Here is a 53567-nt window from a genome sequence, read left to right as displayed (position 1 = left end):
AACAATTTTATAGTTCAGCTGTACAGATGTAAAACTTGCCGCCCACAAAAATAAAATGGAACAAATGTTAACTAAGATTTATCTTGTTATGGGAGTATGTTTTTTACCCGTATTAGATGAAAATAAGACAAGTTTCCCCGGATTGCATACAGAGATTCTGAGGACATGACATCATCAAATCGCTCATTTGAATAATCTTAAGGACTGGTCAGGAACTGTCTTTCGAAAAAGGAGGTGAAATTTCAAAATATCTTATCTTCCTTTTTTTTCTACCCGATTTTCGTCACCTTTGGAACGTTCTTAGGATTTTTTTTTTCTTGTAGAGTTCATCTAGTTTTATGGTGGATTTCCTTTTTAAGAAGGTCAGTCTTTTAGGGTTGGAATAGAGTTCTATGCGAGGCAAGGGGACTACATAACAGGACCATTTAAATCGTCTTTTGTTTTGGATACATGTTTTATGTTACTTTCACTGTTTACTTAGGTAACCCTTCGAGGTTGTGCTTTAGGTTTTTATTTTGTATTACTTTGGCAAGAAGTTACCGCATATTTAGAGCGCTTTATATAAAAGTAAAATTTTACCCTTTAAGAGTTGAAATAACTTTTACAATGGCATGATAAAACAGGGTAGAATTAAAAAAAAACACAAAAGGAGAATTTTCATGGCAGTCAGACGTAGATTAAGAAAGTTAAATGGGCTTTTAATGTTCTACTTGCTTTGTCCCAAAATTATGTTTGCTTTTGAAAGCTACAATTACATGAAGATTATCCGATTAGTGTTCTCTTTGCATTCTTTCTGTCTGTTTAACTACACATCCTTACATTTCAGATTTGTTTATTGCCTGAGGCAAAATACAGAAATTCGTCTTCTAGTGCCAAAAAAAAAAAAATGTAATCGCATTTTGTCAAATCATTTAATAAAATAAGATAGATGATTCCGGTCACACATACACAAATTGGTAATACATGGTTATAATTATCTCTCTATGTATAAAAAGTTTGTACAGAATGATACTAAGTAGAATGAATAGTACACTTGAATCTATTAGGCCCTGGTCACGAGTAATCAAAGACCGTCGCCGACCATTTTTTTTTCGCCTCTGAAATAACTAGTCGGCTGTCGCAGGTTGTAAAAAGTCTATTTTTGTTTATTAAAGTCTCCAAACGGTTGTTAAAGATAGGCAACTACTAGGTTGTTTTCAATGCTGCTTCGCTGCTTCGAAAACCTTTGTCCGAGCAAGCTAGTTGGCAAAGACCAAAGAATGTTGTGCCACGAATATCATCTTTGAAAAAAAAAGCTCTTAAAATATCTATGTAAATGATCAATGACTATGGCAAGATGAAAGAAGTCTGTTGAGAATGAGTGCGTATGCATGTTTGTGTGTGCCTTTGTCTATAGTCAGTTTTTATTCTTGTGCGCTTTACCCTCTATGAACTGTAGTGTTATAGACTTCTTTTTTTATCATCCAAGACTTGCCAAAATCCTTGTTTCATTTCTCTCTGGCTCGCACCCGGTAATACTTGAAAGGCACGTCGCATGATATTAGCTACATATTTTAAATACATTTACCATACTGCTTAAAGGAAAAAGAAACCCGAGGCATTCTCTGCTTCAACTACTCTATTAACCTACGTGTTTCGTATTATCGTTTGGGAATAGTAGTATTAAAGAGAGTATACACAAACTGGAATACAAATTTAAATACATTCGGTAGCGATTCATAATTCTTCAATTTGTGGTTGATTACACGATATCGTCCTATTCGAGAAGCACCTAAGGTTTCCGAAAGCAAGGTTTACACACACGTTGCCTTCCCAGTGTATTCTGAATTGATATGAAGAAAGAAGACAGATATAAAAGTTGAATTATATATCAGTGATAAATGTGGAAGAAAATCAAATGAAAGTTACTGGCAAGAAAACAAGAAGGACGAAAAAAGGTGCTTATTGCCTTTTCATGGGTTAATTTTAAGATGACAAACAGACTTTGATATAAATAAAAGCAGGAAAATATTGAAAAAAAAGCAGGAGAATATTATTTATTATTGAATTATGTACTGAAAGATTTTTATCACATGTCTCTCTCTGTGCAAACGGATATTTGTAAGATCCCAACTGCTGATCTTTAATTTTACAAACATGTCGGAAAAATGCAGTTATATGTGACTCTGCACCTCAAAACAAACAAAAAGTCGCCAGACACGAATTTTCAGTTAAGACCATATTCTGAAAGAGCAGACTTTAAGCTTTAAAATGATGTATAACTCAATTCAAATGGACTCTCCTAACCTATCTAAATATTGGAAAGAAAGCACAAACTCAGGAAAAGTGTGAACTGAGAAAAGAGGCTCTGAAGTACAGTGTCTATTCAAGCGCTTAATCTTTACCAAACCGTGCTGGCTGTGCGATGAATGGGACAAAAAACAGGAAGTAAACCACCAGCGTAGCAACAATGAAGAGATTATCAGATTAAAGTGTAATTAGGCATGTCTCATTAACACATTCTGTACATAATTAATGTCAACTTTCAAAGCAGTAGCACTATCCTTTCAAAAGTTATTAGAGTTGAAAGTGAAGAGTGTGGACAAGATTTTTCAGAAATGAAAAAAGGATTGTAAAGACACACATAATCACACTATTCTACCAAAAATGTTCGAGATAAACTGCTAAAAAAACACACTTTCCTGCCCGTTTTATGATACCAAATTTTAGCACAATGTAAATGAAGACCCGTTCTTTCAGAAAATATGAAAAAGTCAAGTTCGGCTAGGTTGACCCATTTCACTTATTTTCAGTCCCCACGCAAAATCAGTGTGTGCGACTTTATGTTCGTTTTGAGGTGCACGGTCACATATATCGAATCCCGCAGCTGGTTCCTTTTTTTTAGCGACATGTCAGTTAAAATTAATTACAAATCAATTACGATCCTACAAATACGTATGAACAGAGAAACTTCGCTATATATCTTAAAATTTAATAATTGCATGGACAAAGCTCACGTGAGCCAAGGTTGGCACACATATGTGTCGAAGGCTTCATTGAATAATGGTGAAAAAACAGATGACATGTACCAATATTCGAAAGTACATGTGGATGTTAACTGGCATTTTACGTATTGCAAGCACCTACAGATAATGGAGGTTAGAGGTAATCTACGCAAAAAAAAAAGAAAAAAAGATGATCATTAACAAAAATGCATGGTCCGTTCCAGCCCCTAAAGGTAAGCTTCTAGTTGGCCCGAAATATATCAAATATAATTTTTTTTTTTTTTTTGGTTAAATATTAATAGGCTCTTTAAAGATTTGTATCACGGCATCCCGACTTCCCAATATTGGGCGGGTCTAGGCAATTGGACCACCATAAGGCTGCTTGTGTGTTGTTGGTGGGGTATCTTCTTTTCTAAGTAAAATAAATGATTATGGCTCATAACTTGCTTAAAGACTCTTAGATTCAATTCCCAAGACCCATTGTTCTTGCCAAGACGTCTTTGCACGTTATACTTGACTGCAATTTAATGCGTTTGTGCAATCAATCTTAAAGGGGATGGCTAGTAATTACTGATCAGTGGGAATCAGTGGGAATGCTGGGGGATGATTGTTCCAATTCTTGTGGGATTCATTTAAGAGTACATTATATAATCTATTGTTGTGTGAAAAATTTGCTTCAGAACGGTCTCATATTTAAGTAATGTGCAGTTTAATGCCCCGTCACTATACAGGCATGCTAGCCTGGAAACATTAAACTGCACATTACTTGAATATGAGACCATTCTGAAGCAAATAATTTCCACGTAATAGATGCTTTACGATGTGAATGTTCTAGGACTGAATAATACGCTCAATGGTTAGGTTGACTTCATAGGTGCAGTAAAATCAAGCAGACAAGGTACCTCTTAGCTGTAGCGCCACCATCGAGGCAGCACGATCATATAGATTGCTCTTAAGTTTTCGTCTCTTTTTTAGACTTTTCGTGAGTTCATGTCGGTAGCAGTGCTTTAAATAGTAGGCGATGTTCTCTAGTACAGTTCTGCAATATGTTGGACTGTTGAATTGACTTCTTGGTCACTGATTTTCGAGCCATGAAGACCCGCTGTGTGTTTCCATATTGGGAGAAACAACTATCAGAACAGCTGCACGAGACACCGGGTGACTACCCCGTGCGGTTCAAGCCTAGCTTACTCCCCTGTCTGACTCTTGTCAACTTGAACTCATGATGCATACGGTCTTCGTACTCTGGACTTTTATTGTCCAATGCCCTTTCAAACGCGAAGCAGTAACTACAGCTCTTTGTGAAGAATTGAATGGAACGAGTATGTCTAATCCTTGCGACGTTCATTCAGCTGTGTCGACCCCGAGTGGACGATCTTGTCTTACTTTATACTACACAAAAAGACAGCTCTTTGACATTAAAGGACAAGTCCACCTTCATATACAGTGCGTATCAAAAAAAAGGTAATCCAACTTTGGAGGGCAACTATTTTATAATTATCAGCTATTGAGAGCACACTGTTAGTTGTGAGGAAAGGGGAACTCTTCCTCTTTCCATTGATACCTATTTATGTTGATAAATGTCATGCATGACTGAGCACATGAACTTTAAAGACAACAATGACAAATTGCACTTTTTCCAAGTTTACGTGTTATTGTGAAGGAACAATGCATGTCTCACTGCATGGATGAGATCTGTCAATGAAAGTGGCCAAAGAGGCCAGCCTGTATGAATGCAGATTTGTGTTTAGGGTTTTTTTCCTAACCTTTTATTGCTCATAACCTTTAAGATGGCCACCTGTTGGTATAACTAAAGTCACTCCCACAGAGGTCAACCCACACAATCCATTTCTCTGTTCATATTCAACACATAGCTCGCAGCGACAAACCATGTCTTAAATGTGAAGAGAAAAAAATGGATAATGGTTTAGCATTTATTGGAAGGACCAAGTTTACAACAACGTGGCCATGTTGAAGGCTATGAACCATAAATGGTTAGAAGAAACCCTTAACACGAACCTGCAGTCATGCAGGCTGGCCTGATGATTCGACCACCTCCATTGACAGATCTCTTCCATGCCGTGAGATATGCATTGTTCCTTCACAGTAACATGCAAACTTGGAAAACGTGCAATTTGTCATTGTTGTCTTTAAAGTTCATGTGCTCAGTCATGCATGACATTTGTCAACATAAGTAGGTATCAATGGAAAGAGGAAGACTTCCCCTTTCCTCTCAACCAACATTGCACTCTCCATAGCTGATAATTATAAGATGGTAGCCCTCCAAAGTGGATTACCTTTTTTTTATACGCACTGTGGATTAAGTGAAGGCAACAATATTAGAAGAACACATTCAGTGAAAGTTTGGGAAAAATCGAACAATCCGTTAAAACGTTATGAATTTTTAAAGTATCTGTGCAGTCCCTGCTTGATGAGAAGACTACTACAGTGTGTGATGTCACATGCGTACAACAACATAAGGAAAATAAAAAGATAATTTCACAAAACTTTACTTTTTGAATAAAGTGCACATTTCTTCGACTTGTTACTGATGTATGTAATATTATTCCCCCTGCCTTCTGAAAGAGAGAAGTCGAGTGTTCTTTTGTTATGCGACAAAAATGGAAATATGTTGAATTTTCTTTATTCTTTCTTTATATCGTTGTACTCATGCGACATCACAATCTATAGTAGTCTTCTCATCCAGCTGTGACTGAGCAGAAACTTCAAAATTTCATAACTTTTGAACGGATTGTCCGATTTTCCTCAAACTCTCACTGATGTGTTCTACTAATATTGCTGCATTCACTCAACCCACATGTCTATGAAGGTGAGCTTGTCCTTAAGCGCTCCATCAGAAATACAAGACTGAATCGCATAGACGATAGTCTTTGGCGAGACTTACTGGACATCAACATCGCTAAATGCCGCACCACTAGAGCAGGTACAAAGCGATCAAATAAGGTACAGACTGCTAAAGTCTACAATGTTCGTCCCCATTTATCAGCAAATATACGAGAACCGAACATCAGCGAGAGGACCAGAAGTGATAGCAACCTCTTAAGAGTGGATACCTCTGGAAATGAGCAGAATGCAGTCCATTGCACTTGTCTTCCTTTATGGAACGCAAGATCGTTGAAAGCCAGAGGAAGAGGCACATCTATACGCGACTTTGTGGTAAATAACGACATATGCATGGCATCCTGGCTCTCACTGAGACTTGGCTTACCAACACAAGTCGAGATCATCACGTGTTAGCTACAATAAGAAAGACACTTCCTAATTATGACTTCCATCAGGTTCCCCGTACATCAGGTAAAGGCGGTGGCGTTGGTGTATTGCTCCACAAGGGTTTTCCGTCGTGGCCAATGATCAACGGAACTTTTCATCTTTTAAGTACAGTGGCTTGCTGATCACATCGCCTACTGGCGGCATCCGTCTAGTCACTTTGCATAGACCACCTACTAGCAAGAAGAACAAGTCTACCATAAGTGATTTCTGTGAGGAGTTCTCTTCTCTCCTTGAAGTCCTTGAAACTTCAAACTATCCACTGCTCGTTTTAGGAGACTTCAACATCCACGTTGACAACTCAGCTGGTCATGGCTCGATGACATTTCTGCGCCTCTTGGACACTATGGGTTTCTGCAATCATGTCTTCTTTCCAACACACGCAAACAACCATACCCTTGATCTCATAATCACCAGGGCAGATTATTCCATTCTGACTGATGTGCTGTCTGACCAATCGCTGCCTTCTGATCACTTCGCAGTTACCTGCAATCTACATCTCTCTAGACCGCCTCACATTCAACGGAAGTTCAAGTCTGGGTCGTTGAATAACGTGAATGTTGTGGAACTTCGGACTGATATACGGTCCTCCACAGTCGTCAACGATCCCTCAGAAGATCCGGAAGTTTTAGCTGATCAATATAACAAGGACCTCCGCTCCATTCTTGATAAGCATGCGCCGGAAGTTCAGAGAACTATTACACTTCGTCCGCACGCACCCTGGTACAATGAACACCTTCGGAAAGCCAAGCAAGAACGCAGAAGATTCGAACGACGAATCCTGAAGCCAAACTCACTACAGATCGATAGAGAGATGTACGCAAAGCAGTGCAAGGCGTACAATACTCTGCTGTATGAGACCAAGCAACTATATTTTCGAGACAAGATAAAAAAAACTCAGATGAGAAGCAACTTTTACTTTTTCGACTGATTAACATCACCGGAAGCAGCGTTACGCATAGCTGAGCATCATTGTCCTGAGAAACTGGCACGAGATTTCAGCGATTTCTTCACAGCGAAGATCCACCGTCTTCATAACAGCATCGGTCATGAGATGTATGATGACCTCTCAACATCTCCACTGCTAACGCAACACCGGTTATCCAGTTTTGAGATGGTTTCAGAAGCTCAAGTCTTGTTGATGGTAAAGTCATCATCATCAGCGTCATGCGAACTTGACTGCGGTCATCACCAAGTTCCATCATCTGCAGCCTGCAGACCGGTACAGTTTCGTCCGCTTTGAAGAGGTCTATAGTCACCCCATGGCTGAAAAAAACCTGAACTGTCTGTAAAAAATCTTGGAAACTTTAGACCTATCTCCAACATCCCTTACCTTTCTAAGATCTTGGAACGGGCCGCACTGGAGCAACTTCAGGAGTACCTAGACGAATGCAATCTACTATCTCCTACCCAGTCTGCATATCGCCGGCATTACAGTGTAGAAACCGCCCTTGTACGAGTGCAGAATGATTGCTTGCGAGTCCTGGACAATCACCAAGAGGTCGTCATAGTGCTTCTTGATTTTTCAGCAGCCTTTGACACTGTTGACCCCAGATACTTCTAGATCGAATGTCACGTGAATTCGGCATATCAGGCAGTGCGCTTGAGTGGGTGAGATCATATCTCGAGGGCAGGAGCCATGTTGTCAAAGTAAAAGAGAGTGCATCACCTAGGGTTCAGGACTCCTGTGGCGTTCCGCAAGGATCTGTTCTCGGACCCCTTCTCTTCTCGCCTTATACGACACAAATTTATGACATCATCTCCACTCATGGTCTGCAATCAATGATCTATGCAGATGACGTCCAAGTGTATACGTCATTCTCGTCATCGGAGCGGAAATCGGCACTACAAAAGATCCACGACTGCATTGCTGACATACGGTCCTGGTCGATGCGAAACAAACTAGTCATCAATGATGATAAGACAGAACTTCTGAATTTATCCTCTAAGTTCCTCGAAAGGCCCCAAGAGTCGAAATGACCGTAGGCGACATGCAGTCATTGAGGAGAAATGTGAAGTTAGGAACCTGGGAGTCTCCATTGATAACACCGTATCACGAGAATCACAGATAAACAGTACATGCCGATCCGCCATGGCAGCTATCAGGAAGATTTCTCCCATACGCACTGCCCTAGATCGTAGCACCACCCTCAGACTTATTCATGCTTTTGTCACGTCAAGACTGGACGCATGTAATGCACTTCTCGGCAACGCACATGCGAAAAATATCGCTAAGCTCAAACGGGTACAAAACATAGCAGCAAGGATCACAGAAAGAGCGGCCACACACACCAGTACCAAACTTCTCCTCAGAAACCTCCTCTGGCTCCCTGTCTGTAAACGTGTAGAATACAAAATATTCCTTCTCACATACAAAACACTCACTGGTGAAGATCCGTCCTACAATTCTGACCTCATCCACGTCTACACACCTCCTCGTGCTCTCCGATCACAACGCCAATTACTTCTTCAAGTCCCCCGCTTTAACACTCAATACTATGGCTCAAGGTACTATGGCTCAAGTTCCTTTTCTGTCATGGCACCCACCCCAAAATGGCCCTGAACAATGGACATGCCTGAAAGGTCCAGTTCACCTTTGGGCACCTTGTTGGGAGCAGTCATTTGAAAAATGTTCAGGATATCGCCTTTCATGCATATGTGTAGGTCTGTTGCACCACAAAACAACCTCCCATATAAAACTTTTGCAATAAAGCCTAAGATATAAGGAGATGTCAGTATTTTTCTCAATAAACCGTAGCAGTATACGGTTTAGTCTGGTAACATTTTTATTATAGCTATTGTTCACATTTTCTATATTTAACAACACTTAGCATCCATTGTACTGATTCAAATTTTCACAGTGGTTGTTTCTACCCCTAACTTACATTTTAGAACTATTTTAAAGCACTAATGCTGGGTTTTTGTTTCATCTGCAAATGGTAAGATATGCCTTGAACCACCTGTTGACTAGGCGTCAGTCCCGCGCTCCCAGGCACATGAATGCTTAATCAATAATTCATGTGGATTGCCCTGGGCACTGCTAGTCTGAATTCATGCACGGTAAAGGGTAAAATGCATGCACATGGAAAAAGTAAGCACATGTTTCCATGTGCTTTCAAACACCACATTTCATTCCAGCTGGCAATCATTTTCAAATTTTGCTTCACATATCACTAAATTTGGGATATAAATAAGCATAAATGATCTAAAGTTCTTCATTTTAATACAACTGTCTACTAATAGTCTGACAAATTTGTCACTTTTTCGATGAAAAGAGATCATTTTGGTAAAGAGTTCAGCAGCATTTTTCATTGGGGCGATTTGTTTCACAGTAGATTTATTTAAGGCTCCATATACACAAGTGTATATTCTAATTGATTTTCGTTGCTTCCTGTTACCATGTTTACGACAGAACAGAAGGTATTCATTGTAATTTCGTTTTTCAGAAGTAGGGAGAGCACTGTTGCCACTCAACGATAGTATCGGCAGGCGTTTGACTTTATACAGATACTGCCAGAGGCTGAATAAAGACTAGTTGTGATGGTGGAATTTCTCATGAATAGATAATGAAGCATTTAAACCCTGGCCATTGTTCAGGACCATTGTCAGGGTGTTAACCACACACTCCCATACACACCCATTGACCCCTGTGCAAAGTGAAAGTTTTGTACAGAGGGTTGAAAATAGAGCAAAATCTGCAACCTAACTGTGAAATTAATCATGGATTTAATGAAACTTATGCTTTCACATTTAAACCACCTCCAACAAAATTGTACACTATTCAGCTATCACTCATATTAATGACAGTGTTATCTGATATATAGTTTTTGAATTATTAAGAATCAAACGTGGGAAATGTTTTTTGCAACACCTAGTATACATACATATATATATATATACCAGGGTATACACCTTTATTTTTAATTTTTTTTTTTGTTTAAATTCGCTTATTCATCATCACTCTTTCGATAACTAAAAACTTCCGTCATGGTCCAAAACAGATGCGAATTTATGTAACTGTACACTCCTATTTCTCACTAAAGGAGACATAATATATGTTTTGGAGAGGATATCTTTTCTTACAACAATATGAAAAAAAAAGGACGCGCGAACTCATTATTTTACTTTCAATTTACGACATTATGCCCATTCAAGAGAAAAAGAAAATGAACGACAAAAGAAAAAAAAATCAGCATGTAGCAATTTAGAGAGTTAGAGGGTTTTTGATTCTGTTAGCGCGTATCAAGAAATATTCTCTATTCTTCTTCATTAAAGGGATAGTACAGTATTGGTGGAGATGAGAATTGGACTTTAAACTTTTTGCGAGATACCAAGAAAACACTTATGATATAGTATAGAGCATACCATTTTAAGAGGAATTCAAAGTTTATTTGATGAAAATCGGGTTTGGAATGACTGAAACATCCAAAAACAAAGTAAAACAAAGCGATCGTAATAAAGTGTGGGTCCCACACTTTATCAGAATCGCTCTTTTTTGGATATCTCAGCCATTTCAAAACTAATTTTCATCAAATAAACGTTGAATTCCTCATAGAATTACATGCTCTGTCATATTTCATAAGAGGTTTCTCATTATCTCACCAACAATTGTTAGAAATCTTACATTAGGTCTCAACCAAAACTATACGATCCCTGTAAATGAATTAACGGACTTATATCACCATGTGCATGGTAATTCTGTATTGGGCCATTCATTTTTGGAGAAAGGGTAACATTTCCCTTTTGTACATAATGCACAGCAGAAGTAATCCTATTGTCCCTACTCGAAATTACGTTCGGTGAAGTAGTTTAAATGACACGATACCTGCACACCAATCATGTCAAAGATAAACATCTTACAGCCCTAAACTACCCTTCTTCAAAGCCCTTTTTTGTTATACGGCCTTTGCATAAAAGCAAAAATGTGATGAAGTTGCATTTCTACAATGTTTGTTAGCTTGTTTGTTCGTTTATTTTTGGCACAGTGCATAAAGTCACACAGGTTGTAAATCATTGTTAGTAGCTACTATTTAGTAGCTCTATTTGTAACAAATCAAGCACATTGGCTGGCAAAATCAGGGACCTGGTCTACTTTTTTATTTGAGGACCCAGGTAGGTCATACATTGACATAACATTGCACAACGGATCAAATTGGCACGCTACGTTTAGAACTCAAAATAATATAAGATAAGATAAGATAAGATAAGATAAGATAAGATAAGATAAGATAAGATAAGATGACATGAACGAAATGACTAGAAATATAATTTCAACAATGTTGTAAATTTTTCAAGGCAGACCTTTCGAAACACAAAACAAAATAAAAACAACGGATATGAAGGAAATACTTCTTAATCAAGAATAAAAAAAAAACATTACTTACAACTGTACGACTGTGATCCACCTGTTCATGCAGAGATCGCTCATAATTGTTGCAGTATCGTGGAATATGTTGCTTGGAATTGGAAAGTTTGGGTTGGCGACAGACACCAAGACATTTTTAAACTTTCGGAAATTTATTCTAATCCCCTGGTGTTTATCAATATGAAGTATTAATGAATGCGCACTGAGTCTCTGGATTACTATAGGCAGATAGGTTTACGTTAAATAGGTGCACATAATGTTACTATTTATTATTATTATCAATCAAAGTGAGGACTTTATTAAAAGGGGGAGATATCAAGGGGGAATGGTTACGATAGCAGCAACTGCAACCCATTTATATATAATACCGAATGTACAGATAGCTGCTGGCAGGTATTCGCGTCCAGAACCATCTGATTGGGGAAGAGGGATGGTACAGGTGTATAGGCCTGCTTGTTTTTCATCTTGTTTTTAAAGTCACACTCCCACACTCACAATTAGATGTTCCATTGCGAAGTTATTCGTAACATATATTTTTGTATTTATCCTGTTATCATATTTCTTCTTTCTTTGGGCAAAAACAGAGATTGCTCTAAACACGCCGACATTATAGTTGCGTGCTATCTCGACATACAACTCAATGCCGTTTGACATGTATTGATTTGGCTGGGGCAGTGCATATCACGTGCATTGTATACATACGTCATGTCTTTATTGAGACCCAAACAGTCACCTGACCAACAAAATCTTTACTCAGGAGCACGTGGAATGCGTCGATGTGTTCGATCCACGCACGCCACCACTTACTCATGCAGTACTAGTCACCTTCAACATCTAAGTCGTGTAAAGCAGTGGGGTTTTTGTTCTTGTTATTGGGTTATACCGTCGACATATCACGACACCATGTTTTTGGACTCTGTACCCAAGCGACAGCAGACGACCTACGCTAGCATTAATTGTTGCCTCTCGGGAGATGGGGTCAATGTATTTATAACGTCTAGCTCGGATCTGAGAAGACTCACTACAGCGTGCACGGCGACTTGAATTATACGTGTGGTTCGGAAATCTCTCATACGAACACCTTGCATCGGTAAGTTATCTGGCGATAGATAGAACCAGGGAGGTGTTTTCCACCTCCCTGGATAGAACAGTAGGTGGAAAAGTAGTTTAGCATGATACAATTCCTGGCTGGGACATACCTGTAGCTACTGCTAAAGCAGACGTGCATGTGTTGAAGTGAAAAGCTCAAAATAATTTTAGCCCCTAAAACTCAGGATAGCCCTATCGGTGATGATCGAATGATTGCATCCACTACCCTGCACAATTCATATCAGTCCTGCTTCATATCTAAAATAGTACCTGAACTTATCCAGCCACCACCTCCAGCTTTGGGCTATCGATATCTCCTCGGCAGGTGTAATTGTGTGTTACAGGGATGGTACTTGGTAGGGCCTCAGGGATGCCAAGTTCAAAAAATTTTTATGAGTGAGATTTTCATGACTCGGCATCTCGGCGCGCGAATGTGTGCGCGAGCGAGGGTGTGGGAGGGGTTTTTCCCCCTGTGGCCTCCCACAGTAGGGAGCTTTTTCAATTTTTAGCTCTTAATGGTGCGATCAGGTGCATACTTAAGTGACTATTTTTTACTTACTTCGAAAGACAAAAGGAAAATATACCTTCAATTTCAACTATCACGTTAATCTTTTAAGCTATGCTCCTTATTTATGCCCAAGTTGAAGACATCGCCCGATGAGTGAGAAAAATGGGTGTGATGCGTGAGATCGTGAGATGGCCCCTAAATGCTTGAGTCTCACGCAGAATGCGTGAGACTTGGTAGCTCTGGGGCCTACAGTTTTGGTTGAGATGGTCATTGTGTGTTAAAGGGACGGTAGCGCCCATACTTTTAGTTGAGATGGGGCTTGAGGTTTTCAAAGCTTTTTGGCGATTATTTTTTTTGAAATAATGAGAAACCTCTTATGAAATATGAAAAAGCAAAATACATAATTCTAAGGTGAATTCAAAGTTTATTTTGATGAAAATCGATTTTGAACTGGCTGAGATATTCAACAGTAATACAAAGCGATCCTAATAAAAGGTGGGACCCACCTTTTATCAGGATCGCGATGTTTTACTTTGTTTTTGGATATCTCGGCCATTTTCAGGACCAATTTTCATCAAATAAACTTAGAGTACCTCTTAGAATATCATACTTTTTTTGAAACAATTCATGCAGAGGTTTCTTAGTACCTCGCAAACACGTAAAAGCGGAATTCACACCACAACCAATACAATACATCCCTAGGCTTTAGGACCATAGTTTGCACGGTTATGCTCAGTGTTGTTACGCACAGCCATGACATCAGCGTCTTAGTCGTCAAGATAATACAAGCACCTTCTCTCGGCTCCCCATCCAACTCGAACCCCAGCTGAAATGCAAAGCCTTAGACTGCTCTATCCCAATCGAATAGTTTTGATACTGATATACTGTAGTTTAGTAGGTATGCTTTGCTTCTGAGTTTGTAATTAATTGTACCATTCTGATTCCAGTATGATGAGTGGTAAGTTAATGCTATTGGCTTGATAACTGAACAATTTGTGACGTATTTTGCTGTCTGTTTAATAGTTGATGTTACGGTTATTTATTACAGTGAGATCAATTATTTTCATGAAATTTTTGAAGGCTTCCGTGGCGGTAGAACGTTGGCTGGTAGAATGCTTAACGGTACACCATGTATTCCTCTTAGACAGGGTATGTGTTTGGCCCTGAAAACGGCATACTCAGACCCGACGTTTCGGCAAGCATGTTCTCGCCATTCGAGAACATGCTTTCCGAAACGTCGGGACTGGGTAGGCCGTTTTGAGGGCCAAACACATACCTTATATGCAAAGAATACGTGCGTGGTGCACCGTTAAGCATTCTACCACCTAATTATTTTCTTGTTAGAATCTCTGTGATAAATGTCCATTGTGACCATAGACACACTAAAAATCATTCTCCTTTTTTTCTCATATTTCTCCATGAGTCTCCATCGGGGAATCGCATAACCGTGACGTTTTATGGGCGTCGTGGTCTAGAAGCATAACATACTGACAATTTTATCTTCATATCCTGGTATAAGCAAGTAAATAATTTTAAAAGCCACTAAGAAAACCCGTTATTATAAAAAGTTCTAGTAGAAAAAAGAACCACTTTCATATATACTTTAAACCGCAGATACTAAGCGGTTAAACGGTGGTAAGCTTGTTAGTCTCTACTTAACGCTTTTTCTTTCAAGTTTCAAGAATATGGATATGGTTATGAGGGCTGAAACATCGCGTTATATATGAGTCAGAAGCCCATCATAAAGAAACGATTGTCTTGTTATCTAAAGGAAATTGTACTTGTACTTGTGCAAGTTGAAAGTTGAGTATAAGTCAGTCATAGTTTTTTTTTTTTTTTTATACGATAACGCTTATTGTAATGCAGTGGTGTTCGTGTGCAGAAAGATCAACTATCGTTAATACCTCCGAGTATTAATCTTTAATCTATCGAAATGATACAGGTAGGCTTTGTAAGGCAAATTAGTGAATTGGGATGATTGCCTGTATTTCCCACCTATATAGTGATATCGATCGAGCCTACGTACAACCTCTGAGTCGATCGCGAATCACGTCCAGTCATGCTAGTAGCTACTGTTATCTTATCGTCATCATTATTGCTCATTCTTTTTTTCTTGTCTACCTTAAAAGTATTGTTTACCTTTTGGAACAATAATTTAAAAAAATCAAGTAATCACATGTGATGCATATGTGTAGAGCAGTTGTATCGCAAAACATCGTACCACATAAGAATTTCATAATAAAGCCTAAAATACAAGGATATATCACCAAGTTTCTCAATAAATCATTGATGTAGACGGTTTAGTGTAGAAGCAATTTTATCATAGCTATTGTTCACATTTTGTATATTTAACAATACTTATTAACTTTGGTTGTTTCTATGCCTAACTCATAATCTAGAACTATTTTGAAGCACTAAAGCTGGGTTTTTTGTTTCACATGCAAATAATATAAATAATGCCTTTAATCTCTTTAGCGTGCGTGCAAGTATGGCGAGGCTGTCGCTCCTGTTGACTTTGGCAGCCGTGGTGGCCACGGTGAATGCTCAAAAGCGATGCTGCACTCCGGAGCAGTTCATGGCGGGTGTTGGTAAGCCGAGCCTTTATGCTTCCGTTTGTATTCTATGGCCCGAATTTACGAAGGTGGTACAATTGAACCATCGTTTAAACCATGGACAATTTGTATGGAGCGCCAAGTGTCACATGACCTATTTCGTTACGAAATCAGTCATGTCGTCACGAAATGACTAACCATGGTTTCAATTGTACCACCTTCGTGAATTCGAGCCAATTTGTTTGTTTTGTTAATAATGTCTGGTCGAATCATCACGTTGTGTTCGTATGTGTGTGTGAGGATCTGTGTTGTGTCTCTGTGTTTCTTGTTAGTTTTTCACAGTTTCTGTCCTGTGTCTATTGTTTTGTAGGCGCCGAGATCCCATGTTTTCTTTGAGAATGCCGATTTACGTTCACTCTCCTCTTACGTGTAGGAGAGCGAAATGTCATATTCACGCTTGATATTACTACTGCTCCGAAGTTTGTACATTGTTATGATCCTTTGATAATTATGACTTTAGACTTGACACTATCCACCAATCATATTTAGATTCTTTTTATCAAATCGAAATCAATCAGATAAATCTTGGAACAATGCGAACCTTGACAAATGTTGTACTGTTACGAAATGCATAATGGACGAACATGGTCAAATAATTGAGTGCACAGTATTTCTGTCCTAATTGACTGCTTTAATGTCAAACAGACTTTTAGTTGATATAACCAAGGAGGTATAGGTGAACTCGCCTGATTGTACCTCCTTATTCTAATTTCCCATCGAGTTACGACGCAGAAATTATGACATTGAATTGGTATCATCTTTTTATTGTTTGTTTGTTTGTTTCCGCTTATCACAAGATAGTTTTCTGTCACGGTTAATTGAATCTTTAAATTCAGCTGTCTTCATAAATACACATAAAAGAAGAACAACACGCTGCACAAGTAGGTCTTATGATAATACTAGTTGCACAGTCACTTTAGTACCAACTTAGCAGTGTGGTGTGTCTTTTTTTTCGCTCTCTCGGATTGACCTTTCATATTCGACTTCTGTTGACTTTCGAGTAAGTTTCGTGCAATGTAAAGAATGGCTCTGACGGTACGCAAAACCTTCCGTCGAATTAGTCAATGTGGCATGAGCAAACTTCGTGAAAGTTTACCTTTGATCTTTGTATACAGCTGCTGTACAAATGTAATCATTTACATTATGTGTGCATGTGTGTGCAACGTGTGGTTTTATGTTGCCTGGTAGAGGTATGTTTCATTTAATACGTGAAAGCAAGAGATTATTATGGAGAGGGGTGAATTTTGAGGGGTGGGCTTTCTTCAATCTTGTCTTCTTCCACTAAATTAATGAAATTTTTAAGATAATACTGGTATAACAATTATGATAATAAAACGTATCTTCTATATCTTGGGTAGTCTCTTTAGTGTTGTCACTGCTCTGCCAGAGGGCCGTGCCATTATCATTGCCCTAGCGTTGCCAGCTACCCATTTATACAACTGAGTCGAGAAGGACATGGTGGGTAAAACATCTCATCCAAGGATGTAAGCACTAGGCGGGAATCGAATTCCAGTCCTCCGATTATTGCTTTACTTGAAAAAAAAATCCAGCAAAGAAATTACAAGAAATCGTGTCATATCATATTTGAGAAAATGAATAAAGAAGAAAATACGCTTTGGTATTTGGAAAGAGTATAGAACCAACGCTGAAGATTAGTTTTAAAAAGTCACGTTTAGGTTCAAAACAACATTCGTTCACTCTCCATTCAAGCAAAAACATTTCTTATCAAAACAAAATTTTCATTGATTTTGAAATTCAGCCAGGAGATATATCATCCACTTTCTAATCATCAAAGACACGACCCTCGTCACTTGGGTGAATGGTAGCTCGAAATCCTTCTATAAAAGTTTTCGGGCTTTCATTGTCTGCAATGTTATCAGGGTACTGAGATGAGGGATCGGGGTGTGTAATCATGTGCATTAATATCAGTATTTACTTCAACGTTCAAATTCTTTTCACTTTAGGAATCACCGTAATGACAATATATATTGTACGTCTTTTTTAAGGTACGTCATTGCGCGCCTTATATCATAGCGCTGCAGTCTTTCTGCCTTCTAGCTGCATGTTAAAATTGAAGTGATGAATGTTGCGTTGATATATAGGCCTATATCACGTGCTCTTCGCTTGCTCCATTCAGGCGCCACAATTGGTGAGTCCGACCCCGGACCCACGGCCCTGTACTCCAACTCCTACGGGGCGTATGACTTCACAAACAAAAGGTTCGGACTGAACGTGACGATTGCTTTCCTGAATGACACCTCCATCAGCTATCGCCTTGTTCAAAAGTTCAGCAAGGTAATGTCTCTCCGGACCACTTCTAAGTGTGTTAGCTCGAATCGGCTTAAATGAGAGCTACGTAATTCTAACTAAAAAAATAATGTTGTCATAAGTATCATGTTCTGTTCTTAATTTTGCAATTGAATACACTGGCATCACACAATCACATGCATCTGCTGATTCACTTGATAACTGGACCATGTGAGTTAGTTTTTTGGTTTTTTTCACCAATGGTGTAAAAAATTACTTTATGACACAAGGAAAAGAAAGAGAATGGAAATGATCTAGAAATCATTTTCCGTGAAAACAACGATCATTGTATCCCCCGAAAACAGTTGAAAGGATGCTATAGATTTGGCATCGTCGCGACGGCGCCGCCGTCGCTGCAGCTCCGTCCGGCTCAGAGATATTCTTGTATTAAAGCGTTCTATCAGCTGCAGTTCTTTTTGGATCACCTTCAAGTTTGCTATGAAAGTTCGTAATGGTAAAACAAAGACGCATATCGTTGTAGGTGGTGGCGCCCTCACTTGTTCTGTCTTATAAAAGGTAATATTGTGTGCCCGATACTGGCCGCGTTTCTAGACCGTTTTTATTCCACATTTATTTTGGTATGTCAGGGTGTCATAGGGTGCGTTTATCAACTCCTTTTCTCGGCAGAAACAGGTTATCCAAACAGCTTTCAAGGAATTTTTACGAGTTGATAAACGCAAATCTGTTTTGAAAGCCCTTTAGGAAAGCCTTTACGAAAGGGTGCGTTTATCAACTCTCCTTTCTCGGCAGAAACAGGTTATCCAAACAGCTTCAAGGAATTTTTACGAGTTGATAAACGCAAAGCTGTTTTGAAAGCCCTTTAGGAAAGCTTTTTCGAAAGCCCCAAATTTGTGGCTATCCAAACAGGTTTCCTAAACAGGTTTTCAGAAACCTGTTTGTAAAAGCCTTTTGGAAGTTGATAAACGCAAAGCTGTTTTGAAACGGCTTTGTAGTCTGGTACATCAGTACTTGTACTTCTCCTCGGGTCGAATAGCGCAATGCAGCTGTGCAGTGACAGGCCAGTTAAAAAATCGTGTTCGCGAAGAGAGTTGATAAACGCAACTATTTTGAAAGCCGTTTCTAAAGGGCTTTGGAAGGGTTATCGAAAGCCGTTTAAACAGGGGAAAGTTGATAAACGCAGCCAAAGTCTCATGCCGCCACTCAGAAATATTTGAAGTATGTGCTAAACTGGAGCTGCCTCACAGATAGGAAGACAATTGATTCATGTGGCATTGCATCATGACTCGTCACTCTCAAAGGAAGATATGTCTTTATGATGGTAATTGCTTTTCGCCGTCCCTTCTTAGAAAACAAGCGGCACATTAATAGTACAGGCAGTCAGGGCTTTGGAAAGGGCTCTCAAACTTTCAAACTTTCAAACTTTCAAACTTTTTTTTTTTCACTTTCTTTCTTCAACAGAATGTACACGAAACAATATCATAAATTTGACATGCGAATCGTTGTAAATATATATAACCAGACAGGATTAACAACATGTTCTTGTCTACATGATCTGTACAATAAAGATACATACACTCTATATACACCCTGAGGAGAAAATAAAAAGTGGAGGTACCCACTCAAAAGACTTTTAAGCTTGTAACATATGGATACCTCTGAGGAAAAGGGGGAACATGGGGTGAAAACTTACAACTACAAAGAGTGCGGGAAACTGGGGAAGTGGGGAATAGAGAAAAAAAAGCAAAAGTGTGAAAAAAGGGAACAAAAAACAGGGAAAAGAGGAAGAGAAAGAGAGAGAGAGAGAGAGAGAAGCCAAAAAATTGTTGATGCATACACCAAGGGCGAAAGCCCACAGAGACAATTAGCTAAGTGTTTTCGAAAGGGCTATCGAAAGGGCTATCGAAAGCCGTTTAAACAGGGGAAAGTTGATAAACGCAGCCGACGAAAACAAGCGGCACATTAATAGTACAGGGAGTGGACGGGGCTTTCGAAAGGGCTATGGAAAGGGCTATGGAAAGGGCTATCGAAAGGGCTTTCGAAAGCCGTTTAAACATGGGAATGTTGATAAACGCAGCCAAACGCAGCCAAAGTCTCATGCCGCCACTCAGAAATATTTGAAGTATATGCTAAACTGGAGCTGCCTCACAGATAGGAAGACAATTGATTCATGTGGCATTGCATCATGACTCGTCACTCTCAAAGGAAGATATGTCTTTATGATGGTAATTGCTTTTCGCCGTCCCTTCTTAGAAAACAAGCGGCACATATATAGTACAGGCAGTCAGGGCTTCGGAAAGGGCTCTCGAAAGGGCTATGGAAAGGACTATCGAAAGGGCTATCGAAAGAGCTATCGAAAGCCGTTTAAACAGGGGAAAGTTGATAAACGCAGCCATAGACAAATCTAGACATCGATACCTATTAGCAATGCTGCCCTCACTGTATCACCTTTTACAGAGTCAACGACCACCCTCAGCAGGTCAAAATTTGCAAAAATGCTTATTTATGCTACAACTTCGATGTTCCTCAACGGATTTAATTTTGACTTGATGGGTGGACATTCTACATTTTTAGAACTTACTGTTTGTACTGAGGGCATGCCGCGGACGGGTGCCTTCAGTGTACCGGTTGGGAATGATGCCACGTAAGATAAATCTATCAGCCACATTTCACATCGGTTTTCATTCAAACTTGCTATGGATGTTTATGGGGGTTATTCTAAGTAACAACAGTTTTTATTGACACCCCCCTCATTGTTCTCACTTTTATAGGATGCCATGTCATATGCCTTGAGCGTGCTATACCAGCCTCATTTCTCGTCGGATTTTATTTCATCCCGCGACAGTTATCATATTACACAACACCTCCATCTCCAATAAGTCGAAACACATGTTTTTTTTTCCCTCTCTTCAAGGACAGGTTCTAAAAGAACAATATTTATGGCCCGAACTCACGAAGGTGGTACAATTGAAACAATGGTTCAAAACCATGGACAATTTTTATTGAGCGCCAAGTGTCACATGGCCTATTTCGTTACGAAATCAGTCATTTCTTCAACCAAGTGATCATTTTGTAACGAAATGAACATTTTGTCGACGAAAAAGCTATTACGTCGACGAAATGACTGATTTCTTAACGAAATAGTCCATGCGACACTCGGCGCTCCATACAAATTGTCCATGGTTGAAAACGTGGTTTCAATTGTACCACCTTCGTGAATTCGGGTCTATATATTTTTGAATAATGCATAAGTCAGAACAAATTGACTCTAAATCTGAATGAATGAAAGAAAGCAGACACTGCAAAAGGTGTTAATTGAGAAAAGTGGCTAAGACAGTCCGCAGCTATCAGAGTATTAATCTCGCCAACCTGTGTTCTTGGCGATAAATGAGACAAAAAGTCAAATATAATCCTCCTCATCAACCGCAACAGAGGGAATATCAGTTTTAACAGTTTTTACACACTTCTTTACCGCATTTTATTCATGACAACTCTTAAATTTGAAAGAAGTAGCATTGTTTTTTTTTTAGTTGAAAGTTAAGAGTGTGTAAAGGTTTCTTTTTATAATAGGACGAAAGACACGTATGTAATACTTATCATGTTACACAGTTCTGCAAAAAATAAAGTCTCACAAAACGTACAAGAAAATGATTTCCCATTCGTTTTATGATACCTAGCCTGTTATTTAGAAGTTATTTTGAAGAATGATTTTTTTTCAGAAAATATAACAAAACTCAGGATTGACCGTCTGGTCCCGTTTTATATGTTTTGAATCCTCACTTAAAATCAGGAGGTGCGATTTTCCTCTTTTGTGTTGCGTTGCACTGTCATACATTCCTTGGTCATGCTTGAATACATGTACTTTCTTTTATTTATTCTGTTCTCACATGCGCCCCTTTTTACTGACTTCAGGCGGAAAGTTTCCAATGGATCATCTACGACCAATACAAGCTTTGTATCAAACAACCAGTCACTCAACCGGCTTTTCAGAACTGCGTTCCAGGTAGGCAACGACACCATTTTCTGGCATGCAATATGCTAAATTGTAAAACAAATCAAAATTTCAGTTCATTGGAAATCAAAAGATATCTTTTCGTCTAGAGACGAAATTCCATGTCCAAAAATACCAAGTAGTATGTCGCTGTTTTTAAGGATCTACATGTCGTTAAAATCTGTGTCTCATTTTTATCTTCTTTTTTTTTGTGCCACCTATTTTTTCCCATCCTAATTTTCTAGAGAACGCTACGTTCTATGGTACCATGTCAATTGGCGGACCTTCAGGACTTATGGTTGACGTCTGGTCATTCGAGATGTCCACCCCGAAGGACCCTTTGGATGGGAGGGTATCGGCCACAGTCATCCAAAATAACTGTTACCCGGTTGGTAACTCATTCGCTGGTGTTCGCTACCAGGGATCTGAATCAGGTATATTTTCCCTCTCTCTAGGGATGCAACTTTTGCATACCTCAAAATGTGAGCTTACAAGTGTTACCACCCCCCCCCCCCCCCCAAAAAAAAAAAAGAAAAAAAAAGAAGCCAAATATGACGTTTGCGTTCAGGTAACAGTTTTGAATAGATAGAAGAGAGAATCTCAGCCGTCAAACGTTATGAGGCGTACCACTTTTAATTACTTCCAGGCTTTCTTGCAAACACATGGGTAAAAATACGGTAACAGTTCGTTATTTCGGAGCTTCGTTTATCAGAAAATTAAATAAGGTTCGTTATTTCGATGTTTTCAGAAACATTAATTGAATAATGTTCACTACTCTGCAGGTTCGATATTTCGAAGGTTCTTTAATCCGAATATAGAATAAAATGTGTAATTCCGGAGATTCCTTAATCCATCAATGTAAACGAATTATTACGAACCTTATTTCTTTTCCGATATCTAATTAACCTTCGGAATAACGTGCCATCACTCTATAATTTATCTCTACGGGGTGATTGATGCTACAGTCATACACGGCCGGGTCACAAAACGGATTTGATCCCGGTGAAAATGAGCAGGATTAGTCCCGGAGTGGAGGGTAATTTATGCTACAGTCACACACGGCCGGATTTCGAATTAAAACCGTATCGACCCGGTTCGAGCCGTAGAGACCCGTACTGACCCGTAGCGAACCATATAAAAATCCGCTTTAAATCCTTATTTACCTGAATCCTGTCCGACCCCTATCGACCCGTGTCAACCCGCTTCGACCCGTACCGACCCGGATGTAAACCTTGTCATCATCCGTTGCATGAAGGCAATGCGGTATACGGCAAGGGTCCATACTGTTTTACGCTGCGGGTTGCACTGGGTCGATGTGAGTCAATGCGATTCGAACCGGGTCAATTCGGGTATTAATACGAAATTGAAAACCATGAGAAAATTTTGAACATGACCAAAAAAAATTCACCGCCGTATCGAACCCCCCGGAATCCATCAGGAATTGACACGGGTTACGATGCGGGTCTCCACTGTTGGAACCGAGTCGATACGGTTTTAATTCCTTATGGACCCGGTTCGAAACCCGGCCGTGTGTGATTGTAGCATAACGTTTATCAAATTTACAGAACCTGACCTTGTAAAAAGTGACAATAGCCAGCTTAATCTTAAACAATCGCATTAGCAAACTTACTTCTCTGCTACATTGTACTATTCATTTCATTTTTATTTCATTTCCGGCAAAAGCATATAATATGAAAATTTCATATAAAAAGATTAAGTACAATGTAATTTTTACAGTTCCAAATAAAATTTAAATACACGTCATTTGTTTACATGAATCAATAAACATACTAGTTGAAGAAATACATGGACAAAATGTGACTGAAACATAACAAAGAAAAGGTCGGAAATGGAGGGGACTGCTAAAAAGCCAAGCTTGTAGGATGCAGTCCCCTCGTGAGTCGTGAAAATTATAGTAATAACGTAATACTATTGCAGATAGTAGTGATGTGATTACGCAGCATTGATTCTTTTATCCTTATGACATAGATGATTATTTTTATTTTTGTTTTTCCATTACCTGGATTGGTTGTTATATGGAATAATACTTGTATTTTGAACCAAACATACCTTGTCCTACTACATTTAGTTCCCATGGTGACTACTTCCGGAGTCTTTAATATGACCGAAGGCATCCCCGATCCTGATGCTTGGTTCACCCTTCCCAGTTACTGCCAGAAAGAGGTATGTTTGGCTGTGCTGCAGTTATTTTCATATTTGTAACCCCCCCCAAAAAAAAAAAAACAAAAAACACACACACACAAAAAAAAAAACACAACAACCCCAAACCCCCCAAACAACAAAAACAACAACTTTTTTTCTCTGTTTTTCCAAGGAGTTTTCATTAAAACATACATATTTATATATATTGTTTAAGCAAATCAATAACTTCGAAAAAGACTAAAACAATAAACAGGAAATCTTTAAATACACAGTGTGCAAAAAAGCAAGTATGGGTGTACATTTCATATTTATGCAAAAAATTCCATTTTATTACGCGTAAACTTTTGGAGGTCATAGATTTCGATAATTATGATCATCATTGTAATGTTGACTGAAAAGAATGATTAAAGAAATTACAACATGATATCTTTAAATCCCTTCCGGGGGATACCGCCAAAACACAACGTTTCACTGGTCTGGCGGGATGTCTCAGTCGACACTGTCAATGGAATTAACCGCTAGAGTGTAGGTAACATTATAAAAGAAGTTTGAACGCAGATAAAACGAGTGAATTTATTCAAGAATTATGCACATTTTCCTGCAGGGTCAAAGTTTTAGTATGCGAATATTACGCCTGTTTACATTATACACTGTACATGATAGGCCTATATCAGGGCTCGACACTAACGGTGGCCCGGTGGCCCGGGGCCACCAAAAATGAAAGTCGGACCACCAAATTTCAAAAAAGGACAAATTTGGTGGCCCGCCTCGGGCCACCGAAATTTTTTGAAAAGTATGTCAATAAATTCGTAACTTTTTGCGCCGGAAATTAGCAGTTAAATTTGGATGGATGAAAAGGACTGCATGAATGCCTGAGAGAGAGTGTTGCAAATTTGTTGAAGTTTATTTATGAGTAGATATGTCCAACTTCTAATTCTTACTATCATATATCTTGAATACTTGACTCATTAAAAAAAAAAAGGACTTTTAATGTTTTTTATTGGAGTTTTTTTCGGGACACCAAATTTTTCTCTCGGGCCACCAAAAATTTGAAAATTGGGGTTTTGGTGGCCCCATCGGGCCACCAAACAAAAAAGTTAGTGTCGAGCCATGCCTATATGCTGACATTACGTGCGTATAATTCGTAGGCTTTGTGATATATGCATATGTATGAAGAGTTTGTTCGCAAAAACCGATAAGTCCCGTTGCCAAATGGAGATATTTGCGATTAAAGGTCAAGAAAAATAAAGAGAATAATAAGAAACTTCTTCCTTCTTTTGACCATAACTTCAAAAATGTACCTTCATCTGTAGTGACCAATATATCATTTAAAAGGTATCATTTTCTACTTTATGACAGAGACAGTACTTTAAAATCTTCAAAAATGGACTCTTCGTATACATATATATGTATCCAATGAAATATCTTAACATGGAAGCGCAAACATAATTTTACCATCGAGCACGAACAACTTTGCGGTAAAGGTTATAAAGTAAATGTCATGTGGTTTCTTTTATTTTTTTTTAAAGGCCATACATTCGTCATTATGTATTCTTATTAGAAAATATATTAGCTATATAATCAGCCAAATGAATTGATAACTCTTAATGTTCGGCAATTCTTTTATCAAGTCTTCCCCAATGATGCTTAATATTTCAAGACAATCATATGGCTCCTTAAGTGTGAACAAGGTGTTATACCCTCCCAATAAGTATTGTTATCAATATGATGGTTATTATCATCATAATCGGAACTGTTTAGCATCGTTATTGATATTGCTATCAATATCACCACTGTTCATTATCATGTTCTAATATCTTAAATAATTCTCGTTTTTACCGTATTACAGCACAATCTTCATTTTACATAATTTGTCCTATTTTTAAAATCAATATCATCATGACATCTTTTTGCTGTTTTTTGTTGGTTTTTTAAAACAATATTATCATGACATCTGTGTCGTTGCTTTCACACTTCTTTCAGGTCAATGAAATACCACACCGACATGCCCGTTCTATTCAGACTGTCCACGACTATTTTGTCCCTCTGGCTGGGTTCTAGAGTCGAGAAGCGACGAGATTACACTTCTATCTGAGTGTCTCCTTGATATCACTTGATAATTTCACTCGCATTTCCCATCGACCGATGCAAATTTTATATGTACGTTTGTCTCCATGGACATGATTACTGAAGAAATAATAATCGCAGTGTTAAGGCATATTATGTGGCAGCTGTGATTGTACAATTAGAGCTCTACAGGCTTCATATAAGTTCTCTTTAGTGTTCAATTTTTGTTTGTTTGTTTGTTTGTTTCTGTATGATAGTTTTTGAAAAGAAGAACACAACAACATTGTAATGATTGTTTGAATTCTGCATTTCCTGGCTACTGTAATATGGTTAGTAAATGAAACTTTAAAAGATTTTTTGTTGTTGCAGTAATTGCAATTTTGTTGTCGTACACTGTACTTGATAATTTGCAATTTTGTCGTCATACATTGTACTTGCTACTTGTTACTTGTCACAGTATTTTCCTGTCATGATCTTCGCTGCAAGTGTTTTGTCATACTCGTAGTTGTAAAACCACTTGTAATCTTTGGGGGTTTTCCTTTTCTCGTTCTCCCTCTTCCTTTTTATGAATATAATATACATTCAAGCATAAACTGAAAAAGGAAAATCGCAATGAAACTTTAACTGAAATAAATGGTGACGCAGTCACCTTAGCAATTCGTATCAATTTCTGTCTCCTTTCTGTTGTGCAAGCCGGTATGAGCTCGTGTAGGATGATGACAGTTATGCATGTAATACTGAACAGAAGCCGACACACTCACACACGCACACTCGCACACTCACAGACAAATTTTATTTTTACTTTGCTATTTGACTGTACTTTGCGTCATTCGGACATTGTGTTACCATTGTGTTACCTCTCCATTTCAATCTTCCGTATGATTTTGTCCCGCCTCTATCAAGGGAATGCCCCTATCACTTTCAAATTGGTCTCTCCAGCGGACCTGGTAATGTTTTGTCTTTAAAAGAAGAAATTGACTCCAGAATTTTATAAATTTCATTAAGAATAAGGAAAACAAAATCCTTGCAGAACAACTAAAAAATGACCAAAATCAAGTAAGAAATCAAGAAGTTATGACATTATGAAATTTCATTTTTTTTACATTCTTTTTTTAAACCAGTCGTTATGAATATTAGAATCAGCAAGTTGATGGTGTCATGCTGTGACAATTTCTTATTCATTTCCAACACAGATATGACAACAATTTTGTCCTTCAGCTAAGCACATGCAAAACTTGTCACCCACAAAATTAAAATGGAACAAGTCTTAACTCAGATTTATCTTGTTATGGCAGTATGTTTTTTACCCCTATTAGATAAAAATAAAACAAGTTTCCTCGAATTGCCTATAGAGATTTTGAGGACATCATCTCGCTCATTTGAATAATCCTAAGGACTAATCAAGAACTGTTTTCCGAAAAAGGAGGTAACATTTTGAAATATCATATTTTCATTTTTTTTTCTACCCGATTTACGACATCTTTCGAACGTACTTAGTGATTTTTTTTTTTTTTGTCTCTCGTGTAGAGTTTATCTAGTTTTATGGTGGATTTCCTTTTTAAGAAGGTCGGTCATTTAGTGTAAGAATATAGTTCTATGCGAGGCAAGAGGACTACATGCCAGGACCATTTTATTCGTTTTTTGCCTGAATACTTCATCACAGTGGCGGCAGTTAGGTGAAGCCTCTTCCTGACTTCCTTAACAGTTTTTCTTTTGCAGTACTAATCTCCGCTCTCCGAGGAAAGCAATAAATTGTACAATTTTTGAAATAGTGTTACTCCATTTGTTATTACTTTTTCAAATTTTCCAGGTAACGTAGCACAATCGACAAACTGCAAACCTGGAACATAACAGTTGATATAAATGAGTATCTGAATATAAGAACGACCCAAGTCCATGGAAGACCATTTCGAGTAAACTTAAAAAAAAACTTTTTTATTTGTCCAATGATATTCTATCTAACTGGGATGAGAAGGCAACATAATTATGGTATATACAAATTAGAACATATTATGACAATTAACATTTACATTAATTGTGGAGAGGCCATTTTGTGTGATGGACTTTGGTCGTTCTTTGAGTCATATACATGATATTCTGCTATAGAGATGAGAGAAGGATGAGAGAGGGCGCTATAATATGAATGTAAAAATGACCCAAGTCCTTCATTCTTACATTCATATAAGATTTCACTCATTCATTTCAGGCACTTCCGGGGGTAATTAGGAAATACACAAGATGAGTCCATGCATAAGCTACAATTTCTCATGTCAAAATGAATTTGGCCAAAAATTGGACTTGGGTCGTTCTCATATTCAAGTCTTCAATTACATGTAGCTCAAACAATCAACCGTTTTGAGAGGAATCGTAAAAAAAAAAATAGGTGAAAACGCAACAATGCAGGTTTGAAGCAGTGAAAATTGTTTCCTTTCTTTATTTTTATTTATTCATTTATTTATTTTTCTTTTGTTATTCCGAAAGTGCACTAATCCCAACGAAGCAATATCGCAGTCTCGAAATTCGGTACTCTTACAATTTTACTTTAATACGCTTTTCCCCCTAATACTTTACCAATGATAACTTTTGAGAGTTATTATTCTAGGGGCTTATATTAGTAGGGCAGAAAACATGAAATACATGATAATTCCGAAATAATTCGTTGTGTAGGCACTCGATTTCCCTTGCGTCCCTTCAGCTGCTCTTCCATGATATTCATAGTAGAGTTCTTATATAGAGAGAGTTGCAACAACCATAGATTTGAACGCCGCCATGTTTCCAGAAATTCCACTATTACGTAACTTTTCTATTCACGCGCGGTGAGAATCTGTTTCTTTTAAAAAGAAAGAATTCGAACCTCCATTTTGTTTCTAAAATGTGTTCAATTTCGTACCTCCCATGTCGCAACTCTCTCTATTTAGGGACTCTAATTCGTAGTACCAAACATCGCTCTCTTTGTCACCTACGGCCTCTGGCAATACAGTCTATATCTCTACCCACGTCTCGGGGGGTGGGGGGGGGGGTTATGTTCACATAATTATATAAGTACGCCTATGTGTCGTAATCATACTTAATAATAGCAACATGTATTATTCTGATTGTACTGTACAGGGGCGCGTGAATCCTTGCTATTTCAGAAATGTTCAGCCAGATAGGATGATAGGAATCTCCTCCCCTGTATACACCTTGTGAGATTCAGGAAAAGCGAGAAACGTATGAATATTTTGTAATATAAGAGGCAATCTTATCTTTTTAGTTACTTTCACTGTTTACTTAGGTAACCCTTCGAGGATGTGCCTTAAATTTTTATATTGCATTACTTTGGCGAAAGGTTACTGCATACTTATAGTACTGAAAAGTAAAATTCTACCTTATAAAAGTTCAAATAATATGTTTTCATTGGCATGATCAAAACATAATAGAAATAAATAAACACGAAAGGAGAATTTTTGATGCAGCCAAATATAGATTGTGAAAGTTATGGGCTTTTAATGTTCTACTGGCTTTGTACCAAAATGATGCTTACTTTTGAAAGCTCAATTACATGAATATCATCCGAGACAGGATCAATAATTATTTGAATCAAGAAACTGGATATAAACTCACTGTTGCGTCGTTTCGCCAATTTAATTATCAATTGGCTTCTTCGGGCGAATGATGCTCCCGATGATGGAATGGCAGTTAAGGAAGCCATCATTCTGGGAACGTGTGGAGAGACCTACACTTAACAAGAGTGGAGGTCCGTTTCAATTTATCGCACACGTGGGACCGGGCCGTTCGGAAAATCCCAAGCCGCCTTTCGTGCGCTGGACAAGGTCCAGTGCGCTCTGCACAATCTCGCACTATTTAAGGGCCATTCCATCATCAGGAGCTTTATTCGCCCGAAGAAGCCAATTGATAATTGCCTTAGGCAAAATACCGAATTCGTCTTCTACTGAAAAAAAGAAATGTTACAGCATTTTGTCCAAATATTTAAGAAATAAATGATTCCGGTCACACATACACAAATTCGACTGTTCAGAATAATAAGGGCGTTAACTTGCCACTAAACCCATAGTGTTCAAGACAACTTAATGCCCTTCTTATTCTCAACAGACGAATTGGTAATACATGGTTACAATTTATAATAATAGTAATAATTTAAAGAAAAAAAAAACCCACAGCATTCTCTGTTCAAACTTATCTGTTAACGGCTGTAATTCTTCTTCTTAATATTACATAGACTTTGAAAGTAGTATCAAAGATAGTATGTCTGGAATACAAATTTAAATACATTCGGTACCGATGCACAATCCTTCAAATTGTGGTTGATTACACGATCCCGATTTATTTGAGAAGCACTAAGGTTTCCGATAGCGAGGTTTACAAACACGTTGCCTGCCCAGTGTTCTCTAAATTGACAAGAAGAAAGAAGATAGATATAAAAGTTAAATAATATATCAGTGATAAATATGGAAGGAAATCAAATGAAAGTTACTGGCAAGAAAACAAGAAGGGCAAAAAATAAATGCTTATTTGCTTTTTATGGGTTAATTTTAGATGGCATGACAGCATACTTTGATATAAATAAAAGCAGGGAAATATAAAAAAAAACAGAGGAATATTATTTATTATTGAATTATGAACTGAAATATTTTTTATCACATCTGTGCAAACGGATATTTGTCAGATCGCAACTGCTGCTCCTTAATTATTTTACAAACATGTCGGAAAAAATGCAGTATATATCAAATCCCGCTGCATGGTCCCCATTTATTTTTGAGCGAAATGTCAGTTAGAATCAATTACAAATCAATTGCGATCCTACACATACGTATGAACAGAGAAACTTTGATATATATCTTACAATTTAATAATTGTGTCTACAAAGCTCACGTGAGCCCAAGTTGGCACACACATGTTCGAAGGCTTAATTGAATAGTTGTGTAAAACAGATGACATGTACAAATATTCGAAACTACATGTAGATAGTATACTAACTTGCATTTTACGTACTGTAAATACCTAAATGTAATGGAGGTTAGAGAGGTAATCTAAGCAGAAAAAAAAATGATCATACAAAAAAAAATACCTCGTTCCAGCCACTAAAATCTCGCGGCAAGGTAAACTTCTTTTTTTCACGATTCATATTCCACATTTCATACAAGTTTCATATTCCATTTGATTTTGAAAAGAAATATCTTTAACGCAATGATCAGTTCGAAACGAAATTGCACAAATGTATAAGGACGTCCATTGACGTGTAATATGAGGAACCCACTAAAAAAGCGAAGCTTGTAGGAAGTGGGTTCCAAAAACATAATATAATACAGCATATCAAAATCAAAAATAAAGTAACATCGAAAAATACAAGACGTCGAGAATATAAGATTTACGGAATGTACAAAGTATTGTATGATGTTCATGATTAAACTTATGGTATCAATGCTAAGAAAAGCAGCAAGTTGATCAAACGAATGAAGATGTCCGAGCGAGGGATCATTGTCTTAGTATGCAGAAATTTTTCAAGTCATCATGGCAAAATAATTAAAGGAAGGATTTCAGAAAATTGGCTTTAAGATTTTGCTTAAAGGAACTTAGAGAACTTGATTGCAACCGAACAAACTGTAACTTCGGAAAGAAGGGCCGGTCGAAGTAATTGTCTAAGGGCTAAAACTGTACAAACGGGGGAAAATAATAGGATTCACTGTGTTTTGCAGTGTAAGTATGAATATCACTGATTTTAACGATAATTGAGGAAAATATACTAGGAAGATCGCCAGTATTCAACTTATACATAGAAATTCCAACATGATACAAGTACAAATCAGAAATCTTTAACAATTTACTTGAAACAAACAATTCACTAGTGTGATAAAAAAGTGCACGATTGATAATCCGCAAGGCTGTTTTCTGAATCAAAAATAACGAATCAATTTTAGTCTATGAGCAATTCCCCCAGGCCAATATTGCATAATTCAAGCAAGGTAATAATAGAGTTTTATAAAGAGAATGCAATATTGGCTTTGTGAAGAGATATTTCAGTTTGTGAATAATTCCAACATTTTTACACAACAATTTGCATAAATAATCAACACGTACCTTCCATGAAAGATTACTGTCTATATAAATACCTAAAATTTTGTTGAATTTATTTAGTTTAATTGTAATCCGTTCACTAATACTAAACCGGGAAGATATTTTATTGTGTTACTGAAAACCATATAATTAGTCTTATTTATATCAAGCGACAATCAATTCGCCTGTATCCACTCAAATACAAACTGAAGTTCATTATCAAAGAATCGAGCAAAACATAAGGATCTGAATGAGAATAAAAGAGACTTGTGTCATCTGCGAACAGAAGAAAAGACAGCAGAGAGGATGAGATCCGGAAGTCATTGATATATAAAATGAATAAAAGAGGACATAAGAGGGAGCCCTGTGGAACCTCACAACAAAAATAATCTGGTTGGCCTGAAAAATAGTAAATAGCAAAATTGTATTCAATTGGACAGCTATGAAGCTGCGTGTGTGTTGTTTGTGGGATGTCTTCTTTTCTAAGTAAAATAAATGATTATGGCTCATAACTTGCTCAAAGACTCTTAGATTTAATTCCCAAGACCCGTTGTTTTTGCCAAAACGTCTTTGCACGTTTTACTTGAATTCAATTTAAGCGTTTGTAATATCAATCTTAATAATCTTTCTTTTTTGCGTTTCGATTGCTTTTTTTTTCTTGCCACTGTAGGCTTTTGCTAGGCAGGTGCTAGGAGAAATCAACTTTTACTATTTTAATAGCACGAAGTCTTTTTTCTTAGTGTCTCAATTTTCTCTATCTGTTCATTCTTCATGGTATTATGTAAATATGTAAACAGAGTTCCATATTATAGAAAAGTAATATAAACAAAATGACGATATTATGTTTTTTTTTTCTGTATTATTGATGTAAAATATTTACCGTTGATGCAGAACAGGGGACCGGATGAGCTGTATAATTTAAATCAACGAAAATGAACAGAACAAAGAGCAATTGACATAAAATATTTGACGCTTTGAGCAAACAGCTAGTATGAAAGTTTATTTTTTATCTCTTGAAGGTAATTTATGAAAGTTTCACTTTTTTCACGTAAACCTTTTCTTTTGCTCTAAAATGGAGGCAGGCGGTTAAGGAATATGGAGCAATGCTGTGATGATACAATTCCAGTTAGGTAGAACTATGAAAATGCGTAAAATTTTACAAAATGTTTATATTATAATCAACTACATAGGTTTCGGTAAATCGGGTCATTGCAGTAACTGTTTTAATGAGTAAAAGAACAAGTGCAATACCTTTAGCGAAAATGATAACGGTGATTGTAATGACACTGCATAATCATTCTTACTACTTCTACTATTGAATTTGCTGCTGGAAAAATAATGCGCTATATCCACAGATTGGCGTTCTCAAGCACTTAAAAGAGTGAAAACAGAAACTTTACATAGCAAACAATAAACTGTATGACATTAATTAAAGAAAAACACTCATAATACGACAAAAAAAATGCAACGTTTGTAACTCAACAGTTAAATGCATCAATATCTGAATTATCTAATGGCAAATTATTCTCAAGTATTGGTAGTCCTGCGTGAAAAAAATAACCTATCCCACCCCCCCCCCCATTTGGTGCATGGCACCTTACATGATTTATGAAATGAATGATCGATTTGCATTACAGCTGGTTTATGCCTATATTGTTGATGGAGAAAAGCATTATAGTGCCATGGCCATAATGAGACAAGAGGACTTTAAATAGAATCAATGAACCTCTGAGCGACGATAGTAGCGATTGAAGCACGGAGGTAAGCTGATTACGTGGAAGTGAATGAAATGAAAACCAAAAATCTATGTCTAGACATGCCAGAGGATAGAGAGGCCTGTTAATTTTTTTTCCAGTTGTAGACTGATTCAATTCCACACTACGAAAGTGATGATTTACAGATCTTTAGATAAATAAAAGACTATTTTTATGCACAATGGACCTTAAAGCAATTTCTCTCTTTCTCTTACCATGGAGCTACCATTAGCTCCATGCTCTTACCCACATGCGCTCCTTTTTTGTGGGTGTGTGTTAAATTGATCCTTTCGTTACAACAATATGTCTTACCTTCAACTCGGAGAGTCGAAACGCAGATCTTGGACAGCACGTCATCGGCGATCGTGGTGTTGACCTGATGTGTCCCTACTGGAACGTCATTTCCGCCTAAGACCATGTGGCTGACCGTCAATTCGCCGATATAGCCGTAACCATCAATGTCCTTTGTGACGTCATCAGGGCCGAATGTAGTGTTGTATGTGTAAGTACAACTCCCAAAGTCTGTCGAGACGTTTGCGCTGAGATCGGGGCAGTTTACGGGCAGCTGTGTAACTGGAAATCATAAATTTCAATGTATTTCTAGCTTTCAGTAGAACAAACAAACCAAACAAAAAGCAACAAACCAAACAAACAAGCAAACAAATCAACGTAAAAGCAAATCAATGATGCGGAAAACAAAGAACATCACACAGATTACACTAAATGCTGAGCCTAATTAAATAATCAATAACATTACATGGTATACCTTACATTTTATAGGTCTTCGGAAATACGACACGGAAAGACCATGCCTTTAAAGACCTGTAATCATTCATTTTATGTCATTTTTTATAAACACAGAGATATGTGAGTATTCATACACTCCTTTACCATCTTTCAACCTTAAAAAAGAAAAAAAAATGGGAGGAATAGACACATGTTTGCGATAGTTACTGATACTTTGTTATTTAAGCACTCTTGTGAATTGGAGTACTCTCATCAAGGTTCGCCCCGGGTCATTCTGTTTGTGTATCTCTGGAAGTAAAATGTGACTTTGCATCACAAAACCGACAAAAAAAAATCGCACACCTTGATTTTACGAGAGCGCACTCAAACGAGGGAAAACAGGTCAACCTAGTCAATTTTGAGCTTCCCATATTTTCTGAAAGAGCTATTCTTCTACATAACCTTTGAGCTTGGTATCATAAGATGAAAGCAGTTCAGCCTTTTTTCAACAACTCTTTTTTGGTACAGTAGTGCGGTCAGGCATGTTTACGAGGCCCCTTTTCATTTCATGAAAATCATTTGCACATTCTTCACTCTCAACTCTAATTACTTTTGAAAGGGTAATGTTACAGCTTTGAAAGTTGAAATGAAATATTGACAGAATGAGTCGATAGGTAGGACGGCTTAGTAAAGATTAAACGCTTGAATAGACCATGTACTTCACAACCTCTTTTCTCAGTTCACAGTTTTCCATAGTGTGTGTTTTCTTTCCAGTATTTTAGGTAGGTTAGGAGAGTCAATTTGAATTGAGTTATACATCATTTCATAGCTTAGTGTCTGTTCTTTTACAATAGACCCTCAACTCAAAATTCATGCAGTGACTTTTTATTGGTTTTGGTGGTGCAGGGTCACAAATATGGGTTCTGGCATTGCCGTTTATATTAATGTCAAACAGAAAAAAAAATCGTCTGTTTGTGTCAACTAGTCATAAAGTTGATCTTCTGAAACTGTGAATATTAATGTGATCTTTATCAAATTTTCTGTATGTACTTGTGTTAGATTTATACATGTTTCTTTTCCCAACATCCCTACAAGTTGGTGTTCAGGACTATAAAAAAAGACATTGAAACAATGACTAAGAAATGTTTCATAAAGTCCACGTCACTAATAACAAAGGTTGAAGGGAAAAGGAGAACAAGAGTAAGTGCTTCGAAACTTTAATGTTAAGCACCTTCATCTTTATAACGTGCAGTGTGTGGTAATGCAAAGTTTATACTTGTAAGCCAATTAAATGCTTATTTCAGATATCTGAAAAACAAAAAAACAAAAAACAAAAAACAAAAAACGTTGTACGGTCTGTATGCTCACGTGGATTGAATACAGTGAAATTACAGGTAGCAACGTTGCCGCAAGTGTCTCGTGCAAAAAGTGTTACTGGGGTCGGGCCGGGAGGAAATAGCATGCCAGAAGGACCTGTAATAACACTGTACGACACCCCATTAAAGTCCTCGTTCATGTCGTCGTACGTGTACCCTTCAGAATTTCGAGCCAGACCAAAGAAGCGATTTGGCAGTAGTCCTCCGAGGGTTGCGTTATTGCACGTGACCTCTGGTGGCGTTATGTCTTTAAAAGGAGAAAAAAGGAGAAAAGAAAAGAAAAGAAAAGAAAAGAAGATGTTCATAAACATGAATTATATATACAACTAGAATATGTAAAAATATATATAGGTATGATATATATACATATATCTATGTATAGTTATTATATAATGTATATATATATATATATATATATATATATATATTATAATATCACTTCAGATATAACGTGAAAAGTTCCTCGACAAAAATCTTTTTTTCATGCAAAGGAGAAAAAAGAAATTATTTCCAATATATGTTACAAGGTGTTTTCATGCATAATTATGTCCCATGATAATATTCCATAATGGAATAACATTAATGTGCACAAGAAAACTCTACATGTCTAAACTGAATTCTTAGCAGAAAGATATTCGTTGTATTTTTTTTTAATGCAGTACCTTATGGAGATAAAAACAAATCGACTTATTTCAAATACCACTTCGTTTGGCGTCTTGTATTTTCTAAGATGATTGTTATCTCTGCACGTTCTTCCCCTGTTTCTTCTATCTCCCAAAGAATTCATACGTACAGTATATAGAATTAAAACATTTTGAAGCTTATAATGAAGTGTTAATGTTATGCGGGTCACTTGGAAAACAGTATGGGCAGGAAAAAATGCCAGCCTGACCTTTCTCCTTTATGGGTCAAATGGAGGTCAACCTTGCACACGGGATTCTGATTAATATTGATCCTGCTGAATTAAAAGTATTCGTTGGATTTTTCTTTTTGTTTTCAATTTTCTTTCATGACAACTTTGCATTTACATGGAACTACTAAAGTTGCTTAGGCCTCCATTTCTACCAAAACTCTAATTTGAAAAGGAATATATTCAGCACCTTTTGGAATGGAACTCTTCTTACACTTATGTTCTAGCAATGATATCCCTGATGGTATATGCATGTTCAACATGATTATCTCATTTGAAGGCAAGGTTCTCTTCTGTTTTTGTTCTTTTAAACGTAACAGGCAGTATTAATTTCGCGCATTTAAGTAATATATGACGTGATTTTTTTTTTTGTACCATTGGGATGGAAGGTTATCCAGCAGGCGCTGATTTTTCAAAGGGTCCAATGAATATTGCGAACATATTACTTATTATACATAGATAGCAAAGTCTATAATGATAATTCTAAAAAAGCCCACCACATAATTCAAATTAAACGCAGTACATTCATCACACTCTTTTACAAAGTCGATATTTTTGACAAAAAGGTACAACAAAATAAGATCGAGAGATAACAAACATAAGCTGGCAAACAAACACACACACAAACACACACCGTATAATTTCACGCCTATAAATTCGGGAACCTACAGTTTCTACAAGCATTATATTGCTTTTATGTAGGCCCCATCATATTTCTGACATTTATTTGTGATATCCTCAGATGATAACGACCATTTATATTTGTGTGTAATGTTTGTTTGTCTTTTTTTTCAAACATAAGATATGGTTGTACATATTTTGTACTTTTGTTTTATTGTCAATCATTTTGTAATCCCATCACTTAGAAAGTGAAAATATGAAATAAACTTGAAACTTGAAACTTGAAACACACGATGTTTTTGCTGATTTACTGGATAAAACTAAATCAAATACACTGTATACTGTGACAGTGCGGCAATACTTATAAAAGATTAAAAAGGTTTGTCATCTACAACAGAATATTTTTTTAGGTGATCCGAGTATCCTCTCGGATCACCTTCTGTATCTGTACTGATTCTTTATTCTTCTTTCTTTATTTCTTTATTTCTCCGCAAAAGTTGTGCAAGAGTTAGCTCAGAAAGTGCATTGCCTATCAATGTCAAACTTATACCATATATGTATCATGTCCCAAAGACGACGGGTCAAGTAAAATCGTAGTGATCAGTCGACCGTGACGTCACTATGACGTCATTATATGAAAACACATTTTCATGCATATCTCATAAATGGAATGGAATTTTTTAATGTAAATTACGTCACATATATTTCAAGTCAAGCGGGTTCTACTCATTTTCTCAAAAATTCATATTTATCTTAACACGCGCGCGTACGCGCGCGTTGAAATATTTGTATGCTCAAATCGAGCTCAAAATTTTTTTGCACACGTTTCAGATCATTTGGAGCATTTTTTGAAAAATTGAAAAAATTGGACGGACGCGTACGCGCGCGCACATATTCGCACGCACAGCTAGTATGCAATAGAAATTTTCAGTTTTTTTACACGGATGGGATGTCCAAAATGTCAAGGAATATTTCTACCAAGTTTCAAGTCGATCCGACTCAATATGACGTCATACGGGCCCGTCAAACTCAAAATTCCGCGCGTGCGTCAATGGGGATACACAGTGCAACTATGCCAAACAACCGCCAATTTTAAATCGGATTTTACTCGTCAGGATGGACGGTGACCCCCCATTTTCTTGACATATTCTGAAAGCTGATGAGTTGTACATGTTATTTCATGGGTTGGCTATGCTGACAAAATGATTAAAAGATATCAAATTTCTTAATAAAGTAAAAAAAGTAAATTTTCAAAATGACGTCATCAAATTTCAAGTTCATTCGAGCTTATCTCACTAATCCTTTACCAATTTTCACCCAAATTTCAATATGTTGTAGCTTATGAAATGCTCTTTCATAAATGTAATTAAACAATTTTGATTTGATGACGACATTACCTCGAAAAAATGGATTGAAGGTAACCTTGTCAAATTTGACCAGCTTACGTGTAATCTCTATGGGAGTGCAATTTTTATGGAAATGAAAATTGACATGACTATCTTTATCGAGCACTAGCTCACTTATGCTTCGGTGAATTTCTCTAAGATTTTAATATGTTGTAGCTGAGATGTACGGCTATCGTAAGTGTGCCCTTCGTTTTTTCATACGCTGTCGGGATCACGTGAAAAAACGTGGTTGAAATTGAAGTTTATCTTAGATGTATTGAAATATTTCTTTCTTTTTGCAACTTTCTTTGCAATAACTCAAGAAAAACAGCCCCTATCACCTTCATATTTTGCACATGTTTAGTTCATGTCATGAAAATTATTTCATAAAATTACAACTACTTGATCAGACGCCATCTTGGGTATGTAAATTAGGGTCAAAGGTCATAGATGTTTCATCCTGTATCTTGGTGAATACATGTCCTATCCTTCCCATATTTTGCACACGTAAAGACCATGTTACAGGCATCATTTCATAAAATAACCACTTTTTGCTCAGATGCCATCTTGTTTGTGCAAAGTGGGGTCAAAGGTCATATGTACTTCTTTTTCTATCTCTGCTATGACGTGTTGTCTCTATGGGAGGGAATTTTTTAGATGTGAAAATTGACATGACTCTTTATATCGAGCACTATCTTACTTATGCTTCGGTGAATTTCTCTCAGATTTTAATATGTTGTAGCTGAGACTTTGCAGTATCAGGACTCGAATGATTGATTAAAAAAAAGATCGGATCACCTTAATTTGTCAGTGATGACAAATTACAATCTCTAGTTCTTATAAGAATCCTATTCCAACCGTTATTTTTTTTTTTATTCAAACGGTGAGGAATTAAATATCTTTGGGAAGTATCCCTTATGGAACAAACACAGTGTTACCACAGTGTGTTCACATAGTTGACTATGTGTAAACAATGTGTTAACCATGTGGTCACAGTGTTGTCACAGTGTGGAATTTGAGATCACATAGTGTACCACATAATTGGCATACCGAACACAGAGTGGCACACATATACCACAGTGTGGTATAGTGTTACGACAGTGTGTTCACATAGTTGACTATGTGTAAACAGTGTGCTAACCACGTGGTCACAGTGTTGTCACGGTCCAAAATTTGAGATCACATTGTGTACCACATTATTGGCATACTGAACACAGAGTGACACACATATACCACAGTGTGGTATATATCGAACTATGTGTAAACCCTGTGTTCATAATGCTACCACAGTCTGGTATTTCAGTTTAAGTGTTTTACCACATAATCCCCACATAGATCACATCCTGAACACACTGTGAATCATGTTTGACACAGTGTGGTATATTTTGAACTATGTGTAAACCCTGTGTTGATAGTGTTGTCACACTGTGGGATTTCAGATCCTTCACATACCACATAATCAACACAGACTTGGCATACCGGACACTGTGACTTGTGCTTACCACAGTGTGGTATATATTGAACTATGTGTAAATCCTGTGCTCGGTGTTGTCACTTTGTGGGTTTCAGATCATTCACCTGCATCATCTCCACATACTTGGCATACTGAACACACAGTGTGGTTTATTTATGTGTACTCCTGTGTCCATAATGTTGTTACACAGTGGGATTTCATATCATTGATTTAACACTATAATATCCACATACTAGATGTTAAGGAAAAAACACTACTTTTTATTCTGAATAACTAAAAAATAATGAAAATTAACTTTCCTCAAATTTACGCAGAAGGTAGCCGCTGAATAACGTACAATTTTGTTGTGTAATGTTTCAAAATATTGCAGGGAACAGCATACAGCAAAATTGTATGCCTGTATTAGCTACCTAATGTGTAAATTTGTGGAAAGTTATATTTTCATGGTTTTCCAGTTATTCACAATCAAAAGCTCAAACTATTTTTTTTAAACATCTAGTACTTTGACACACAATGACTCATGTTTACCGCATATTGGTGTTTATTGAACTTTGCTTTAGTAGGGGATTCAGTAGGGGATTTCAGATCTCGTACTACCACATGGCATGTTAATCCTTGTAAAACCAGGCTATTTCTGGTTTTGTTGGGGGGGGGGGGGAGCATTTTACCAGTTTGGTGAAAGGATTCAAGTATTGTAGTTCATTAATAAATGTACATGTATGTATCAAATTAAAAGAATATACCTCATCACTACATGTACTCCCCAGAGATTTTTATCAAGTTTGTAAAGCCACTTAGCTGGTTTGATTATCCAATAAAGTAATAAACCAATAACTTAAAGCTGGACAATATACAACACCATTTAAGTACGCGGTAGTTGCAAATGTTATATACTTATTTATTTTCCTAATTTCAGTTGAAACCTTTCAAATGTCAAATACTGGCATGGAACAACAGATTCATTTAATGTGAGAATATGACCTATACATATCATTTATCCAACCTTCAGATGAATAAATCATGCACTTAGTGTTGTGTTAATACTGTTAAAGGATGCATAACATCAAACACTAGAAATGATATAACACTAGGAGTATCTGTAGTTGTGGAAAGAGAACAAAAAGTGACATGTTATAACTTCCCAGTTTCTCTCATAAATCACATGCTTTTCTAAGATTTCACCAGGAGGTATTGCATACAATCTATTGGTCACATGTTTCACTACTCTGATGTGTACAGCATCAGCATGGCTCTCCCTGTCTCTATTCTTTACAAATGTGCCATCATGCTCTACATACTTAATGAGAGCAAAGGCATCACTATCATCTTCCGAAACCACAAATCATGTACAAATGCCACTTCATTGCCCGTTAGTCATTTATAGGTGAGTTATGCTGCGTATCATGACAATTGATTTAAGCAGTACTTAACCTGTCCTATACTCCTACAGTATTACCTATCAAGTGGGAGTGCTGAGGTACAGAATGTGATACTTCATGTGGTATTCCTGTGGTGACACTGTGGTAATCCTGTGGTAACACTGTGGTATTCCTGTGGTATTCCTGTGGTACAGACTTTGCATAGCTCATGAATATTTATAAAAAGCAACCTAAATTTGAGAAATTTCATAAAATACTTCTAAATTCGAAGTATTTGTGATGGGATATCCTTTGAACTATTGTCTAATAATATTATGTTATGCTAATGTCATAAATTTTGTTATGAAAAGGTAATTTCATATTCAATAACAGTTTTATCTACTCAGTAACCGTGCCTTCATGCATTACAAATATTGATACACCTGATGACTATGTGGTATTTAATATATTTGATGACTGTACTGTGGTGGACTATGTGGTGACTGCCACAGTGTGGTAGACTATGTGGAGAATACCATAGTGTGGTGGATTATGTGGTGACTACCACAGTGTAATGGACTATGTGGTTATAACCCTGTGGTCATAGTGTGCGACACTGTGGTTTAATTCAGTGTTTTTAATATGTGTTTTGGACCATGTGGTAACACTACGTTGCACAGTGTGGTGACGCTGTGTTTCACACTGTGGTAAATACACAGTGTTACCACACGTCCCAAAATCACATATTAAACACATATTAAACACATGTTTGACACTGTGTTACACATTGTGTTCCACACTGTGTTCGACACTGTGTGCCACACTGTGTTGCACACTGTGTTACATAGTGTGGTAAAACTGTGTTCTTTCCATAAGGGATTGGATGCTATTTTCAAAGATTACATCAACAAGCTGGACAAAAACCTCAGAAAACATAAAAAAAAACAGTAGCACGTCATTCCGGGTGACAGACATTGACTGTCAAAATTCATTAACGTCTAACACTGGTAATGAGCTGTGAACATTTCATAATTTATCTTTTTTGAGGAAACCTTTATAACTTAGAGTATTCAAAACATTGACATATAACAATTGACGTTCAAGGAAAAGACAAGGTCACTATTCTAAGGCTACTACAATTTTACAAAATTTCATTAAATTTTGCCAGGTGTTATAATGGTCAGTCTTATCATTCTACTGACATTGCTGAAATGGGTTTATGTTTACGGAATAAAGCCCGTCTGGTTTGTTGATGGGGTTGGGTAAGCTTTGAGTTGGAACAGGCAAGGGAAGTTTTTTGAAAGTTGCACACATATTTTATATTGAGTGGAGGAAAAAAAAAAACAACAGCATTTTCCTCGAGTTACACGACAACATTTAAATGGTTTTGAGAACCTGTCCTTTTAAAATCAAAAGATCCCCATTCAACGTTTCTTTTTACCCCGTTAACCCAAAGCAGTAGATGCATGCACCTTTGTGTGGGGAGTTCATGTAACAAGTGTACCTACCTACGGTGCAGTCCTGACAGTTGACACCAAAATACGGCAAAAGCACAACCGCTGCTAGTATCGTGATGGCGTCTCCAAAATATATCCTTGCCATGTTTCATCGATCAGACATACGCTTGCTATAATAGTAGGCAATCACAGTAGGATGCGAGTAGACTATCGTACACTTCGACCCAGTTACGAAGTCAGATACGGGGCTGCGTCGAAACCGTCCTGGTATATCTTCCAGGGACTGCGACCGAATGCAAGTCTATACTCATTGACTATCGCTCACGGAGGAATGCTGTAATCTACCAAACTATGCGCAAAAATCAGGAACAGATTTGGTCGAGTTCAATGTCCATTGACACTCCTACACAGATGACATGTGTACAGTGTGTATCAACAACATCAAACGAAGCAAGAGATTATTAGTCATGGGGTGAAGACATGATGTATGACTTTTCCTCAATTTGTCTCCCTCTTTACGAATGAAATTTGCAAGATCGCAACCGCTAATCTATTAAAGACATGTCGGGAATCAAACATGTCATCTAATTCCGGGAAGCGACACTGCCACCAGGCTATCCCTAGTTGCCGGCAGTGACACCATGAACTTGGAACAAATTCCCAAGCTTCGACTTGTTGTTGTTGTTGTTGTTGTTAAAAAATAATGAAAATCAGCGGTAGCGAAATTACAAATTTCAATCCTACCTTACACCTTTATCCCCCGCTTGATACGCTCTTGCTTTCATTTGATATGCCTGTCCACCTTGGACCACTTAACATAACAACGTCGGTATATCTGAGCTTGGGTATTTGTTCCAAGTTTATCGCGTCACTGACTGGCGGCAACCATCGCAGGGGTAAACTGGCGATAGTGCTGCTACCCACAAAGCAATATAATGACATTTTTTGTTTTTTATTTCTACAGGTTCCTGTTTTCCTGACATGTTTCCTGAAAATATAGATCGGTAGTTGCGATCTCGACTGGAAGAAAACGGACACCTCCTGACAACACATTGAACAACAACATTAATACTATCTTATTTACATTGGATAACTTGTATCAAATAGGTGCACCATGCAGTCTATTGCATATGATTGGTCATGAATATTTTCTATGTGCAGTGAGGAAAAGTCAAACTGATAACGCGTTTTTAATCTTTTCTTTACAATACTGTATTTTGATGAATGATCAAGAGAGGGATATTTTATAAATGATACGGCAGTACAGATGACATTGCAAGCTATAACAAAGGGAGGGATTTAAAAGAGGTCAAAATGTATCAATTGTTTCCACGTGACTCTTTTCTATTAACACTTATCCTCGAATCGCTGTCAACGAAACAACACATACACACAGCCACACACAAACACACACACACACACACATACACACACACACACACACACATACATACAAAAACACTAACACACAGAAAAACGAGAAATAAACATATCTAGGTCCTCTATGTACAGTGTCCGGGCCAAAGATTGATAAAATTACACAATTAATATCAACATTTCTCTGGGAACAATGGATGCCTTTTTTACAGTACCCAAACACTCTACAGTTGTTGCTTTTTCACACACCCTGTAGCGAAAGAAGATTTTTGATTCAACTTGTTGGGTTTAGGAAGAGACTTCGCTAGTCCAGGAAAATGTATGTTTTTACAAAATATCTATGTTCATTGTATTATGTCACAATACCCCAAAATCGGCGCTGGTTGAATACGTGGGCGGAAAAATGAATAGTGCGTATAGTGGTGCTAAGAAATGAATGGCCTTGAATTGCTTTATACAAAAATGCGACCACATAGAGTACTCTTGAAAAAATTATTGCCATAGCAGGGGCAACTTAGAAGACCCATTTCCCCATAATATTATTACAAGAATGGATGGGAACTTTTTTTTTCTCTCTTTCATTGCACAATTTTTAATCATAACTGATTTGTTAGTATGCCTACTTATTCCGTTTATGAACACATTCTATATGAATCTATCTTATTTGAAGATATATATTATTCAATCTTTTCTTTGAGGATCTTTCTGCGCTAATCATGCTACAGGTTCTATTAAAGAGATAATACTTGATGGTGTAGTAAGTATACTGCAACTAGGATCTTTCGCAGTATGCAGTATCTCAATCTATCTTTCTGTGTGTTACTGTTGACAGTCAGAAGTGTTTTCCCTTGAATGTCTTGTTATCCATAATCATAATGGAAAGCCTATAACAACAGACAACAACAACAACAACAACACCAATAACAACAACAGCATTATGGACATGTGTTCGTATAAACATCAGACCTGAATAGACATCCCAGGAAAAAAATAAATCACAAAAAAAATACCTACCACGCACACACACACACACGCACACACACACACCCCACCACACACACACTAACACACACTCAAAACACCCAATATTACAAACACGCAACAAATTAAACCAGGCAAACAATACTGAGAACAACAGTTCTGTGGCCTCACACGCACTACAAAAAGAGATGTATAGGGCCTCTGACAGGTGAAAGAAGAATACATTTCAGCAGATAAGCAGGTCAGTATTTACGGTTGTTTGACAAATATGAAAGATTCACTACTCTCCAGTAAAACTCATTCTTGCGTTGTCTGGCTCTCACTGCCGTATTCTCGTGTGGATCAAGTGAATAATGGTTCCTAACTTGTTGTAAAACCGTTGGCATTGATACAATATTGATAGGCGATAGAACGACTACACGTTAAAGGAACTCCAGACAAATATTGTGCAGCCTGTCCAACTGTGTACTACGAGATTTGAATCACGTTGGTCTGTATGAAAGGAAGAAAACCAACAACGACATACACGATATCTAAATTTCAGAATTCATTCTAAGTAGAACATATCATGTTCAGTAACACAGATTTTATCACAAATTCCTTAATTCGTTCATCTGGATATCTGTTACAAGCAGAAATTTCATGTTTCGATTCCCTACCCAACATCAATTTTTAGAGTGTTATATATTATCTATTTAAGGAATGAGCTGTTGAAAGGTATCAAAATTCTTTTAGATTTACAACCAAATGCAGTTTACTTCTGTTTGCAATGACAAACAAGATGAAATTGACCGTGTTTATGGCAGGGAAGAAAGAACCTACAATATACATGATTGTGATGACGTGTGGGTTCGTGCACATCCGGTGCCAAGTGGGCGTCTGTAAAAAAAATAATAATGATAATGAATCGTGACTAGACAGCAGTCAGACAGTACTGTTCCCCACAATATCATTTATCTTTGAAAGCAGTGCCTTACACAAAATAACTCTGCGGGTTGATAAGGGAATTCCATTCACATTTCTCGAATATTTTCAATTTCATAGGCAAATAAATATGAAGATTAATCTTTGTGACTCAACCTAGGCTTAATGGAGTATAATCGAACAATGAGCGAATATGGAAAATGTTACAACATTTTTTCACAGTTGGTTAGATGAGCATAACATGGGTGACGAGTTGTTTTTAGAAGGATATGGCATTTACTTTTGGCTTAATTCAGCTTTTGTTGTTGTTGCTTTGCTTTTGTGAAAAGTGCTTCAACGAATCATTGACTGAGTTGTTTGGTTGTGTGTGTGTGTGTGTGGGTTTTTTTTTTTGATTTGCACATTTCATTTTTGAGGTCATTTTACGGTAACTTCAAGGCATGGATTGAATACTGGTAATGTCCCTTCTCCCCCCCCCCCCCCCCCCCATCGAACATCCGCAAGTCATTTTCTAAGATTTCCCTATGGTATTTTCTTACCCAATCGATATCGATACCGTCTATTTACTGGAAGAGTGCAAGATATGCTCACTCCGTTGTTTGAATCATTAAATTTTACATACTCCTATACATAAGAGTACATAATGTGTAGAATGAACTCCAATGAATAAGACGTTGCCATACGTGTATGATTATGACTATCTTATTGGATAAAACGATCATTGAATGTATATAATTGCAAAATAAATTCACTATGTTGATATAAATGTCCAATTTGCCAAATATATTATTAGAAATACCTGTTCCGATAGTTACCTCGTAAAATAAATGATTAAGAGGCAGTTCCGTAATGTGATTTTTACTCTGGAACTCTGCTCAGCTGGTAAATTGACTGACGCATATTTTGATTAAATGTATATGCTTGGCAAATTCGTTAATTTGTGGCTTAGCAAGTCGAGGGAGAGCAAACATTTAAAATCTATGTACCTGACGCCTCATAGTTAAGCGTTTAGCCTTTGTCGAACTGATCTATAAACTATCGTCACAGTGGCGGATCCAGAGGGGGCGCAACCGGCGCAAACCCCCTTTATTTTTCCTTAGAAACAAATGAAAAAAGATAATTGAAATCTGGAAGTGGCACCACGAATATCAGTTGCGCCGCACCCCCCCTTTTTTTTTACAGAATTCCAGGATCCGCTCCTGCGTCACAACCTGACGAACAAGGCATTATCATTGAGCCCTGGGGAAAGAGCCTATTACATTGCACTACCATGGTTACAAACATTTCAAGAGACGTTTCCAAATGACTGCCCACAAATAATGGAAGGTGATTTATCACAACTACAGACATTAATGTCACGTGTACCATTCACGTTTCAAAAGTGTAGAAATGAGACTTTTAATGTATTCAAAGCTTTTTTCACGAAGGGAGCCCAGGTGTGTCTCCGTGTCCTCACAAAACGTCTGACTCTGATGTCTGACGCGTTTGGCGGAAGTCATGTGTGCATGGCTTGCTGTTCGCAGAAATATTACAACAAAACTATTCATTGCTGTTACTGTGGATAAAAAAAAATGATGATAAATCGTTATGATGGATTCGGTTTACGCTCCTCTAACCTTCAAGTTATTGCTCCTCTAACCTTCAAGTTATTGCTCAGCAGGTGTAGTTCACTCATAAACATATGATATATTGAATCATGTTATAGTTGCCTCAACACTTGATATTGGTCGTAGGCTATAATTTGAATTTTTCACCTTTTTATAAATAATGTTTGTGTAAAGACACAGCTTCACCGTTGAGACCTGTTTGACATTTTTCTTTCTTTCTTCTCAAATCCCCTTCCTTTGGTGAAAACGGGGGTAGTCTGGGATACCGCGGCAACTGTCGTCGCAAATGCTTGGCTGATCCAAGGAGGTTCGAGAGATGGAGTTACAACTGACTGTAATTATTCAATCAGCTGTCAGTTTTCTATGAATGGACAAAAGGATTCCACAGGTGCATTTGTGCCTTTGATGTTCGATGCTTGAAGCCGCCATCTTTCTGAGCAATCTGAAGATTCATTTTCAACTCTAACATAATATCGGGTGTATGCTGCTCGTTTATGTATCAAATGCAATGAAATTTCCCCTAATGATAAAGCATATAAAACAAAAAGTCAATTCCGTTGGAAAATATGTGCAAAAGTGTAAATCTGAGCTGTATTTTGTGAAAGTGTTTGAAGTTTTATCCTCATGGAAAGCAGGTTTTATCACTTTTCCCCTTATATTCGCAAAATGAAACTAATGTGGTATCATCTTCAAGTATAGTTCTTTATAAATTAATACGTCAGATTAGCGTACAATCACGTACATTCGAGTAATTTTGATATCTATTTCAGCAATATGTGAGCAATTTCTATTCGCGCACCCCCGTGCCTTTACCATTGTCTACCGTCCATCGTTTGCCAGTAGAGATAGCGAAAAGTAATTACCATCACAAAGACATATCTTCCTTGGAAAGTGGCTGCTGATTATGCAATGAGACACGAGTCATTTGTCTTCGCATCTGAGCGGCAGATCCAGTTTGACACATACTTCAAATATTTTTGAATGGCGGCTTCGAGCATGGGATCAAAGCGAATAAGACTGTTGTGACTCCACTCAAACATCCATGGCTGATCCATGGACCTAATATAGCACGGACTATTCACGGCAGTCTTTCTTTGATGTAATGATCGTCACCGACACCTGCTTATGTGCATCTTAATGAGTACATTCAGGTGTCTTGACAATAACGATTGTGTAATCATGTATCGTCACTAGCAAAAGAATCGTTTCCCTCATTTCAGTCTTGTTTCGCTGATGTGCCTTTTTTCAGACGGAAATGTCTTTGTATAAATACAGATGATGAGGAGCAGCAAACCTGAGATCATTACAAATTTTGTGTCAAAAGATGGGTAATTGCTGATTCGCACATTTTCACACGCGCATAAGACCTTGCCTAATGGCAAGATATATCTGTTCTCTTACATTACCGTCCCTTTGTGCTCTGGAATAAGCTGGAGAAAAGTGAAATATTGAGATCACAAATGACAATCATTCTGCCAAAATGTTAGCTTTCTTTTAAAAATTGCCTGCTTCTCCCAAGCGAAGTAGTTTGAGGTATGATTCCCTAACATACACCACAACTGCACATTCACTTTACTTGATTTTTGTGAGTTATTTTCTTCTGCGCATAATTATAGTTTTAGATTTCTCGAATCTCCGTCTTGTTCATCTCCCGGCTTGCTGGCGGTGACGACCATGGAATCAAAGCAGTGAAGCATGCTAAAAATGTCTTTGTGGCGCTTTTGATATGTACGGGTGCATGAATTAATTAATGATAATACAAACGCCTTGTCAGATGGCATGTGGGCTATTTCCAAAAGTTACGAGATAACAAGACATTGGGGCATTTCATGAAGCGTTTTGTCAGATTTTTTTTTCTTCTGGCAAACTGTTATAAGCTACGGAAATCCTTGCATCTGGTCGAATGAGTGGAAATTTGTCAGAAAATCTACAAAAGAACTCAGGAAATGTTCCCTTTTCTCAAAAGGGAAAAACAGCGAGAATAATAAACGAAAATTGAATAGTGTTGTGCATTATACAACATAACTATTGTCTGTAACAACCACTTATAATGCAGTATAAAGCGTGACGTTACTAGCAATGACTGGAGTATTCGTTAACAACCCCAACCGCCAATTTGATTTTTCTTTCCGGGCAATGGTTTTCTCATCAATATTGATAGTTGAATTGCTTTGTTTGCCAAAAGTATACGCGTTTTAGACTTCTAACCGAGTGTTACGACGATTATGTACATTGTAAAAACAAAGGACTCTCACAATGCACATTGTTTTATCAGAAGTGAGTGCAATAGCTCCGACTATGATTTATTTTTGTTTGTTTTCATTTTTGTTCGATATGGTTGAGTTGTAATGATCTGTATCTTTTCTATTACGTCCCAAAATATTGTTAAAGGCAAAATAACAATTCTTCCTGTTCACAGACTGTGTGTCAGAAAATCAGTCATGCATATAAAACTATATAGACCTACCTGATAATACTACAAAAGATCTGCGCTATGCCATAAAATAACGTGGGAAGGTAGTAGCAGGATTATCAAGTACATGATAACACCGAGTTATGATGGCGACGCGAGACAAATTGAATACTAGTAGTCATTTGCGTGCATACTGTAAATCTAGAGCGTATACTGGTTTGAATATAGTTCATGGAATGTCACAGGTAGACACAAAACAATGTAGGACACTTTGACAACATGGGTGCTCCCAATTAGCGTGCATATTCCATTTAATGTCTGATATGCTGCGTTTACACTATGTTCCTGGCCGCCGGCACAGCCGCGGTCACTTTTCAGGTCACCGTGAACAAAACGAGAAGGACGTGGGACAACGCACGGGGATGGGCCAGACAGATAACTATGGCATGCGTGGTTGCGATGGATGCCGTGCTTGATTTCTAAACCGTCAACAAGTTCGCCAAGGCAGTCACGATGCCAATAAGAATCCTAGTAGACTGTAATCAAAAGCGGTGGACACAACAAAACGTGACATAGGCCGCTCGAGAACTTAGACGCGGTCGTGGGACTTAAGAAAATATTGTGTGGTCTAGCCTGGCCAGACGCCGTGTGAACGTCGCCTGACAGCTACATGTTCATCAGAACGAAAAATGAAAAGAACAAGATTAGCATACGCGGGGTATCTATACAGGGTTGGGGTATCTCACCTATGCCCACGGCACAATACGTTTCGAGCAATGGCATTAGCATTCCAATAGGCCGCATCAAGTCATATTCTAGGAGAACGGAGTATTGTTATGTTAATGAGTGAACAAATACCTGTGAGGGGCAGCTGAAGCTGGTTTATATCCTCAATTTGTCTAATTTGGAGAGGGAAGTAAGCAGGGAGGAGTCTCCTGGTAGTAGAGAGGTGTTGGAGGGCACGGTGCCCATTTTGGATTAGTCTGTGTCGAAGGCGCCATAGATTAATTTCGGAGAGGAGAAGAGAGGTTCGTCACGGGAAACAGAGTCCAGCAACACGCGAAAGACAAAGACAAGTCAACTATAGAGACAATCACGTGATTAAAACTCATCTGTATTCTTCTAAACTAGTGCCTTCGGACAACCGAGTTAATTTTTACTAACACCTCGTATAGCGCTCTAACCGATGTATGATTCATCAGGTCTATTAATCGAAGTGACCAGTTGTACTTTTAAAACGTCCCCCTTCTTCTAATGATGATATTCGCCCGCGGGCACTATGCCACGAACCGCTATTCTGTCAATTATCGACAATGAGAATTTCCCTCTGATATCAACTTTTATACAACGTCCAAGTAGATCCTTGTAATTTGATTGGGGGATTGTTGGTGACGTGATATTCAATAAGTATTCCATTCAACGCGCCGTGCAATTTTGGTTCTATTTTTGCGTGCAACTTGGTTCGATTTTTTCGTTCTATTCCACGGTTCGAACAAGTACTGTGTGTTGCATATTGAGGATCGCATGCAGCTAGCGCAGTGTACGTGTTCGGTACATGCATGCGCGTATGTAGGCCTACGTAGTGCTAGTGTACGTGTATGAGCGCTAGCTGTGACCTGTATCTACGCTGATTGCACAAGCCAGAAAGAGAATCGCAGTGGATCCACATGTAAGTATGGCTATATTTTTCATACACATATAGACTTCTAGGCCTACTTAGACCTATCCAACAATCCTCCAACCAAAAAGATCTACTTAGACGTTGTATAAAACAAATAGTGTATGGTCTTTACTCGTACAATGGAACGAGATTTCGCACGAGGTGAAAGATAGAGGCGCTCTATTCAACGAGGAGAACCATTGCACTCGTGACCATTCAATATTTGTATACTATTGTACGAACCATACATAACATACTACCATTTAAGACAGATGAAATTAAATTTAGTGCGTCTCCCCACTGAAAAAAAAAAACACACCACAGTGTCCCACAGTGTTTTCACAGTGTGGTCACATAGTCGACTATGTGAAAACGCTCGAATTTAACAGTGTGGAGATGATTTCACACTGTGGATTGGTTTTCACAGTGTTCACATACACTGCAAAAAGTCCGGTGTTGAATAGTGAACACCGAGCTGGTGTTAAATTTTCGGTGCTCATTTATGGTGTTAGATTAGCACCTCCGGGTGTCATTTCCAAATTTTAAACTGTTTTTTTTTAAGAGTTTCTTAGTAACTGCACTTCTTGTTGATTTTTAATTTAAACAAGACGATCAAGAATTTTACATTAAAATACTAGATTTTTGAAAAAATGTGAAAATAAATTTACACCAAAGTAACACCAGCTGGTGTGGTCTCTTATTGAAGCTGGACGGGTGTTAAACCATCGATATTAACACCAACAAATATCAAATCAACACCATGTGGTGTCATTTTTGAATTGGCACCAGTACAGTGTCAAAATAACACCAGGTACAGTGTCAAATTAACACCACGAAGTGTCAGGTGAACACTTTTCAACACCATCACAGTGCACTTTTAACACCTGTGGGTGTGGTCCTTTATTGAAGTTTGATCGGTGTTAGATTTAACACCCGTGGTGTTAAATCTAACACCGATGTTTTTACAGAGTAGTAATGTTCTCTGTCACACGGTGAATTGATGATTCACAATCTGTTCACACTGTTAAAACGCTCGAATTTAACGGCGTGAAGAGATTTCACATTATGTTCACAATGTGTTCAAATTGTGTTCACATTGTGTTTCTCACACTGTGTTATAATCAAATATGGCGTGGATGTGTGTGTGTGTGTGAGTGT

The 53567-nt window shown here is 37.6% G+C and overlaps 2 protein-coding genes across 2 annotated transcripts; one reads left to right on the top strand and one right to left on the bottom strand.

Annotated features, from left to right (window-relative positions):
* The first annotated feature begins 12663 nt into the window (after positions 1–12663).
* LOC139716731 (development-specific protein LVN1.2-like) lies at positions 12664–24325 on the top strand. Its single transcript, XM_071628265.1, has 6 exons — positions 12664–12727; positions 15710–15822; positions 17984–18141; positions 22024–22114; positions 22348–22536; positions 24192–24325. The coding sequence occupies exons 2-6, from the start codon at positions 15723–15725 to the stop codon at positions 24323–24325; spliced, it is 672 nt and encodes a 223-aa protein (XP_071484366.1). The 5' UTR covers positions 12664–12727; positions 15710–15722.
* A 1908-nt stretch (positions 24326–26233) lies between these two features.
* Positions 26234–43604, bottom strand: LOC139716721 (uncharacterized). Its single transcript, XM_071628254.1, has 4 exons — positions 43499–43604; positions 36235–36489; positions 34453–34713; positions 26234–26322 (listed from the first exon to the last, which is right to left on the bottom strand). Exons 1-4 carry the CDS (start codon positions 43590–43592, stop codon positions 26234–26236), a joined length of 699 nt encoding a protein of 232 aa, XP_071484355.1. The 5' UTR covers positions 43593–43604.
* Positions 43605–53567: the final 9963 nt, after the last annotated feature.

The sequence above is a fragment of the Diadema antillarum genome, unplaced genomic scaffold (genome assembly GCF_040938485.1).
Source record: "Diadema antillarum isolate AM-2024a unplaced genomic scaffold, OU_Dant_1.0 scf00000007, whole genome shotgun sequence".
NCBI classification, from domain to species: Eukaryota; Metazoa; Echinodermata; class Echinoidea; order Diadematoida; family Diadematidae; genus Diadema; species Diadema antillarum.
This window is presented reverse-complemented; position numbering and strand designations above follow the sequence as displayed.

What these genes read in the sequence shown, in the direction of transcription:
- LOC139716731 (XM_071628265.1), top strand. Translation starts at nt 15,723, where the DNA reads ATGGCGAGGCTGTCGCTCCTGTTGACTTTGGCAGCCGTGGTGGCCACG. An exon ending in GCAGTTCATGGCGGGTGTTG is followed by an intron (nt 15,823 to 17,983) that starts GTAAGCCGAGCC and finishes TGCTCCATTCAG; the next exon opens with GCGCCACAATTGGTGAGTCC. An exon ending in CTACCAGGGATCTGAATCAG is followed by an intron (nt 22,537 to 24,191) that starts GTATATTTTCCC and finishes TACTACATTTAG; the next exon opens with TTCCCATGGTGACTACTTCC.
- LOC139716721 (XM_071628254.1), bottom strand. Translation starts at nt 43,592, where the DNA reads ATGGCAAGGATATATTTTGGAGACGCCATCACGATACTAGCAGCGGTT. An exon ending in TTTCACTGTATTCAATCCAC is followed by an intron (nt 34,714 to 36,234) that starts GTGAGCATACAG and finishes TATGATTTCCAG; the next exon opens with TTACACAGCTGCCCGTAAAC. An exon ending in TTCGACTCTCCGAGTTGAAG is followed by an intron (nt 26,323 to 34,452) that starts GTAAGACATATT and finishes TCTCGACTCTAG; the next exon opens with AACCCAGCCAGAGGGACAAA.